The 72,089-nt window shown below is 38.9% G+C and overlaps 3 non-coding genes across 3 annotated transcripts; all 3 read right to left on the reverse strand.

Moving 5' to 3' along the window:
• Positions 1-2,010: 2,010 nt before the first annotated feature.
• LOC112719045 (small nucleolar RNA R71) lies at positions 2,011-2,114 on the reverse strand. The gene has a single exon (XR_003161365.1). It is a non-coding gene; the product is annotated as a small nucleolar RNA R71 (small nucleolar RNA).
• Positions 2,115-10,676: 8,562 nt separating this feature from the next.
• On the reverse strand, positions 10,677-10,784 carry LOC112719217 (small nucleolar RNA R71). Its single transcript, XR_003161528.1, has one exon. It is a non-coding gene; the product is annotated as a small nucleolar RNA R71 (small nucleolar RNA).
• A 30,937-nt stretch (positions 10,785-41,721) lies between these two features.
• LOC112718856 (small nucleolar RNA R71) lies at positions 41,722-41,829 on the reverse strand. The gene has a single exon (XR_003161184.1). It is a non-coding gene; the product is annotated as a small nucleolar RNA R71 (small nucleolar RNA).
• Positions 41,830-72,089: the final 30,260 nt, after the last annotated feature.

Below are 72,089 nucleotides of genomic sequence, written 5' to 3' on the forward strand. Positions count from 1 at the left end.
TACAAGTGATCACAATTTCGTCCACCAAGTTTTGGCGCCGTTGCCGGGGATTGTTCGAGTATGGACAACTGACGGTTCATCTTGTTGCTCAGATTAGGTAATTTTCTTTTCAAAAATCTTTTTCAAAATTTTTCTTTTATTTTTCGTTTTTCCAAAAATGTTTTTCGAAAAAAAAAATCAATAAAATACAAAAAAAAATTAGAAAATCATAAAATCAAAATATTTTGTGTTTCTTGTTTGAGTCTTGTGTTAATTTTTAAGTTTGGTGTCAATTGCATGCTTTAAAATTTTTCTTGCATTTTTTCGAAATCCCATGCATTCATAGTGTTCTTCATGATCTTCAAGTTGTTCTTGATAAGTCCTCTTGTTTGATCTTGATGATTTCTTGTTTTGTGTCTTTTGTTGTTTTTCATGTGCATTTTTGCATTCATAATTTTCATGCATTAAGATTTCTAAGTTTGGTGTCTTGCATGTCTTCTTTGCATCAAAATTTTTCAAATTATGTTCTTGATGTTCATCATGATCTTCATAGTGTTCTTGGTGTTCATCTTGACATTCATAGCATTCTTGCATGCATCTTGTGTCTTGATCCAAATTTTCATTTTTGGGTCATTTTTGTGTTTTTCATTCAATTTAGAATCAAAATATCTTTTCCTTATTTTCCTCTAAATTTCGAAATTTTGGGTTGACTTGGTCAAAAATTTTTAAAAATTAGTTGTTTCTTACAAGTCAAGTCAAAATTTCAATTTTAAAAATCTTATCTTTCAAAATCTTTTCAAAAATCATATCTTTTTCATTTTTTAGCATTTTCGAAAATTTTAAAAATTATTTTTCAAAAATCTTTTTCTTATCTTTTTATCCAATTTTCGAAAAATTAGCTAACAATTAATGTGATTGGTTCAAAATTTGAAGTTGTTACTTCTTGTTAAGAAAGTTCAATCTTTAAGTTCTAGAATCTTATCTTGTAGTTTCTTGTTAGTTAAGTCAATTTAAAATTAAATCTTTTCAAATATATCTTTTATCTTTTATCTTTCTTTTTCAAAATTTGATTTCAAAATATCTTATCTAACTTTTATCTTCTTATCTTTTTCAAAATTTGATTTCAATCTTTTCAATCAACTAACTAATCTTGTTTGTTCTTATCTTTTTCAAACACTAACTACTTTCCCTCTAAATTTTCGAAAATTCTCCCCTCTTTTTCAAAAAATTTTTTTATTGTTTAATTTTAATTTTAATCTCATCTTATCTTTAATTTTCGAAATTACTAACCTCTTTTTCAAATTATTTTCGAAATCTTCTTTTCTTTCTTCTTCTATTTTAATTATTTAATTACTAACACTTCTCTTCACCTCTCTTCATCCACAAATCCGAATCTCTCTCTTCATTCTTCTACCCCTTTCTTCTTCTACTAACATAAGGGAATCTCTATACTGTGACATAGAGGATTCCTTTTTCTTTTCTTGTTTTCTTCTCTTTCTTATGAGCAGGAACAAGGAAAAGGGCACTCTTGTTGAAGCTGATCCGGAACCTGAAAGGACTCTGAAGAAAAATTAAGAGAAGCTAAATTACAACAATCCAGAGGCAACCTTTTAGAAAATTTCGAACAAGAGGAAGAGATGGCCGAAAATAATAATAATAATGTAAGGAGAATGCTTGGTGATTCACAAAGCCAACATCCAAATTTGATGGAAGAAGCATCTCCATTCCTGCCATTGGAGCCAATAACTTTGAGCTTAAGCCTCAACTAGTTGCTTTAATGCAACAAAACTGCAAGTTTTATGGACTTCCATCTGAAGATCCTTATCAGTTTTTAACTGAATTCTTGCAAGTCTGTGACACTGTAAAGACGAATGGAGTTAATCCTGAAGTCTACAGACTCATGCTTTTCCCTTTGCTGTAAGAGACAGAGCTAGAATATGGTTGGATTCACAACCTAAGGATAGCCTGGACTCCTGGGATAAGCTGGTCACTGCCTTCTTAGATAAATTCTTTCCTCCTCAAAAGCTGAGCAAGCTGAGAGTGGATGTTCAAACTTTCAAACAAAAAGATGGTGAATCCCTCTATGAAGCTTGGGAAAGATACAAGCAGCTGACCAAGAGATGTCCATCTGACATGTTTTCAGAATGGACCCTATTAGATATATTCTATTATGGTCTCTCTGAATTTTCGAAAATGTCACTGGACCACTCTGCAGGTGGATCTATTCACCTGAAGAAAACGCCTGAAGAGGCTCAAGAACTCATTGACATGGTTGCAAACAACCAGTTCATGTATACCTCTGAGAGGAATTCCGTGAATAATGGGGTCCCTCAGAAGAAGGGAGTTCTTGAAATTGATGCTCTGAATGCCATACTGGCTCAGAACAAAGTGTTGACTCAACAGGTCAACATGATCTCTCAAAATCTGAATGGATTGCAACATGCATCCAACAGTACTAGAGAGGTAGCTTCTGAAGAAGCTTATGATCCTGAGAACCCTGCCATGGCAGAGGTTAATTATCTGGGTGAACCATATGGAAATACCTATAACCCATCATGGAGAAATCATCCAAATTTCTCCTGGAAGGATCAACAAAAACCTCAACAAGGTTTTAACAATGGTGGACGCAATAGGCTGAATAATAGTAAGCCATATCCATCATCTTCTCAGCAACAGACAGAGAACTCTGAACAAAATAATTCTAATTTAGCTAATATAGTCTCTGATCTGTCAAAGGCCACCTTCAGTTTCATGAATGAAACAAGATCCTCCATTAGAAATTTGGAGGCACAAGTAGGCCAGCTGAGTAAGAAAGTTATTGAAACTCCTCCCAGTATTCTCCCAAGTAATACAGAAGAGAATCCAAAGGGAGAATGCAAGGCCATTGACTTAGTCAACATGGCCGAATGTACTAGGGAGGAGGAGGACGAAAGTCCCAGTGAGGAAGACCTCCTGGGACGTCCTCCAAGCAAGAAGGAGCTTCCTAATAAGGATCCTGAGGAATCTGAGGCTCATCTAGAGACCATAGAGATTCCACTAAATCTCCTTCTGCCATTCATGATCTCTGACTATTATTCATCCTCTGAAGAGGATGAAGATGTGACTGGAGAGCAAGTTGCTCAATATTTAGGAGCTATCATGAAGCTGAATGCCAAGCTGTTTGGTAATGAGACTTTGGAAAGTAAACCTCCCTTGCTCATTAATAAATTAGAAACTTGGATTCAGGAAACTCTACCTCAAAAGAAACAAGATCCTGGCAAGTTCTTAATACCTTGCACCATTGGCACCATGAGCTTTGAAAAAGCTCTGTGTGATCTTGGGTCAGGGATAAACCTTATGCCACTCTCTGTAGTGGAGAAGCTAAGAATCATTGAGGTACAATCTGCCTTGTTCTCATTACAACTGGCAGATAAATCCATGAGAGAAGCTCATGGAATAGTAGAGGACGTGCTTATAAAAGTTGAAAACTTTTACATCCCTGCTGATTTCCTAATCCTAGATACTAGGAAGGAAGATGATGAATGCATCATCCTAGGAAGACCTTTCCTAGCCACAGCAGAAGCTGTGATAGATGTCAACAGAGGAGAGTTAGTCCTTCAATTAAATGGAGAATACCTTGTGTTTCAAGCACATGGCAATCCCTCTGTGACAAAAGAGAGTAAGCATGAAGAGCTTCTCTCAGTTCAAGGTCAAGAAGAGCCCACACAGTCAAACTCTAAGTTTGGTGTTGTGAGGCCACAACCAAACTCTAAGTTTGGTGTTAAGACCCCATATCCAAACTCTAAGTTTGGTGTTGGGACTAGACAACATTGACTTGATTGCTCTGTGGCTCCATGAGAGCCACTGTCAAGCTATTGACATTAAAGAAGCGCTTGTTGGGAGGCAACCCAATTTTATTTATCTAATTTTATTTTATTTTGTTTCTTTGTTATTTTTGTGTTTAATTAGGTACATGATCATGAGGAGTCACGAAAAAATCAAAAAAATTAAAAACAGAGTCAAAAACAGAAGAAAAAAAATTTTCACCCTGGAGGACGCACGGGCCGGCGTTCAGCGCCCAGAAGATGCATCTGGCGGGCGTTCAACGCCAGAACAGAGCATCTTCCTGGCGCTGAACGCCCAAAACAAGCAACATTCTGGCATTTAACGCCAGGATGCGCACGCAGAGGACAATCTGGCGCTGAACGCCAGAAACAAGCTTGAAACTGGCGTTCAACGCCAGAATCAAGCATCACATGGGCGTTTAACGCCCAGAACATGCACCAATGGGCGTTTGAACGCCAGAATGGTGCATGAAGGCAATTTACACGCCTATAGGGTGAAGGAATGGTATTTCTTTTCACCTCAGGACCTGTGGACCCCACAGGATCCCCACCTCAGGACCTGTGGACCCCACAGGATCCCCACCTACCTTTTCTTTTAATCCTATTCACACTCTCCTAATCCAAATCTCATTCTCAATGTCACCCTTCCCAAAAACCTTCACCAATCACATCAATTTCTCTTCCCAATTACCCCATGCACCATTCACATCAACCTCCTCTTCCCCATAAACCCCACCTACCCCCACTACATTCAAATTCAATTTCCCACCCATTCCCACCCAAAATGGCCGAAACCTAACCCTCCCCCCTCCCTATAAATACCTCCCTTTTCTTCTTCATTTTCACACAACATAACCCCTTCTTCTCTACATAGCCGAACCCCCCTTCTCCCTCTCTACTCACATTTTCTTCTTCTTCTTCTTCTACTCTTCTTTTCTTTTTGCTCGAGGACGAGCAAATTTTAAGTTTGGTGTGGTAAAAAGCCTAGCTTTTTATTTTTCATTCACCATCAATGGCACCCAAGACCGGAGTTTCCTCAAGAAAAGGAAAAGGGAAGGCAAAAGCTTCCACTTCCGAATCATGGGAAAAGGAGAGATTCATCTCCAAGAGCCACCAAGACCACTTCTATGATGTTGTGGCAAAGAAGAGGGTGATCCCTGAGGTCCCCTTCAAGCTCAAAAAGAATGAGTATCCGGAAATCCGACATGAGATCCAAAGAAGAGGGTGGGAAGTCATAACCAACCCCATGCAACAAGTCGGATTATTGATGGTTCAAGAGTTCTATGCCAATGCATGGATCACAAGGAACCATGATCAAAATATGAACCCGAATCCAAAGAACTATCTCACAATGGTTCGGGGGAAATACTTAGATTTCAGTCCGGAAAATGTGAGGTTGGCGTTTCATCTACCCATGATGCAAGGTGATGAACGCCCCTACACAAGGAGGGTCAACTTCAATCAAAGGTTGGACCAAGTCCTAATGGACATTTGTGTGGAAGGCGCCCAATGGAGAGTAGACTCCAAAGGCAAACCAGTCCAACTAAGAAGACTGGACCTCAAGCCTGTAGCTAGAGGATGGTTGGAGTTCATCCAAAGATCCATCATCCCTACAAGCAACCGATCTGAAGTTACTGTGGATCGGGCAATCATGATCCATAGCATCATGATTGGAGAGGAGGTAGAGGTTCATGAAGTCATAGCCAATGAACTCTACAAAATAGCTGACAAGCCTTCATACATGGCACGGCTAGCCTTCCCCACCTCATATGCCATTTATGCTACTCAGCTGGAGTTATCATAGATGGAGATGTCTCCATTGAAGAAGACAAGCCCATCACCGAGAAAAGGATGGAGCAAACAAGGGAAGTCCCTCACGGCCTCCAAGGAGAACATGAGGAAGTTCATCAACAAATGCCTCATGGAATGCACTTTCCTCCCAACAACTATTGGGAGCAACTCAGTACCTCCTTAGAAGACTTGAGCCAAAACGTGGAACAACTAAGGGTGGAACACCATGAACACGCCCTCACTCTTCAAGAAATAAGAGAAGATCAAAGAGCTATGAGGGAGGAGCAACAAAGGCAAGGAAGGGACATAGAAGAGTTGAAGAACATCATTGGTCCTTCAAGAAGAAGACGCCACTAAGAGGTGGATTCATTCCTTGTTCTTTATTTTCTTTCTGTTTTCGGTTTTTAAGTGTTATGTTTATCTATGTTTTTGTGTTTCTACTTCATGATCATTAGTGTGTAAACCATGCCTTAAAGCTATGAATAAAATCCATTAGTCTTTCACCTCTCTTAAAAGAAAAATGTTTTAATTCAAAAGAACAAGAAGTACATAATTTTCGAAATTATTAGTGAATTTAATTTAATTATATTGATGTGGTGGCAATAATTTTTGTTTTCTGAATGAATGCTTGAACAGTGCATATTTTTGATCTTGTTGTTTATGAGTGTTAAAATTGTTGGTTCTTGAAAGAATGATGAACAAAGAGAAATGTTATTGATGAACTGAAAAATTCATGAATTGATTCTTGAAGCAAGAAAAAGCAGTGAAAAAAAAAATAAAATAGAAAGAAAAAGCAAGCAGAAAAAGCCAATAGCCCTTAAAACCAAAAGGCAAGGGTAGCAAGGATCCAAGGCTTTGAGCATCAATGGATAGGAGGGCCCAAGAAAATAAAATCCAGGCCTAAGCGGCTAAATCAAGCTGTCCCTATTCATGTGCTTGTGTCATGAAGGTCCAAGTGAAAAGCTTGAGACTGAATGGTTAAAGTCGTGATCTAACGCTAAAGAGTGTGCTTAAGAGCTCTGGACACCACTAACTGGGGACTTTAGCAAAGCTGAGTCACAATCTGAAAAGGTTCACCCAGTTATGTGTCTGTGGCATTTATGTATCCGGTGGTAATACTGGAAGACAAAGTGCTTAGGGCCACAGCCAAGACTCATAAGTAGCTGTGTTCAAGAATCAACATGCTTAACTAGGAAAGTCAATAACACTATCTAAAATTCTAAGTTCCTAGAGAAGCCAATCACTCTAAACTTCAAAGGAAAAAGTGAGATGCCAAAACTGTTCAGAAGCAAAAAGCTACAAGTCCCGCTCATCTAATTAAATTAATATTCATTGATATTTTGGACTTTATAGTATATTCTCTTCTTTTTATCCTATTTGATTTTCAGTTGCTTGGGGACAAGCAACAATTTAAGTTTGGTGTTGTGATGAGCGGATAATTTATACGCTTTTTGGCATTGTTTTCATATAGTTTTTAGTAAGTTTAAGCTACTTTTAGGGATGTTTTCACTAGTTTTTATGTTAAATTCACATTTCTGGACTTTACTATGAGTTTGTGTGTTTTTCTGTGATTTCAGGTAAATTCTGACTGAAATTGAGGGATTTGAGCAAAACTCTGAAGAAGGCTGACAAAAGGACTGCTGATGCTGTTGGAATCTGACCTCCCTGCACTCGAAATGGATTTTCTGGAGCTACAGAACTCCAATTGGCGCGCTCTCAACGGCGTTGGAAAGTAGACATCCAGGGCTTTCCAGCAATATATAATAGTCCATACTTTATTCGAAGAACGACGACGTAACTTGGAGTTAAACGCCAAGTACATGCTGCTGTCTGGAGTTAAACGCCAGAAAAACGTCATGATCCGGAGTTGAACGCCCAAAACACGTCATAACCTGAAGTTTGATGCCAAGATATGCCTTAGCACGTGAATTCATCAAGCTCAGCCCAAGCACACACCAAGTGGGCCCTGGAAGTGGATTTATGCATCAATTACTTACTCATGTAAACCCTAGTAGCTAGTCTAGTATATATAGGACATTTATCTATTGTATTAGACATCCTGGATTGTATTTTGATCCTGTGATCACGTTAGAGCGGGCTGGCCATTCGGCCATGCCTGAACTCTTTGCTTATGTATTTTCAACGGTGGAGTTTCTGCACACCATAGATTAAGGGTGTGGAGCTCTGCTGTACCTCAAGTATTAATGCAATTCTATTATCTTTTATTCAATTCTCTTTTATTCTTATTCCAAGATATTCATTCGTACCCAAGAACATGATGAATGTTATGAGTCAGATTACCCTCATTATCATTCTCAATTATGAACGCGAGTGATTGACAACCACTTACGTCCTACATGCAACAGAGCTTGAATGCGTATCTCTTAGATTCCCCAACAGAATCTTCATGGTATAAGTTAGATAGTTGGCGGCATTCATCTGGATCCGGAAAGTCCAACCTTGTCTGTGGTGTTCCGAGTAGGATCCTGGGAATCCGGAAAGTCCAACCTTGTCTGTGGTGTTCCGAGTAGGATTCCGATCATGAATGACCGTGACGTGCTTCAAACTTTAACCTGCTGGGCGTTGGTGACAGACGCAAAAGAGGGATTCTATTCCAGTAGGAGCGGGAACCAACCGGTGATTAGCCGTACTGTGACAGAGTGCGTTAGCATAGTTTTCACTGCGAGGATGGGATGTAGCCATCAGCCATGGGTGATGCCTCCAGACTGGTTAGCTGTGCGAGTGACAGCCGCACAGGTTATTTCCCCGTGAGGAATGAAAGTAGCCACAGTTGATGGTGAACCCCTATACAAAGCTTGCCATGGAAAGGAGTAAGAAGGATTGAGTAGAAGGAGTAGGAGAGCAGGCGTCCAAGAGCTCTACAGCATCTCCATCCGCTTATCTGAAATTCCCACCAATGAATCTGCATAAGTGTTCTATCCCTTTTATTATTTATTTCTTTTTATTATTCCTATCCTCAAACCCATAAATAATGTTTAATTTGCCTGACTGAGATTTACAAGGTGACCATAGCTTGCTTCATACCAACAATCTCTGTGGATTCGACCCTTACTCACGTAAGGTTATTACTTGGACGACCCAGTACACTTGCTGGTTAGTTGAACGAGATTGTGAAGAAAATAAACAATGCCCTCAGAGTATACATCTTTTATAAATACATACAAGTGATCACAATTTCGTCCACCAGCTGTGAAGCCATGTCTAATTCCTGGACCGGAGTCTTAGACTAGCATTGCACTGATTCCTGGAATTCTCATTAAGAATTTTGATATCTTTTTCCATCTAATTTTCAAAAAACACAAAAAATTCAAAAAAATCATAAAATCCAAAAATTTCTTGTTTGAGTCTAGTGTCTCATCTTAAGTTTGGTGTCAAATGCATGCATTCATTCATGTGTCCTAAAAGATCTTCAAGTAATTCTTGATAATTTTCGTGCTCTGATCTTTGAATTCTATTGACTTGAGTGTTTTGAGTGTCTCATATGCATTCTCATTTTGTTAGTGTCAGTAGTATACAAACTACTAAGTTCGGTGTCTTGCATGCATTGTCATTTGATTTTAGTTGCATTTTGATTATTTCATTATTATTAAAAATCCAAAAATATTTCTAATTTGTGTCTTCTCAAGTCAATAATACAGAGAATTGAAGATTCAGAACATTCAGCAGAGGAATTGCACAGAAAAAGCTGGGCGTTCAAAACGCCCAGTGAAGAAGGACAGACTGGCGTTTAAACGCCAGCCAGGGTACCTGGTTGGGCGTTTAACGCCCAAAAGGGTAGTATTTTGGGCATTAAACGCCAGCATGTGCACCATTCTGGGCGTTTAACGCCAGGATGGCTAAAGGGGGAAGATTTTGTTTTCAAATCAAATTTTTTTAAGTTTTCAAAATCTTTTCAAAATCAAATCTTTTTCAAATCATAATTTTTCAATCAAATCTTTTTCAAAATCAATTTCTTTCTAATTTTAAAAATACTTGCTATCAATTAATGATCTGATTCAACATTTCAAGTATGTTGCCTTTTCTGTTGAGAAAGGTTTAATGCTTGAATCATATCTTTTCTTGTTAGTCAAGTTTTTAATTTTCAAAATCAAATCTTTTTAAAATGTTTTTCAAATCATATCTTCTCAATCACATTTTTTAAAAACCAATCATATCTTCTTAACCACATCTTTTTCAAAATAGTTTTCAATCAAATCTCTCTTGATTTCTAATTTCAAAATCTTTTTCAAAAATCACTTTATTTCTTTCCCACTTTCATTTTCGAAAATTAAGTAATGTTTTTCAAAAATGTTTTCAAATTTTTTTTTAACTTAATTTTCGAAAATCACTTCCCTCCTTTTCACATCCTTCTATTTATGGACTAACACTATCCCTTAATGCAAAATTTGAACTCCATCTTCTTTGATAAGTTCGAATTTTCTACTTCTGTCTTCTACTCTTCTTTTCCTCTGACACTTCAAGGAATCTCTATACTGTAACATAGAGGATTCCACATTTTCTTGTTCTCTTCTCTTTCTTATGAGCAGGAGCAAAAACAAAAGCATTCTTGTTGAGGCTGACCCTGAACCTGAAAGGACCTTAAAGAGAAAGCTAAGAGAAGCCAAAGCACAACTCTCTTTAGAGGACCTGACCAAATTCTTCAAAGAAGAAGAACTCATGGCAGCCGAAAACAACAACAATGCCAACAATGCAAGGAAGGTGCTGGGTGACTTTACTGCACCTACTCCCGACTTCTATGGGAGAAGCATCTCTATCCCTGCCATTGGAGCAAACAACTTTGAGCTTAAGCCTCAATTAGTTTCTCTAATGCAACAGAATTGCAAGTTCCATGGACTTCCTTTGGAAGATCCTCATCAGTTTTTAGCTGAATTCTTGCAAATATGTGACACTGTCAAGACTAATGGGGTTGACCCTGAGGTCTATAGACTTATGCTATTCCCTTTTGCTGTAAGGGACAGAGCTAGAACATGGTTGGATTCTCAACCTAAAGAAAGCCTGGACTCTTGGAAAAAGCTAGTCAATGCCTTCTTGGCAAAGTTCTTTCCACCTCAAAAATTGAGTAAGCTTAGAGTGGAAGTCCAAACCTTCAGACAGAAGGAAGGAGAATCCCTCTATGAAGCTTGGGAAAGATACAAACAATTAATCAGAAAGTGTCCTTCTGATATGCTTTCTGAATGGAGCATCATAGGTATTTTCTATAATGGTCTCTCTGAACTGTCCAAGATGTCTTTGGATAGCTCTGCTGGAGGATCTCTTCATCTGAAGAAGACGCCTACAGAAGCTCAAGAACTGATTGAAATGGTTGCAAATAACCAATTCATGTACACTTCTGAAAGAAATCCTGTGAACAATGGGACTAGTCAGAAGAAAGGAGTTCTTGAGATTGACACTCTGAATGCCATACTGGCTCAGAACAAAATATTGACTCAACAAGTCAATATGTTTTCTCAAAGTCTGTCTGGAATGCAAAATGCACCAAGCAGTACTAAGGAAGCTTCATCTGAGGAAGAAGCTTATGATCCTGAGAACCCTTCAATGGAAGAGGTGAATTACATGGGAGAACCCTATGGAAACACCTATAATCCTTCATGGAGGAATCATCCAAATCTTTCATGGAAGGATCAACAGAGACCTCAACAAGGTTTCAATAATAATAATAATGGTGGAAGAAACAGGTTTAGCAATAGCAAGCCTTTTCCATCATCTTCTCAGCAACAGACAGAGAGTTCTAAGCAGAATACTTCTGACTTAGCAACCATGGTCTCTGATCTAATCAAAACCACTCAAAGTTTCATGACTGAAACAAGGTCCTCCATTAGAAATTTGGAGGCACAAGTGGGTCAGCTGAGCAAGAAAATTACTGAACTCCCTCCTAGTACTCTCCCAAGCAATATAGAAGAAAATCCAAAAGGAGAGTGCAAGGCCATCAACATGGCCAAATTTTGGGAGGAAGAAGAGGCAGTGAACGCCACTGAGGAAGGCCTCACTGGACGTCCACTGGCCTCGAATGAGTTCCCCAATGAGGAACCATGGGAATCTGAGGCTCAAAGTTAGACCATAGAGATTCCATTGGACTTACTTCTGCCATTCATGAGCTCTGATGAGTATTCCTCCTCTGAAGAGGATGAGTATGTCACTGAAGAGCAAGTTGCTAAATACCTTGGAGCAATCATGAAGCTAAATGACAAGTTATTTGGAAATGAGACTTGGGAGGATGAACCCCCTTTGCTCACCAAAGAACTGGATGACTTGTCTAGGCAGAAATTACCTCAAAAGAGACAAGATCCTGGGAAGTTTTCAATACCTTGTACCATAGGCACCATGACCTTCAAGAAGGCCTTGTGTGACTTAGGGTCAAGTGTAAACCTCATGCCTCTCTCTGTAATGGAGAAGCTAGGGATCTTTGAGGTGCAAGCTGCAAAAATCTCACTAGAGATGGCAGACAATTCAAGAAAACAAGCTTATGGACTTGTAGAGGATGTTCTGGTAAAAGTTGAGGACCATTACATCCCTACTGATTTCATAGTCCTAGAGACTGGGAAGTGCATGGATGAATCCATCATCCTTGGCAGACCCTTCCTAGCCACAGCAAAGGCTGTGATTGATGTTGATAGAGGAGAGCTGATCATTCAAGTGAATGAAGAATCCTTGGTGTTTAAGGCCCAAGGATATCCCTCTGTCATCATGGAGAGGAAGCATGAAGAGCTCCTCTCAAAGCAGAGCCAAACAGAGCCCCCACAATCAAACTCTAAGTTTGGTGTTGGGAGGCCACAACTAAACTCTAAGTTTGGTGTTGAACCCCCACATTCAAACTCTAAGTTTGGTGTTGGGAGGTTCCAACATGGCTCTGAGTATCTGTCAGGCTCCATGAGAGTCCTCTGTCAAGCTATTGACATTAAAGAAGCGCTTGTTGGGAGGCAACCCAATGTTATATTTTATCTATTTTCTTTTGTTATTTTATCTTTTTTTGTAGGTTGATGATCATGAGAAGTCACAAAATCAATGAAAAAAGCAAAAACAGAATGAAAAACAGGAAGAAAAATAGCACACCCTGGAGGACGCACCTACTGGCGTTTAAACGCCAGTGAGGCTAGCTGTTGGGCGTTTAACGCCCAGTCTGGCACCATTTTGGGCGTTTAACGCCAGAAAGGGGCACCAGACTGGCGTTAAACGCCAGAAAAGGGCAAGAAGCTGGCGTTAAACGCCAGAAATGGGCACCAGCCCGGCGTTTAACGCCAGAAATGGCTAAAAACGTGTTTTTTCATGCCATTTGGTGCAGGGATGACTTTTCCTTGACACCTCAGGATCTGTGGACCCCACAGGATCCCCACCTACCCTACCACTCTCTCTCTCTTCTTCACCCATTCACCAATCACCTCAACACCCCTTCCCCAAAAAAACCCCTCACCTATCAAATCCATTCTTTTTCTTCACCACTCACATCAATCTTTCATAAAACCCCACCTACCTCACCATTCAAATTCAAACCACTTTCCCACCCAAACCCACCCTCAAATGGCCGAACCCTACCCTTCCCCCTCTCCTATATAAACCCTCCTTCACTCCTTCATTTTCACACACCTTAAACACCATTTCTCTCCCCTTTGGCCGAACACAAAGCCATTCCCTTCTTCCTCATTTCTTCTTCTTCTACTTTCTTCTTTCTTCTTTTGCTCGAGGACGAGCAAACATTTTAAGTTTGGTGTGGTAAAAGCATTGCTTTTTGTTTTTCCATAACCATTTATGGCATCCAAGGCCGGAGAAACCTCTAGAAAGAGGAAAGGGAAGGCAAAAGCTTCCACCTCCGAGTCATGGGAGATGGAAAGATTCATCTCAAGGGTGCATCAAGACCATTTCTATGAAGTTGTGGCCTTGAAGAAGGTGATCCCCGAGGTCCCTTTTTCACTCAAAAAGAGTGAATATCCGGAAATCCGACATGAGATCCGAAGAAGAGGTTGGGAAGTTCTTACCAACCCCATTCAACAAGTCAGAATCTTGATGGTTCAAGAGTTCTATGCCAATGCATGGATCACCAAGAACCATGATCAAAGTGTGAACCCGAATCCAAAGAATTATCTTACTATGGTTCGGGGGAAATACTTGGATTTTAGTCCGGAAAGTGTAAGGTTGGCATTCAATTTGCCCATGATGCAAGGAGATGAACACCCTTACACTAGAAGGGTCAACTTTGATCAAAGGTTGGACCAAGTCCTCACAGTCATATGTGAAGAGGGCGCCCAATGGAAGAGAGATTCAAGAGGAAAGCCGGTTCAATTGAGAAGGCATGACCTCAAGCCCGTGGCTAGAGGATGGTTAGAGTTTATACAACGCTCAATCATTCCCACTAGCAACCGGTCCGAAGTTACCATAGACCGGGCTATCATGATCCATGGCATCATGATTGGAGAAGAAATAGAAGTTCATGAGGTTATAGCCCAAGAACTTTATAAGGTGGCGGACAAGTCCTCTACCTTGGCAAGGTTAGCCTTTCCTCATCTCATTTGTCACCTCTGTTATTCAGTTGGAGTTGACATAGAGGGAGACACCCCCATTGATGAGGACAAGCCCATCACTAAGAAGAGGATGGAGCACACAAGAGACCCCACTCATCATGAGATCCCTGAGATTCCTCAAGGGATGCACTTTCCTCCACAAAACTATTGGGAGCAACTAAACACCTCCCTAGGAGAGTTGAGTTCCAACATGGGACAACTAAGGGTGGAGCATCAAGAACATTCCATCATCCTCCATGAAATTAGAGAAGATCAAAGAATCATGAGAGAGGAACAACAAAAACAAGGAAGAGACATTGAGGAGCTCAAGCACTCCATAGGATCTTCAAGAGGAAGAAAGAGCCGCCATCACTAAGGTGGACCCGTTCTTTGATTTCCTTGTTCTCTATTCTTCTGTTTTTCGAATTTTTTGTGCTTATGTTTATCCATGTTTGTGTCTTGTGATCATTAGTGTCTTAGTGTCTATGCCTTAAAGTTATGAATGTCCTATGAATCCATCACCTTTCTTGAATAAAAATGTGCTTAATTGAAAAAGAAAAGAATTGTATGAATTTTGAATTTTATAACAGTTTAATTATTTTGATGTGGTGGCAATATTTTTGTTCTCTGAATGTATGCTTAAACAGTGCATATGTCTTTTGAATTTGTGGTTCATGAATGTTGGCTCTTGAAAGAATGATGAAAAAGGAGACATGTTACTGAGGATCTGAAAAATCATTAAAATGATTCTTGAAGCAAGAAAAAGCATTTCTATTAAAAAAAATTCGAAAAAAAAAACGAAAAAAAAAAGAGAAAAGAAAGAAATAAAGTTGTGATCCAAGGCAAAAAGAGTGTGCTTAAGAACCCTGGACACCTCTAATTGGGGACTCTAGCAAAGCTGAGTCACAATCTGAAAAGGTTCACCCAATTATGTGTCTGTGGCATGTATGTATCCGGTGGTAATACTGGAAGACAGAGTGCTTTGGGCCACAGCCAAGACTCAATAAGTAGCTGGGTTCAAGAATCATCATACTTTACTAGGAGAATCAATAACACTATCTGGATTCTGAGTTCCTAAGGAAGCCAATCATTCTGAATTTCAAAGGATAGAGTGAGATGCCAAAACTATTCAGAGGCAAAAAGCTAAAAGCCCCGCTCATCTAATTAATACTGATCTTCATAGATGTTTTTGGAATTCATTGCATATTCTCTTCTTTTTATCTTATTTGATTTTCAGTTGCTTGAGGACAAGCAACAATTTAAGTTTGGTGTTGTGATGAGCGGATAATTTGTACGCTTTTTGGCATTGTTTTTAGTATGTTTTTGGTATGATATAGTTAGTTTTTAGTATATTTTTATTAGTTTTTAGTTAAAATTCACTTTTCTGGACTTTACTATGATTTTGTGTGTTTTTCTGTGATTTCAGGTATTTTCTGGCTGAAATTGAGGGACCTGAGCAAAAATCTGATTCAGAGACTAAAAAGGACTGCAGATGCTGTTGGATTCTGACCTCCCTGCACTCGAAGTGGATTTTCTGGAGCTACAGAAGCCCAGTTGGCGCGCTCTCAACGGCGTTGGAAAGTAGACATCCTGGGCTTCCCAGCAATATATGATAGTCCATACTTTGCCCAAGATTTGATGGCCCAAACCGGCGTTCAAAGTCACCCTCAGAAATCCCAGCGTTAAACGCTGGAACTGGCACCAAAATGGGAGTTAAACGCCCAAACTGGCATAAAAGCTGGCGTTTAACTCCAAGAGAAGTCTTTGGATCTTTGGAACCTTTTTCTTTAGATCTTTTGATCACTTTGGGAGGCTGGCCATTCGGCCATGCCTAGACCTTGTTCTTATGTATTTTCAATGGTGGAGTTTCTACACACCATAGATTAAGGTGTGGAGCTCTGCTGTACCTCGAGTATTAATGCAATTACTATTGTTCTTCTATTCAATTCCGCTTGTTCTTGTTCTAAGATATCACTTGTTCTTCAACTTGATGAATGTGATGATCCGTGACACTCATCATCATTCTCACCTATGAACGTGTGACTGACAACCACCTCCGTTCTACCTTCGATTGGGTGAATATCTCTTGGATTCCTGATTGCACGATGCATGGTTGATCCCCTGACAACCGAGTGCTCGCCTGACAACCGAGCCAACCATTCCGTGAGATCAGAGTCTTCGTGGTATAGGCTAGAACTGATGGCGGCATTCAAGAGAATCCGGAAGGTCTAACCTTGTCTGTGGTATTCTGAGTAGGATTTAATGATTGAATGACTGTGACGTGCTTCAAACTCCTAGCAGGCGGGGCGTTAGTGACAGACGCAAAAGAATCGCTGGATTCTATTCCGGCCTGACCGAGAACCGACAGATGATTAGCCATGCTGTGACAGAGCATAGGAACATTTTCACTGAGAGGATGGGAGGTAGCCATTGACAACGGTGAAACCCTTGCATAAGCTTGCCATGGAAAGGAGTAAGAAGGATTGGATGAAGACAATAGGAAAGCAGAGAGACGGAAGGGAAGGCATCTTCATACGCTTATCTGAAGTTCCTACCAATGAATTACATAAGTATCTCTATCTTTACCTTTGTGTTTATTTCGTTCATCACCATATCCATTTGAGTCTGCCTGACTAAGATTTACAAGATGACCATAGCTTGCTTCATACTAACAATCTCTGTGGGATCGACCCTTACTCGCGTAAGGTTTATTACTTGGACGACCCAGTGCACTTGCTGGTTAGTTGTGCGAAGTTGTGTTAATGCCATGGTTTTGAACACCAAGTTTTTGGGGTTCATGACCGGGGATTATGAGAGTTGTGAAAAGTATTGTTCACAATTTCGCGCACCAGATCACAACTTTATTCCTTTCTTTTTCTTTTTCTCTCTCTTTTTTTTCAAAATTTTTTTTTTGTATCCACTGCTTTTTCTTGCTTCAAGAATCAATCTGATGATTTTTTAGATCCTCAATAATAGTTCTCTTTTTCCTCATTCTTTCAAGAGCCAACAATTTTAACATTCTCAAAACAACAAATTCAAAAGACATATGCACTGTTCAAGCATTCATTCGGAAAACAAAAATTATTGTCACCACATCAAACTAATTCAACTAGTTTCAAGGATAAATTTCGAAATCCTGTACTTCTTGTTCTTTTGTGATTAAAGCATTTTTCATTTAAGAGAGGTGATGGACTCATAGGACATTCATAGCTTTAAGACATGAATTTTAAATTTTATTAATTATGAATTAAGAACAAGACTCAAAAATAGATATAAGATTAGACTAGAAAACAAAAAAAAACGCAAAAATAGGCTCCTAATGATAGAGGTTTTCACAGAGTTAGGACTCAACAACCTTGATTTTGAGAAGTGGATGCTCCCTCAGCTTGAGAGGAGAGCTTTTGGCGTTTCAACTCTTGGAGTTCACGCCCCTGCTTCTCTTGTTCCTTCAGCAATTTGCAGAGCATGCAGTTCTGATTCTGCTGTTCTTCCTTCAGCTGCTCCATAGTCTCTTGCAACTTGGTGATAGATGCTTCTAGGCTGGTCCAGTAGTCAATTCTTGTGAATTCAGGGAGGAATTCCTGCGCCCACCTCTTGATAGAGTTGTCTTGCATTTGTCCTTCCATTGACTTCTTGGTGATTGGATGCTCAATGGGTATGAACTCATCTACTCCCATCTTCACCCCAGCCTCTTTACAGAGCAAGGAGATTAGACTTGGGTAAGCCAATTTGGCTTCAGTGGAATTCTTATTTGTAATTGTGTAGATCTCACAAGCAATCACATGATGAACTTCCACTTCTTTTCCAAGCATAATGCAATGAATCATCACTGCTCTCTTGATGGTGACCTCAGAACGGTTGCTAGTGGGTAGTATGGAACGCCCAATAAAGTCTAGCCAACCTCTTGCAATTGGTTTGAGATCTCCTCTCTTGAGTTGGTTTGGGACACCCTTTGAATCGGTTATCCACTTAGTTCCAGGGAGGCATATGTCCTCTAGAACTTGATCCAACCCTTTATCTGCTCTCACCATCCTCCTATTAAAGGATTCAGGATCATCTTGCAGTTGAGGTAATTTGAAGATTTCTCTTATTTTGTCCAGATGGAAGTACATAACTTTCCCTCTGACCATGGTTCTGTAGGTATGGTAAGCAGTTCCAGTCATTCTCTGCTTATCTGTTAGCCACAGATTTGAGTAGAATTCCTGAACCATGTTCCTTCCAACCTTTATTTCAGGATTGGTTAGAACTTCCCATCCTCTGTTTCGAATTTGCTCTTGGATCCCCGGATACTCATCTTCTTTCAGATCAAATTTTACTTCCGGGATCACTGACCTCAGACCCATTATTTTGTGATAATGGTCTTCATGTTCTTTGGTTAAGAACTTCTCTTGATTCCAAAGATTCTTTGGATTATTCTCTTTCTTTCCTCTTAAATTGGTTTGTTTTCCCTTAGGAGCCATGATCTTGATGAATCTTGGCTTAGTGATCACGGAAAAGCACACCAAACTTAGAGGTTTGCTTGTCCTCAAGCAAAAGAAAGGAAAGAAGAGAGAGAGGAAGAGTAAATTCGAATGGTGTGGTGGAATGAGGGGGGTCAAACGTGTATTTATAAGGTGGGGAGGGGAGATTTCGAAAAAAAAGAAGAATTTGAAAGGAGAATTGAGAAGATATGGAAAGAAATTGAGAGAAGGGTGAGTTTTTGAACAAAATTTAGGAATGATTTGAGAGATTTGAAGAATGATTTTTGATTTTTTTGAAAATTTGAAAGTGAGTGATGAGAGATTGAAATGTGTTTTTGTAGAAAAATATGGGTAAGAAATGGAAAGTTTGAAAAAATTTGATTTGAAAACAAAATTGTGGTCCCCCCACCTTTCTGGCGTTAAACGCTCAGAATGGCACCCATTCTGGCGTTTAATGCCCATTTGATGCCCCTTTTGGGCGTTTAACGCCCAGCCAGGTGCCCTGGCTGGCATTAAACGCCAGAATTCCTTTATCACTGGGCGTTTTTCTAAACGCACAGGATGCTGCACACCTGGCGTTAAACGCCCAGAATGGTGCCCATTCTGGCGTTTAACGCCCAAAATGGCACCATTTCTGGCGTTAAACGCCCAGAATGGTACCCATTCTGGCGTTTAACGCCCAAAATGCCCCTTACTGGCGTTTTTTCGCCAGTAAGCTCTTTTTCTCTGCTTTTTGAGCTGAATCCTTCTGTAACTCTGTGAATTCCTTCATTTTTAAGACTTGCCTTTGTAAAAACAAAACATATAACCTCCTAATGACTGGGTTGCCTCCCAGCAAGCGCTTCTTTACTGTCTTTAGCTGGACCTTCACTGAGAATCATTCAAGTCTCAGTTTTGAGCATTCCTGCTCAAAATTGCCTTCAAGATAATGCTTGATTCTCTGTCCATTAACAATGAACTTTTTGTCAGAATCAATATCCTGAAGCTCAACATATCCATATGGTGACACTCCTGTAATCACATACGGACCCCTCCATCGGGATTTAAGTTTTCCTGGAAACAGTCTGAGCCTAGAGTTGAAGAGCAGAACTTTTTGTCCTGGCTCAAAGACTCTGGTTGACAACTTCTTGTCATGCCATTTCTTTGCCTTTTCCTTATAAATTTTTGCATTTTCAAAGGCACTGAGTCTGAACTCCTCTAGCTCATTTAGCTGGAGCAGTCTCTTTTCACCAGCTAACTGTGCATCCATGTTTAGGAATCTGGTTGCCCAGTAGGCTTTATGTTCCAGTTCCACGGGCAGATGACAGGCCTTCCCATACACCAGTTGGTATGGAGAGGTTCCTATAGGAGTCTTGAATGCTGTTCTGTATGCCCACAGAGCATCATCCAAGCTCTTTGCCCAATCCTTTCTTCGGGCTATCACAGTCCGTTCCAGGATTCTTTTTAGCTCTCTGTTAGAGACTTCAGCTTGCCCATTTGTCTGTGGATGATACGGAGTTGCCACTTTGTGACTAATTCCATATCTAACCATAGCAGAGTGTAGCTGTCTATTGCAGAAATGAGTGCCCCCGTCACTGATTAGTACTCTGGGAACACCAAACCTGCTGAAGATGTGTTTCTGGAGGAATTTCAGCACGGTCTTGGTATCATTAGTGGGTGTAGCAATTGCTTCTACCCACTTAGATACATAGTCCACTGCCACCAGAATGTAAGTGTTTGAGTATGATGGTGGGAATGGCCCCATGAAGTCAATTCCCCATACATCAAACAATTCTATCTCTAATATCCCTTGTTGAGGCATGGCATATCCGTGAGGCAAGTTACCAGCTCTTTGGCAACTGTCATAGTTACGCACAAACTCTCGGGAATCTTTATAGAGAGTAGGCCAGTAGAAGCCACATTGGAGGACTTTAGTGGCTGTTCGCTCACTTCCAAAATGTCCTCCATACTGTGATCCATGGCAATGCCATAGGATCCTTTGTGCTTCTTCTCTGGGTACACATCTGCGGATCACTCCGTCAGCACATCTCTTAAAGAGATATGGTTCATCCCAGAGGTAGTACTTAGCATCTGAAATTAATTTCTTTCTTTGCACGCTGCTGTACTCCTAGGGTATGAACCTCACAGCTTTATAATTTGCAATATCTGCAAACTATGGAGCTTCCTGAATGGCAAAGAGTTGCTCATCTGGGAAAGTCTCGGAGATCTCAGTAGAAGGGAGGGACGCCCCAGCTACTGGTTCTATTCGGGACAGATGATCAGCTACTTGGTTCTCTGTCCCTTTTCTGTCTCTTATTTCTATATCAAACTCTTGCAGAAGCAACACCCATCTTATAAGCCTGGGTTTTGAATCCTGCTTTGTGAGTAAGTATTTAAGAGCAGCATGGTCAGTGTACACAACTACTTTGGATCCCACTAGATAGGATCTAAACTTGTCAATGGCATAGACCACTGCAAGTAACTCTTTTTCTGTGGTTGTGTAGTTCTTCTGTGCGTCATTTAGAACACGGCTGGCATAATAAATGACGTGCAGAAGCTTGTTATGCCTCTGTCCCAACACTGCACCAATGGCATGGTCACTGGCATCACACATTAATTCAAATGGCAATGTCCAATCTGGTGCAGAGATAACTGGTGCTGTGACCAGCTTAGCTTTCAGGGTCTCAAACGCCTGCAGACACTGTGTGTCAAACACAAATGGTGTGTCAGCAGCTAGCAGGTTACTCAAAGGTTTTGCAATTTTCGAAAAATCCTTTATAAACCTTCTGTAGAATCCTGCATGCCCCAGAAAGCTTCTGATTGCCTTAACATTGGCAGGTGGTGGTAATTTTTCAATTACCTCTACCTTTGCCTTATCCACCTCTATTTCCTTGCTTGAAATTTTGTGCCCAAGGACAATTCCTTCAGTCACCATAAAGTGACATTTCTCACAGTTTAAAACCAGGTTAGTCTCTTGGCACCTTTTCAGGACAAGTGCTAGGTGATTAAGACAGGAGCTGAATGAGTCTCCATATACTGAATAGTCGTCCATGAAGACTTCCAGAAATTTCTCTACCATATCTGAGAAGATAGAGAGCATGCACCTCTGAAAGGTTGCAGGTGCATTGCACAGACCAAAAGGCATCCTCCTATAGGCAAACACGCCAGAAGGGCAAGTGAATGCTGTTTTCTCTTGGTCCTGAGGATCTACTGCAATTTGGTTGTAGCCTGAATAGCCATCCAAAAAGCAGTAATAATCATGACCAGCTAGTCTTTCTAGCATTTGGTCTATGAATGGTAAAGGAAAATGATCCTTTCTGGTGGCTGTATTGAGCCTTCTGTAGTCAATACACATACGCCACCCTGTGACTGTTCTTGTAGGAACCAGTTCATTTTTTTCATTATGAACCACTGTCATGCCTCCCTTTTTGGGGACAACTTGGACAGGGCTCACCCAGGGGCTATCAGAAATAGGATAAATAATCCCAGCCTCTAGTAATTTAGTGACCTCTTTCTGCACCACCTCCTTCATGGCTGGATTTAGCCTCCTTTGTGGTTGGACCACTGGTTTGGCATTATCCTCCAACAGGATCTTGTGCATGCATCTAGCTGGGCTAATACCCTTAAGATCACTTATGGACCACCCAAGAGCTGTCTTGTATGTTCTTAGCACTTGAATCAGTGCTTCCTCTTCCTGTGAATTTAAAGCAGAGCTTATAATCACTGGAAAAGTTTCACCCCCTCCCAGAAATGCATATTTCAGGGATGGTGGTAGTGGTTTGAGTTCAGGTTTGGGAGGCTTATCCTCCTCCTGAGGAATTTTCGAAAATTCCTTTGCTTCCTCTAGTTATTCTTGATCAGGTTGAGCATCTTTGAAGATGTCCTCAAGCTCTGATTCTAGGCTTTCAGTCATATTGATCTCTTCTACCAGAGAGTCAATAATGTCAGCGCCCATGCAGTCATTTGGTGTGTCTGGATGCTGCATAGCTTTTACAGCATTCAACTTGAACTCATCCTCATTGACTCTCAGGGTTACTTCCCCTTTTTGTACATCAATGAGAGTTCGTCCAGTTGCTAGGAAGGGTCTTCCTAGAATGAGAGTTGCATTCTCGTGCTCCTCCATTTCCAGCACCACAAAGTCAGTTGGAAAGGCGAATGGCCCAACCTTGACAATCATATCCTCTATTATGCCTGATGGATATTTAATGGAGCCATCAGCAAGTTGGAGGCATATCCGGGTTGGTTTGACTTCTCCAGTCAACCCAAGCTTTCTGATAGTGGATGCAGGTATTAGATTGATGCTTGCTCCAAGATCACATAGGGCTGTCTTGGTGCAAGCACCTTCTAATGTGCATGGTATCATAAAGCTTCCTGGATCTTGAAGCTTTTCTGGTAAGCTCTTTAATATGACTGCACTACATTCTTCAGTGAGAAAAACTTTTTCAGTTTCTCTCCAATCCTTCTTATGACTTAAGATTTCTTTCATGAATTTAGCATAAGAAGGTATTTGCTCAAGTGCCTCTGCAAACGGAATCTTTATTTCAAGAGTCCTTAGATAGTCTGCAAAGCGGGCAAATTGCTTATCCTGTTTCGCTTGGCGGAGTTTTTGAGGATAAGGCATCTTGGCTTTATAGTCTTCAACCTTAGAAGCTGCAGGTTTATTCCTTACAGAAGTGGTTGAAGAAGCCTTGTTAGAGGGATTACTGTCAGCACTCTCAGGTGTCTGATCTACCCTTGGCGTCTGAACGCCAGGATTGGGTGGAAAATGGGCGTTTAACGCCAACTTTTCCCCCTTTTTTGGCGTTTGAACGCCAGAACTGGGCAAGGAATGGGCGTTTAACGCCAGCTTTCCTTCCCTTTCTGGCGTTTGAACGCCAATAACTTTCCTCTCTGGGCTCTTACTGTCCTCAGAGGGATTTTGAACAGTGGTTTGACTATCCTCTGTCAATTGTTCCTTGTTTGGCTTTCTGCTCTTTTGAGCAGTGGTATTCAGTGTCTTCCCACTCCTCAATTGAACTGCTTGACATTCCTCTGTTATCTGTTTAGATATTTGCTGTTTTGCTTGATTCAACTGCAGTTCTATGCTCTTGTTAGCAACTTTAGTTTCATGGAGCATCTCTTTAAAGTCTGCTAACTATTCTGTCATTAGGAGCAATTGTTGATTAAGCTCAATTATCTGTTCTTGAGGACTAGGGTCAGTGACTACTGCCATGACTTCCTCTTTTGGAGAAAACTCATTGCTAGAGTACAAATATTGGTTTCTAGCAACAGTGTCTATGAGCTCTTGAGCTTCTTCAATTATCTTCCTCATGTGTATAGATCCACCAGCTGAGTGGTCTAAAGACATCTGAGCTTTTTCTGTAAGCCCATAGTAGAAGATGTCTAATTGTACCCACTCTGAAAACATTTCAGAGGAGCATTTTCTTAGCATACCTCTATACCTCTCCCAGGCATTATAAAGGGATTCATTATCCTCTTGTTTAAAGCCTTGGATGTCCAGCCTTAGCTGTGTCATCCTCTTTGGAGGGTAAAAATGATTCAGGAATTTGTCTGACAACTGTTTCCATGTCTTTATGCTTGCTGTAGGTTGGTTATTCAACCACCTTTTAGCTTGATCTTTTACAGCAAATGGAAACAGTAATAGTCTGTAGACATCCTGATCCACCTCTTTATCATGTACTGTGTCAGCAATTTGTAAGAATTGTGCCAGAAACTCAGTAGGTTCTTCCTGTGGAAGACCAGAATACTGGCAATTTTGCTGCACTATGATAATGAGTTGAGGATTTAGCTCAAAGCTGCTTGCTTTGATGGGAGGTGTACAGATGCTACTCCCATATGCAGCTGTAATGGGGTTAGCATATGACCCCAGAGTCCTTTTGGACTGATCAATCCCACTTAGGTCCATAGTGGATAAAGGGAACTGATATGGATTGCAAATAGATAAAAAAATTTTTTTTTCAATTAACCGAAAAAATAAAATAAAACAAAAGAAAATTAAAATAAAAATTCGAAAATCAAAAAGAAAATAAGATCAATGCAAATTGAGAACTGAATTAATTAGTTAATTAAAAAGATTTTGAAAATAGCAATTAAAAAGATATGATTGAAAAATTTTTATGAAAAACATTTGATTTTTGAAAAGAGGAAAGAGAAAAACAACAAAAAGACACCAAACTTAAAATTTTTAGAAAATCAAACACCAATTTTCGAAAATTTTTAAGGAAAAAACACAAAGAGGACACCAAACTTAGAATTTTTATGAATCAAAAAGGGACTAAGAACATGCAAATTCGAAAATAAAAACAAAAGCATGCAATTGACACCAAACTTAAAATATGAAACTAGACTCAACTAAAAGACTCTAAACCAACAAAAATAAAACAGTCCTAATCTAAGCAACAAGATAAGCCGTCAGTTGTCCAAACTCGAACAATCCCCGGCAACGGCGCCAAAAACTTGGTGCACGAAATTGCAATCACACTTTTGCAATCCCGCACAACTAACCAGCAAGTGCACTGGGTCGTCCAAGTAATACCTTGTGTGAGCAAGGGTCGATCCCACGGAGATTGTCAGCTTGAAGCAAGCTATGGTTATCTTGTAAATCTTAGTCAGGATATCAGAAATTATCAGGATTGATTGTGAAAAGCAAAAGAACATGAAATAAGTACTTGTTTTGCAGTAATGGAGAATAGGTTGAGGTTTTGGAGATGCTCCATCTTCTGAATCTCTGCTTTCCTACTGTCTTCTTCTTCAAACACGCAATGCTCCTTCCATGGCAAGCTGTATGTAGGGTTTCACCGTTGTCAATGGCTACCTCCCATCCTCTCAGTGAAAATGTTCCTATGCTCTGTCACAGCAAGGCTAATCATCTGTCGGTTCTCGATCAGGCCGGAATAGAATCCAGTGATTCTTTTGCGTCTGTCACTAACGCCCCGCCCTCAGGAGTTTGAAGCACGTCACAGTCATTCAATCATTAAATCCTACTCAGAATACCACAGACAAGGTTTAGACCTTCCGGATTCTCTTGAATGCCGCCATCAGTTCTAGCTTATACCACGAAGATTCCGGTTAAGGAATCCAAGAGATATCTACTTAATCTAAGGTAGAACGGAGGTGGTTGTCAGGCACACGTTCATAGTTGAGAATGATGATGAGTGTCACGGATCATCACATTCATCCGGTTTAAGAACAAGTAATATCTTAGAATGGAAGCAAGCATGATTGAATGAGAACAGTAGTAATTGCATTAATCCATCAAGACACAGCAGAGCTCCTCACCCCCAACCATGGGGTTTAGAGACTCATGCCGTGGAAGATACACAAAGAAACGTGTAAAGTGTCATGAGGTACAGATACAATGTCAAAAGATCCTATTAATAGTAAACTAGTAACCTAGGGTATACAGAAATGAGTAAATGACGTAAAAATCCACTTCTGGGTCCACTTGGTGTGTGTTTGGGCTGAGCAATGAAGCATTTTCGTGTAGAGACCTTTTCTGGAGTTAAAAACCAGCTTTTATGCCAGTTTGGGCGTTTAACTCCAAGTTTTATGCCAGTTCCAGCGTTAAACGCTGGAATTCCTGAGGGTGACTTTGAACGCCGGTTTGGGCCATCAAATCTTGGGCAAAGTATGGACTATCATATATTGCTGGAAGCCCAGGATGTCTACTTTCCAACGCCGTTGAGAGCGCGCTAATTGGGCTTCTGTAGCTCCAGAAAATCCACTTCGAGTGCAGGGAGGTCAGAATCCAATAGCATCTGCAGTCCTTTTCAGTCTCTGAATCAGATTTTTGCTCAGGACCCTCAATTTCAGCCAGAAAATACCTGAAATCATAGAAAAACACACAAACTCATAGTAAAGTCCAGAAAAGTGAATTTTAGCTAAAAACTAATAAAAATATACTAAAAACTAACTAAATCATACTAAAAACATACTAAAAACAATGCCAAAAAGCGTATAAATTATCCGCTCATCAATTCCTTAATTAGAATCTCCGTGGTATAAGCTAGAATTGATGGCAGCATTCAAGAGAATCCGGAAGGTCTAAACCTTGTCTGTGGTATTCTGAGTAGGATTCAAGGATTGAATGACTGTGACGAGCTTCAAACTCCTGAAGGCTGGGCGTTAGTGACAGACGCAAAAGAATCAATGGATTCTATTCCAACCTGATTGAGAACCGACAGATGATTAGCCGTGCTGTGACAGAGTGCGTTGAACATTTTCACTGAGAGGATGGGAGGTAGCCATTGACAAGGGTGAAACCCTACATACAGCTTGCCATGGAAGGAGCCTTGCGTGCTTGAAGAAGAAGATAGTAGGAAAGCAGAGATTCAGAAGATAGAGCATCTCCAAAACCTCAACCTATTCTCCATTACTGCAAAACAAGTATTTATTTCATGTTCTTTACTTTTCACAATCAAACCTGATAATTATTGATATCCTGACTAAGAGTTACAAGATAACCATAGCTTGCTTCAAGCCGACAATCTCCGTGGGATCGACCCTTACTCACGTAAGGTATTACTTGGACGACCCAGTGCACTTGCTGGTTAGTTGTGCGGGATTGCAAAGTGTGATTGCAATTTCGTGCACCAAAGTCCATGAAACTTAGGTAAGAGATGAATCAAAGCGGTCTTGAGTTCAAAGTTCACATTCAAGTTTGGATGAAGCACATGAAGAGATTGAAGAACAAAGTCCAGTGCACCCGCTTCCTTGAGAGTAACCCTCCTTGGAGCGGCCATAGTGTTGGCACCTATATCAAGAGAAGAACTATTAGTAGTATCAAAGGAAGAATAGCTAGTGCCTTCTTCGAATGACGGTTCGGAGTCCACTTCGGATATGGTTGGTGAATTGGTAAAAACCTTTTCACCCCCCTCAAAGGCTAACCGCCTCCGAGCTTGCCTTATGTGAAGCAAAGTTCTTTTGATTTCCAGATCAAATGGTGCTAAGCTCGGATTCGGTAGTGAATGCGTCATATAATGAAGGGAATATAAAGCTCATGACAACAAATGGAATTAAGCAAATATCAATCCTAACTAGCAATCAAACAAACAACCAATCAAGAGAAATTGCAAGTATGTACATATACACATATTCACACTAAACAATAACATGGCACACATAAGCAAATCCCCGGAAACGGCGCCATTTTGATGAACGTGATTTTTATGTTGGTATAGAAATGGTAATAAGTCCAATCGTGAGTATAGTCTAACCAACACGCAAATTTCGCATCAAACAATTCTACAATCTATAATCAAGAGTATTAGTCCCGAGTCGTCCTCCCTAGGAATTACCTTAGAATGCACATTATTGATTAAGAAGTCTTTTGTGATTTTTGAGAGTTGGTATGAGAATGTAAGCTAACAAAAAGTAAACAACAATCAATCAAGATAGAAGCCTTGGCCAAGGGTGAGCATTGGAAGTTCCATCATTATAGTTTCCTTCAATTGTGATAATAATTGAGTGTTGCTTCACTTAGTTGACCCCTAATTATGGAGGAAAGTCAAGTGAAAGTAACTAACATGAGTCACAAGTCCTAGCCTAACCCTTGGGAAGTCTAGCTTTAGTGCACTCCAAGCCAATTATTAATTCTCAATTCTCAATCAATAATTGATATCCGCTACTCAAGTGTCTCCAATAACTCAACCCCTAAGCCAAGTAAGGAAATTCTACTCCATAGCTAGGGTTATCATTTCATCAAACATTTGGTGAGCATTCATAGAAGACATTATGAAATTGAGAGAAAGGAGTTGAATTTAAACAACAATCATCAAACAATCAAACAATTACAATTGATGAGCATGAAAATACCCCAATTCATTTATCCAAATCAAAATAACAAAGCATTCATGGATCTAGAGTAAATAAATCAAAAGAACACAAACTGAGAGTAAGAGAATAGTAGATCTACAACTTGTATCAAAGCAAAAGTGAATTAGCAATTGATTTCACCAAGAAATCAAAGGAGAGTTGCAATGGAGAATGAAATCCTAGAGAGAGCTTGGAGCTTCTCTCTCTACAAAATGTAACTACCTAACAGAAAATATCTAGAAAATGTCTCTAATGAGTGAATTCCCCCCAAACCCTTCAATCATTGGTCTTCTTATGCTTCTCCCGCCAGAACTCTGTCCCAGAACAGGGTTGGTAACTGCCTGAAATCGCTGGTCACGTTTTCTTTTTAAAAATCACGTGCGGCCATCAGCACGTACGAGCACAGCACACGTACGCGTCTCTGGGGCTTTAGTAATCCGCGCGCAGGCGTAAAGTACGCGGGTGCGTCCCTTAAGGTTCTTGCTCAGCCGCTAAATACGTCAGCTCTTGGCTTCGGCTGCTTCACGCTGGTCACAACGATGCGCATCCGCGCGTATGCGCCAAGTGCGCATGCGCATCCTTGCTCAGAATTCCAAAGATCCAATTTTCATGCTCCTTCCCTTTATGCATGCTTCCATCCTCTCGTCCAAGCCATCCTAGCCCTAAAATCTCTAAAATCACTTAACGCATGGATCATGGCATCGAATGGTAATAGAGGAAGATCAAATATATCTAATTCAATGCAGAAAGAAGCATGTTTTCATCCATGAGGCAAAATTGGGAGAGGAACACAAAATCATGCATTTTTATATGAATAAGTGTGAAAGATCATTGATAAAACCCTCAAAATCTATACAAGATAAACCCTAAAAACAGGGCTAATCACACGCGTCGATGGAGCACCTGGGACAAAGCACGCGCACACGTGACTAGCGCTAAAGCCTGGAATTGAGATTTTACTACCCACACGCACGCGCAGAGGACACGCACGTATGGGCAGCATTCATTAAACAAACGTAGCGCTCAATAAGAGAACGCTAATGAAGACACGTACGCGTTAAAGGGGCATGCGAGCATGGTGGGAGCTGAAGACTGATAGTGACGCGCACGCGTAAGTGACGCGTATGTGTCGATGAGCAAAGTCGCAAAGGGATGCGCGTGCGCAAGGGACACACGCGCGTGGATGAAGGAATGCTGCGCTCACTTTGAGAACGCAACGTTCTCCTGGAAGCAGCAACCAAGTGCCATTTTGATCCATTGCTCCACAGGCCAAAAAGCCCACACCAAGTGCTTGAGGACTGAAATAGAAAGTGTATAAATTGGAGCAAATTTGATTTCATAGGGGTATCTCTCTTTCTAATTTCTTTTGAGAATTTTAGAATTAAGATCAGATCTGAGTTTTCCTCTCTGTTTTTGTTTTCTCTCTTCTGCAACTTTTACTTTTCTGTTTGGGTCTTGGACTTCGGATTGAAGAATTCTTCTAAATTCCTTCATTGTGGAGTTTTCTTTTATTTTTCCTTGGATATTTTTAGGAGTTGGAGATCTGATCATAGTTTACTTTCTGTTTTTCTTTCTTCTGCAATTTCTTCTTTTCTGTTTTGTTAAAAGAGCAATTGAGAACTAAATTTTCTTTCTATTTTCGTTATTCTTCTGCAATTGTCAATTTCTCTTTTAGGATTTTAAAGTTGATCTAAATTTTCATTCTGTTTTAATTCTTCTGCAATTTTACTTTTCTATTTTAGAACTGAAGTCCTTATTTGAATTCTGTCATCTGAGAGTTCTTTAGTTTACTGCACTTTACATTTTCCAGTTCTCTTTTGATTCCCATTACCCCAAATCCTTTTATTTTTCATGCAATTTAAGTTTCCTGGCAATTTAGATTTAGTAATTTAAATTACCTGCACTTTAAGTTTCAGTTATTTACCTTTCTTGCAATTTAAGTTTCAGCTCTTTTAATTTCTTGCACTTTAAGTTTCTGTAATTTACTCTTTCAGCAATTTAAAATTCTGCCAATTTACTTTCTGCATTTTATTTTCCTTGCAATTTCACTTCTGTTAGTCGAATTTCACCCAAATATTCAAATATTTGCTTAACTAAATTCATCACCATACTAAAGTTGCTCAATCCATCAATTCCTGTGGGATCAACCTCACACGCTTGAGTTATTACTACTTGATGCGACCCGGTATACTTGCCAGTAAGTTTGTATGGAATCATTTTTCCCTCATCACAGAACATAGTAGTGATCTGCATTATCACCCAACCGCACCTTCACCTATAAGCATAAAACACAAGGGAATCGATATTTGCAATATAGAAGCAAATAAACCAATTGAAACTGAATAGAAAATATATTCCAAAATGATTGATTATGTGCATTCATGCAATGAAGAAAATTTTCAATATCTATATTGAAATTGAGGGTTTGAAACAAACCTTAATGAAATCGTACTTAGAAGAAGCATTGCGGGAAGAGAATTTGTTTATCGAGGAGAAGCTTTGCTTTTCATCACTTTCTTTGAAGGCATGGGTTTTTTCTCAATAGTTACCGTGTTGTGACCTGAGGAGACACATTGACAAAAGAGACAATGGGAAAATAGATTGTCGAAGCACGGGGTGGCATTGGCGCTAGCATCAAGAAGATGAATGGTTGTAGCGATGGTAGTGGCTGTGGCGGTAGCGATGGCACGGCGACGGCGACGACAACGGTGACGGTTTTGATTAGGTTTTCTTCATTCTCCATCTCACTCGAAACTAGCCCTTGTTTGCATCTTTACTATGGGCTTTAGGAGTTTGTTTGGGCTTTTAAAATACTGAGATTTTTATTTTTGGGAGTTTTACAAATTGTCACAAATAGATCATGTTGGGGAGATTTTTAAAAACCTCCACTATAAAACCTCCATCAATTAGTAAGAATCTTGTAGTGTGTTGTCGCATCCTCTTCTCGGTGAACATTACAAAAAACACGCTAATGTGTGGGAGTTATTTTTCGTATTTGCAGGGGTTTTTAACCTTCACAAATTGTGTTACGGCGGTTTGAAAAACCGACAAAATTAGGTGTCCTGCAATTTAATTACGGGAGTTTTCATAAAACCGATGCTATTCTGAAAAAAATTACAGCGGTTTTTCGCCCCCTCCACTATTTGCGGCTGTTCATTAGATACTGCATGAATTTTCAAATGCTTCAAACGACACTGTCTTACGGCGGTTTTGATTAAGGTTGTGGGGGGTTTTAAACCCCTGCAATTTACATAGTCTGAAAACGGTTTTTTCTTTCTATGGGAGTTATAAACTGCTGTAACTTAAATGTTCTAAAGCTGCCATATTATTTATATTATGCACATATATAATTTTTTGTTATTTTTAAAAGTGAAATTTTTTGTTATTTTTAAAAGACAAATTGAATATCAGTAAAGTTTTTTAAAATGTAAATCTAAATGCATAACCCATTAAAATAAATAATAATTCTTATATTATAATAAAATGCATAATACTATCTTTATACATCTAATCCTAAAAATTAAAGAACTTGAAATTCAATAAATTTACAACTACCACTAATGAGGTCACTACTTGAATAAATTTATTTATTAAAAAAATAGACAATATAATACCGTAAAAAGTGTGAAAGAATTAACAACTAATTAATTGTGTAAGCAACACTAAACAATGTCTTCACGATCTTTATTGCTTCCACCTGATGATGTTCTTGCTATTGTTGGTGTAATAGGTTCATTCTCAATATCATTAGCATAAAATAAATTTAAAACAAAAATTGTCAACATAAAAATTGCCAATTCAAAGAGAAAAAATTTTAAAAAATAAACATTAATTTTTTCAAGTGTCAAAAACTTGAACAATGAATTGAAAAGAGTGGGGGTGTAAAGTTAGAATATACGAGACTTACAATGCTAAAACAATAGCTCAATATAACAGTTATCATTTATCATAATTTGCTAAATGTTTAGTGCAACATAAATTTGAGAAGAGGAAGCAATTTACCTGAGCTCCATGGTCAAAGATACTAGTAAGTTTAATAGGAATTCTTCCTTCTTTAGAAAGAAAATAAGTCTTCAACGCAGTCAATTTTCCATCAAAGTTAGACTCCAAATGTTTAAAATCAACTTGGGAGTAATTGGTAGAAAACATTGAAGTTGAAGAATTGGCTAACTGGCTAGGACGATTGGCATTTCTGAAAGTATTAGAGTTGCTCTCATACCCATGCATCACACCCTACCAGAATGCTCTTCCCCAAAAACTTTGCTAATAGTATCATTTGTGAATGGTCCATATTCATCTTTCTCATTTTGAGTCATAACTAGTTCAGTCTATTCCTACAATTGAGATTTATACAATGAAAAAATAATAAAGTAAACATTAATGTCTATCAAAATCTCAAGTTACACTTTATATTAAAATAGACCAATTGGTTCAATTTACCGCTATATCTCTTGGTTTATCAGTTACAAATGACCCATCCTTCTTCTTATGAGTTTTTATGTACATTTCTCCACGGCTAATTTTTTGTCCAATTTCTAAAAACTATATAAAAAATGTCAAATAAAGTTAAGAAGCATATGATGATTTAGTAAAAACAAAAAAGTTGAATTATTCTTCATACTATTTCATGTCTTTTTTTTTTAGATGGACTTTGAGCCACTAGTATGGGAAATTGTTTGCTTGCTACGAATTTCTTTGTTTCTCCTACACATCTCCTGTCAAAAAAGAAAAATAAAGATTAGAAAAGTAATTATGTGTTAATATAATATTAAAAAGTTTAGCATGTTACCATTGTAGAAGGTAGAAAACGATACTGAACAAAGAATGCCCATTGATCTCTGTCTATGCCAACTGAGACATTATCAATGATTTCTTGTCTACTCATGCATGGATTATAGAACTCACCCCACAACTTAGTTCTATGTTGTGACCACTTTTTTGCAAGGCTCAATTTGTAATATCGTTTTGCAATGCCCTCAGAAATTTTAAAATAAAATTTTGGCTTCAAAAAAGAATAATACATAAATAACATGTCATTAAGAATATATAATTTTAATAGCAATTTGATAAAAGAATGATATTTCAGGTACATACCTTCAACAAGTTGCTAAAACACTCCTCAAATTTAGACAGAGGTATATCTAAAGGTCCTGATCACTTTAAAAATTTGATTAGAAATAACTTACAAGCAACTGCCAATGTTTGTAAATATCCAGTAAACAAACCTTGTGCTTCTCCAATAGCTTGTTGATTGATAAATTCACATTTCATGGTATTTATTTGCTCTAATTGGGTGGATTTTATTAACTTTTCCTACACTTATCAAATGAAATAGCATAGTTTCATGATTTTTTCCTAAATTGTGCTTGAAAGTGAAAACATGCTTTTTAGGCCTTTTAATTGTTAAATTTTATTCACTTTAATCCCATTTGGTACCTTGATGTATTTGTAAGTGATTTCAGGTTTTCAAGGCAAGTACGGGTTGAATAAGTGAGAAAAAGAGCATGCAAAAGGGAAGAAACCCTGAAGAAATGGAGTTTGGAAATTCCAGTATGTGTGCGTACGCACAAGTATACGTGCGTACGCACAAGGAAGATTTGCGAGCGACGCGTACGTGTGACCCACGCGTACGCGTGACCCGAATCACTTGAGCTCATTCATGAAAATCGCTGGGGACGAATTCTGGGCCTCCAAAACACAGTCCAACTCATTTCTGAAGCTATTTCAACCCCAATTCAAATGGAAGCAAGGGGGGACAGGCAATTAGGTTTAGCTTTTACATGCTTTTCTCTTAGTTTTTAGAGAGAGAAGCTTCCTCCCTCTCTCTAGAATTAAGTTAGGTTTAGTTAATTTCTCTTTTTCAGTCTTTAATTCTTGTTCTAGTGTAGTTTCCTTTATGTTTCATGTTTTTCTATCTTGTTCTTCTTCATTTCTCTTGTTATTTCCTTTATTTTGTCATTTTTATGTTATGAACACTCTTTGTTAATTTTACTTTTAATTAATACAATTTATGTTTTATGTTCATTTATTGCTTTCCTTAGTTGTTATTATGATTTTCTCGCTTTTGGTATTTTAGATTTTATTTTCATTGCAATTTAATTTGGTTTTAATTTTCATGCACACCAAGTGTTTGATAAAATGCTTGGTTTAGTTTTTACATAGTTTTTCTTCATTCATGGCTTGGAATTAATGACTTTGGTGACCCTTGAGCTATTGATGTCCATTCTTGTTTGATATATTAGAGTAGTTAGTTGATTTGGTTTCTGAAGAACTGAAGATTGTTGGTTGAGAAGTTATAATAAATTCTCGTTGCAAGTATAGTTTCTAAACCAAGCAATCAACCTTTCTTACAAACGTTTGGTTGTCACAAGTAACAAACCCAATATAATTTATAAACCGAAGTATTCAAACCTCGGGTCATATTCTCAAGGAATTGCAGGAAAGTATGCTTTATTATTGATTACGGAAAACAGTGTTTGGATTTGAAAAGGTTTTGAATGAGAGAAATGGTTTGCAGAAATTAAGAAATTAATAATTGATAAAACTTTTGGCAAGGTATGAAAACTAGAAGTCCTATCCTAGTTATCCTTATCAATGGTGATGAGAATTATACTATTGCTCCCACTAAGTCAACCTCTAACTATGAAGGTCAGTTAAGTGGACAAATTAATTTAATACCTAAAGTCCTAGTCAACTCCTTAAGGAAAGATTAGAGTTATATGAATATAAATTAATCAGCAAGAATAATAATTATCAATCACGATGAGTTTGATAACTCAAGAGTCACCAATTAATCAACCAGAACCAAGAATATAGAAAGCTAAATTAAAATCATAATTATCTGGAATGCCTCAATTTATATTGAATGGAGATGTCAATTCTAACATGGAAAAGTTCATAAGCCAATTGGGCAACATAAATCAAATACAAATAAAAGCTTCAGAGTAAACAAAAATGGAAGAGAAACATAAATTATTAAACCTGGTACGAAGAAACAATCCTAATGACTAAAAGAAATCCTAATCCTAAGAGAGAAGAGAGAACCTCTCTCTCTAAACACTACATCTAAATTATGAAAAGTGTGATTTATGAATGAATGTTTGAATGATCTGATTCTGCTCCACTCCCAGGCTCTAATCTATGTTTTCTGGGTCAAGAACTGGGTCAAAAACAACCCAGAAATTACTCCCAATGCTTTCTGGTTCGTACAGGTCGCGGCAAAGTGACGCGGAGGCGTCGTCCATGCGTTTGCGTGGATTGAAATTCGCAGCTGCGACGTGTGCGTGTCATCCACGCGTCCGCATCACCTCACTTTGAGACAGCTATAGCAAATTATATATTGTTACGAAGCCCCAGATGTTAGCTTTCTAATGCAACTGAAACCGCATCATTTGGACCTCTGTAGCTCAAGTTATGACCATTTGAGTGCAAAGAGGTTAGGCTGGACAGCTTAGCAATTTCTTCAACTTCTTGTATTCCTTCCACTTTTGCATGCTTCCTTTCCATCCTCTAAGCCATTCTTGCCCTGTAATCCTTGAAATCACTTAACACACATATCAAGGCATTGAATGATAATAAGAGAGGATTTAAATAAAAGAAAATAAAAGCCAAAGAAGCATATTTTCAATCATAGCACAGAATCAGGAAGAAAAATGTAAAACATGCAAATCATATGAATAAGTGGGTAAAGAGTTGATAAAAATCACTCAATTGAGCACAAGATAAATCATAAAATAGTGGTTTATCAACCTCCCCACACTTAAACATTAGCATGTCCTCATGCTAAGCTCAAGAGAAGCTATAAAGAAGTGAAGACAGAATGGTAGGATGTATGAAATGTAACCTATCTATATGAATGCAACTAAATGCAAAATATTTTTACCTACTTGGTCAAGCTAAATAGATCTTCCAAGAAAAGACATGAACTGGATTTCACTAATTCAAATCATAAAAATGAAGTACAAATAACTTGCAAGAAAAAGATAGCTCATGAAAGCAGGGAACATAGTTAAGCACTGAATCCTTAATGGTAGTGTATATCATTCTAACTCTCAAGTGTCTAGTGTCAATTCTCTCAATTCTCTACTAATCTTGCTTTCTATAGCTTGCTTTTCATCTAACAATCAACAAAAAATTTAATGCACCAATACACAAATCAAGAGGTCTTTTAAGGGTTGTAATGGGGTTAGGGTCAAGGTAGGATTGTATTTGGCCAAGTGGACTAAAATCTGAATCCTTAAATTAACATAAACTTTCCACCTAACTTAGGACAATCCATGTAATATAAAATCAATACATACCCATTAACTGCGTTTACTACATATTTATGCATTCCAAGTTTTGAGTACAGTACATATGCATTGCTATTGCCATTTACTTTGGGGCATTTTGTCCCCTTTTTATTTTTCTGCTCTCTTTTTTTATTTTTCTTTTCTTAATAATTTTTTTTCAATGCATATGATTAATGTTTTGAATGCATAAACATGTTCTTAACATTTTTCACACAAAGTCTAACATACTCAATTCTCAAACCAAACATTTTCAAACCCACTTTCCCCACACTTAATTTATGAGCGCTTTCATTAGTCTAAGCTAATCAAGGATTCAAATTAAGGACATTATTGTTTTTCACTTAGAGTTAACGATGTGATAAAGTAAAGAACAAAGGGGTAAAATGGCTCAATATTGGTTTGCAAAGGATAATGAAAGGTAAGGCCATATGGGTATGTAAGCTCAGTGAAACAAGGCCTCAATCATATAAGTGCATGCATACATCAAATAATGGAAATATAGAATTAAGCAAGACAAAGATCACAATTTTAAAGAGAAAAACACACACCAAAAATAAAATATTGGTTGGTAAAATGCAACCAATCAAGTAGGCTCAAAATCTCACTGGTTTTGTGTGTTCGAGCTTTAAATTATGTTCCAAAATAATATTTCTCCAAACAAGTTTTTCAAAAAGTTTTTAACTTAAATTAGTGAAATACTATAAAAAAGTTTCTTGAAAAAGAAAATATTACTTCAACCAAGTAATGGCAATATATGCACAAAATCAAACAAAACATGCAAATGCAACAACTAATTTAAACGTTGGTGTTGAGACAGGAAGGTACTAACCCACAGAGATCGGTATCGACCTCCCCACACTTAAAGAGTGCACCGTCCTCAGTGCATGCAAAGCTGTACAGGTGGGCAGGGGTTGTGGTTCCTCAGCTGTTGCTCTTAGTAGAGTCTTTCTCTTTACCCTTCTTGGTGGCCATCCTGAAAAGGGAGAAGAGAAAGGGACATGAAGTCAAAGGGATAGAGCAGAGAGGAGGGTAGTATGAGTGATAATCATGCCAAAGTAAAGAAGAAAGTCGTTAACACATGGTCGCGACTGATGAGCGGATAATTTGTATGCTTTTTGGCATTGTTTTTAGTATGTTTTTGGTATGATTTAGTTAGTTTTTAGTATATTTTTTTTAGTTTTTAGTTAAAATTCACTTTTCTGGACTTTACTATGAGTTTGTGTGTTTTTCTGTGATTTCAGGTATTTTCTGGCTGAAATTGAGGGACCTGAGCAAAAATCTGATTCAGAGACCAAAAAGGACTGCAGATGCTGTTGGATTCTGACCTCCCTGCACTCGAAGCGGATTTTCTGGAGCTACAGAAGCCCAATTGGCGCGCTCTCAACGGCGTTGGAAAGTAGACATCCTGGGCTTTCCAGCAATATATGATAGTCCATACTTTGCCCAAGATTTGATGGCCCAAACCGGCGTTCAAAGTCACCTTCAAGATTTCCAGCGTTAAACGCCGGAACTGGCACCCAAATGGGAGTTAAACGCCCAAACTGGCACTAAAGCTGGCGTTTAACTCCAAGAAGAGTCTCTACACGAAAAATGCTTCATTGCTCAGCCCAAGCACACACCAAGTGGGCCCGGAAGTGGATTTTTATGTCATTTACTCATTTCTGTACACCTTAGGCTACTAGTTTTCTATAAGTAGGACCTTTTACTATTGTATTGAGACATCAAGAGGTAGCTATCTTCATTTTTATGCTATCTTAGATCATTGGGAGGCTGGCCATTCGGCCATGCCTAGACCTTGTTCTTATGTATTTTCAACGGTGGAGCTTCTACACACCATAGATTAAGGTGTGGAGCTCTGCTGTACCTCGAATATTAATGCAATTACTATTGTTCTTCCATTCAATTCCGCTTGTTCTTGTTCTAAGATATCACTTGTTCTTCAACTTGATGAATGTGATGATCCGTGACACTCATCATCATTCTCACCTATGAACGTGTGACTGACAACCACCTCCGTTCTACATTCGATTGGGTGAATATCTCTTGGATTCCTGATTGCACGATGCATGGTTGATCGCCTGACAACCGAGTGCTCGTCTGACAAACGAGCCAACCATTCCGTGAGATCAGAGTCTTCGTGGTATAGGCAAGAACTGATGGCGGCATTCAAGAGAATCCGGAAGGTCTAACCTTGTCTGTGGTATTCTGAGTAGGATTCAATGATTGAATGACTGTGACGTGCTTCAAACTCCTAGCGGGCGGGGCGTTAGTGACAGACGCAAAAGAATCGATGGATTCTATTCCGGCCTGACCGAGAACCGACAGCTGAATTTCGCGTGCTGTGACAGAGCATATGCAATCGTTTTCACTGAGAGGATGGGAGGTAGCCATTGACAACGGTGAAACCCTACACAAGCTTGCCATGGAAAGGAATAAGAAGGATTGGATGAAGACAGTAGGAAAGCAGAGAGACGGAAGGGAAGGCATCTTCAGGCGCTTATCTGAAGTTCCTACCAATGAATTACATAAGTACCTCTATCTTTATCTTTGTGTTATTTTCGTTCATCATCATATCCATTTGAGTCTGCCTGACTAAGATTTACAAGATGACCATAGCTTGCTTCATACTAACAAACTCCGTGGGATCGACCCTTACTCGCGTAAGGTTTATTACTTGGACGACCCAGTGCACTTGCTGGTTAGTTGTGCGAAGTTGTGTAATGCCATGGTATTGAGCTACCAAGTTTTTGGGGTTCATGACCGGGGATTATGAGAGTTGTGAAAAGTATTGTTCACAATTTCGCGCACCAAGTTTTTGGCGCCGTTGCCGGGGATTGTTCAAGTTTTGAGCAAGCTTTCGGTAACATCAGTGCCAAGATCCGGCAACAAGCACCAAGTTTTTGGCGCCGTTGCCGGGGATTGTTCAAGTTTGGACAACTGAAGGTTCATCTTGTTGCTTAGATTAGGTATTTTTTTTCGAAATTCTTGAAGATGAATTCTAGAGTTTCATGATGATTTGTTGAAATCTGGCTGGCTGAGAAGCCATGTCTAATCTCATTGGACCGAGATTTCAACTTATCATCACAAGAGCTTGTTGATTTTTATCAATCTTGCTTTTGGAGCAGTGATCTGCTAAGGCTTGGCTGGCCATTGGTCATGTCTAGTGTTTTGGACCGAAGCTTTCTTTGGAAGCTTGGATGGCTGTGAAGCCATGTCTAATTCTTGGACCGGAGTCTTAGACTAGCATTGCACTGATTCCTGGAATTCTCATTAAGAATTTTGATATCTTTTTCCACTTAATTTTCGAAAAACAAAAAAAAATCAAAAAATTCATAAAATCCAAAAATTTTCTTGTTTGAGTCCAGTGTCTCATCTTAAGTTTGGTGTCAATTGCATGCATTCATTCTTGTGTCTTAAGAATTTACAAGTAATTCTTGATAATTTTTGTGCTCTGATCTTTGAATTCAATTGACTTGAGTGTTTTGTGTGTCTCATATGCATTTTCATTTTGTTAGTGTCAGTAGTATACAAACTACTAAGTTTGGTGTCTTGCATGCATTGTTATTTGATTTTAGTTGCATTTTGGTTTTTCCTTATTGTTAAAAATTCAAAAATATTTTTAATTTGTGTCTTCTCAAGTCAATAATACAGAGAATTGAAGATTCAGAACATACAGCAGAGGAATTGCACAGAAAAAGCTGGGCGTTCAAAACGCCCAGTGAAGAAGGACAGACTGGCGTTTAAACGCCAGCCAGGGTACCTGGTTGGGCGTTTAACGCCCAAAGAGGTATAGTTTTGGGCGTTAAACGCCAGAATGTGCACCATTCTGGGCGTTTAACGCCAGGATGGCTAAAGGGGGAAGATTCTGTTTTCAAATCAAATTTTTTTTTTGGTTTTCAAAATCTTTTCAAAATCAAATCTTTTTCAAATCAATTTTTCAATCAAATCCTTTTCCAAATCAATTTCTTTCCTTTTTCAAAGATACTTACTATCAATTAATGATTTGATTCAACACTTCAAGTATGTTGCCTTTTCTGTTGAGAAAGGTTTAATGTTTGAATCATATCTTTTCTTGTTAGTCAAGTTTTAATTTTCAAAATCAAATCTTTTTTTAAATGTTTTTCAAATCATATCTTCTCAATCACATCTTTTTTTTAAAACTAACCATATCTTCTTAACCACATCTTTTTTCAAAATAAGTTTTCAATCAAATCTTTTTGATTTCTAATTTTAAAATCTTTTTCAAAAATCACTTTACTTCTTTCCCACTTTCATTTTCAAAAATTAAGTAATGTTTTTCAAAAATGTTTTCAAAATTTCTACTTAATTTTCGAAAATTACTTCCCTTCTTCTCACACCCTCCTATTTATGGACTAACACTATCCCTTAATGCAAAATTCGAACTCCATCTTCTTTGATAAGTTCGAATTTTCTACTTCCTGTCTTCTACTCTTCTTTTCTCTGACACTTCAAGGAATCTCTATACTGTGACATAGAGGATTCCACATTTCTTGTTCTCTTCTCTTTCTTATGAGCAGGAGCAAAGACAAAAACATTCTTGTTGAGGCTGATCCTGAACCTAAAAGGACCTTGAAGAGAAAGCTAAGAGAAGCCAAAGCACAACTCTCTTTAGAGGACCTGACCGAATTCTTCAAAGAAAAAAGAACACATGGCAGCCGAAAACAACAATGCCAACAATGCAAGGAAGGTGCTGGGTGACTTTACTGCACCTACTCCCGACTTCTATGGGAGAAGCATCTCTATCCCTGCCATTAGAGCAAACAACTTTGAGCTTAAGCCTCAATTAGTTTCTCTAATGCAACAGAATTGCAAGTTCCATGGACTTCCATTGGAAGATCCTCATCAGTTCTTAACTGAGTTCTTGCAAATCTGTGACACTGTCAAGACTAATGGGGTTGACCCTGAGGTCTACAGACTTATGCTATTCCCTTTTGCTGTAAGAGACAGAGCTAGAACATGGTTGGACTCTCAACCTAAAGAAAGCCTGGACTCTTGGGAAAAGCTAGTCAATGCCTTCTTGGCAAAGTTCTTTCCACCTCAAAAATTGAGTAAGCTTAGAGTGGAAGTCCAAACCTTCAGACAGAAGGAAGGAGAATCCCTCTATGAAGCTTGGGAAAGATACAAACAATTAATCAGAAAATGTCCCTCTGACATGCTTTCTGAATGGAGCATCATAGGTATTTTCTATGATGGTCTCTCTGAACTGTCCAAGATGTCTTTGGATAGCTCTGCAGGAGGATCTCTTCATCTGAAGAAGACGCCTACTGAAGCTCAAGAACTGATTGAAATGGTTGCAAATAACCAATTCATGTACACTTCTGAAAGAAATCCTGTGAACAATGGGACTAGTCAGAAGAAAGGAATTCTTGAGATTGACACTCTGAATGCCATATTGGCTCAGAATAAAATATTGACTCAACAAGTCAATATGATTTCTCAAAGTCTGTCTGGAATGCAAAATGCACCAAGCAGTACTAAGGAAGCTTCATCTGAGGAAGAAGCTTATGATCCTGAGAACCCTTCAATGGAAGAGGTGAATTACATGGGAGAACCCTATGGAAACACCTATAATCCTTCATGGAGAAATCATCCAAATTTTTCATGGAAGGATCAACAGAGACCCCAACAAGGTTTCAACAACAATAATGGTGGAAGAAACAGTTTTAGCAATAGCAAGCCTTTTCCATCATCTTCTCAGCAACAGACAGAGAGTTCTAAGCAGAATAACTCTGACTTAGCAACCATGGTCTCTGATCTGATCAAAACCACTCAAAGTTTCATGACTGAAACAAGGTCCTCCATTAGAAATTTGGAAGGACAAGTGGGTCAGCTGAGCAAGAAAATTACTGAACTCCCTCCTAGTACTCTTCCAAGCAATACAGAAGAAAATCCAAAAGGAGAGTGCAAGGCCATCAACATGGCCGGATTTTGGGAGGAAGGAGAGGCAGTGAACGCCACTGAGGAAGACCTCAATGGACGTCCACTGACCTCCAATGAGTTCCCCAATGAGGAACCATGGGAATCTGAGGCTCAAACTGAGACCATAGAGATTCCATTGGACTTACTTCTGCCATTCATGAGCTCTGATGAGTATTCTTCCTCTGAAGAGGATGAGTATGTCACTGAGGAGCAAGTTGCTAAATACCTTGGAGCAATCATGAAGCTAAATGACAAGTTATTTGGAAATGAGACTTGGGAGGATGAACCCCCTCTGCTCACCAAAGAACTGGATGACTTGTCTAGGCAGAAACTGCCTCAAAAGAGACAGGATCCTGGGAAGTTTTCAATACCTTGTACCATAGGCACCATGACCTTCAAGAGGGCCTTGTGTGACTTAGGGTCAAGTGTAAACCTCATGCCTCTCTCTGTAATGGAGAAGTTAGGGATCTCTGAGGTGCAAGCTGCAAAAATCTCACTAGAGATGGCACACAATTCAAGAAAACAAGCCCATGGACTTGTAGAGGATGTTCTGGTTAAAGTTGAAGACCATTACATCCCTACTGATTTCATAGTCCTAGAGACTGGGAAGTGCATGGATGAATCCATCATCCTTGGGAGACCCTTCCTAGCCACAGCAAAGGCTATGATTGATGTTGATAGAGGAGAGTTGATCATTCAAGTGAATGAAGAATCCTTGGTGTTTAAGGCCCAAGGATATCCCTCTATCATCATGGAGAGGAAGCGTGAAGAGCTTCTCTCAAATCAAAGACAGACAGAGCCCCCACAGTCAAACTCTAAGTTTGGTGTTGGGAGGCCACAACCAAACTCTAAGTTTGGTGTTGAACCCCCACATTCAAACTCTAAGTTTGGTGTTGGGAGGTTCCAACATGGCTCTGAGCATTTCTGAGGCTCCATGAGAGTCCTCTGTCAAGCTACTGACATTAAAGAAGCGCTTGTTGGGAGGCAACCCAATGTTATATTTTATCTATTTTATTTTGTTATTTTCTCTTTTTTGTAGGTTGATGATCATAAGAAGTCACAAAATCAATGAAAAAAGCAAAAACAGAATGAAAAACAGGAAGAAAAATAGCACACCCTGGAGGACGCACCCACTGGCGTTTAAACGCCAGTGAGGTTAGCTGTTGGGCGTTTAACGCCCAGTCTGGCACCATTCTGGGCGTTTAACGCCAGAAAGGGGCACCAGACTGGCGTTAAACGCTAGAAATGGGCAAGAAGCTGGCGTTAAACGCCAGAAATGGGCACCAGCCCGCAGAAATGGCTCAAAACGTGATTTTGAATGCCATTTGGTGCAGGGATGACTTTTCCTTGACACCTTAGGATCTGTGGACCCCACAGGATCCCCACCTACCCTACCACTCTCTCTCTCTTCTTCACCCATTCACCAATCACCTCAACACCTCTTCCCCAAAAACCCTTCACCTATCAAATCCCATCTTTCTCTTCACCACTCACATCCATCCTTCATAAAACCCCACCTACCCCACCATTCAAATTCAAACCACTTTCCCACCCAAACCCACCCTCAAATGGCCGAACATCCCTCTCCCCCTCTCCTATATAAACCCTCATTCACTCCTTCATTTTCACACACCTTAAACACCATCTCTCTCCCCTTTGGCCGAATACAAAGCCTTTCCCCTTTCTCTTCATTTCTTCTTCTTCTACTCTCTTCTTTCTTCTTTTGCTCGAGGACGAGCAAACATTTTAAGTTTGGTGTGGTAAAAGCATTGCTTTTTGTTTTTCCATAACCATTTATGGCATCCAAGGCCGGAGAAACCTCTAGAAAGAGGAAAGGGAAGGCAAAAGCCTCTACCTCCGAGTCATGGGAGATGGAGAGATTCATCTCAAGGGTGCATCAAGACCACTTCTATGAAGTTGTGGCCTTGAAGAAGGTGATCCCCGAGATCCCTTTCAAACTCAAAAAAGGGTCAACTTTGATCAAAGGTTGGACCAAGTCCTCACAGTCATATGTGAAGAGGGCGCCCAATGGAAGAGAGATTCAAGAGGAAAGCCGGTTCAATTGAGAAGGCATGACCTCAAGCCCGTGGCTAGAGGATGGTTAGAGTTCATACAACGCTCAATCATTCCCACTAGCAACCGGTCCGAAGTTACCATAGACCGGGCTATCATGATCCATAGCATCATGATTGGAGAAGAAATAGAAGTTCATGAGGTTATAGCCCAAGAACTCTATAAGGTGGCGGACAAGTCCTCTACCTTGGCAAGGTTAGCCTTCCCTCATCTCATTTGTCACCTCTGTTATTCAGTTGGAGTTGACATAGAGGGAGACACCCCTATTGATGAGGACAAGCCCATCACTAAGAAGAGGATGGAGCACACAAGAGACCCCACTCATCATGAGATCCCTGAGATACCTCAAAGGATGCACTTTCCTCCACAAAACTATTGGGAGCAACTAAACACCTCCCTAGGAGAATTGAGTTCCAACATGGGACAACTAAGGGTGGAGCACCAAGAACACTCCATCATCCTCCATGAAATTAGAGAAGATCAAAGAATCATGAGGGAGGAGCAACAAAGACAAGGAAGAGACATTGAGGAGCTCAAGCACTCCATAGGATCTTCAAGAGGAAGAAAGAGCCGCCATCACTAAGGTGGACCCGTTCCTTAATTTCCTTGTTCTTTATTCTTCTGTTTTTCGAATTTTATGCTTATGTTTATCTATGTTCGTGTCTTGTGATCATTAGTGTCTTAGTGTCTATGCCTTAAAGTTATGAATGTCCTATGAATCCATCACCTCTCTTAATAAAAACGTGCTTAAATTGAAAAGGAAAGAATTGCATGAATTTTGAATTTTATAACAGTTTAATTATTTTGATGTGGTGGCAATATTTTTGTTTTCTGAATGTATGCTTAAACAGTGCATATGTATCTTGAATTTGTGGTTCATGAATGTTGGCTCTTGAAAGAATGATGAAAAAGGAGACATGTTACTGAGGATCTGAAAAATCATTAAAATGATTCTTGAAGCAAGAAAAAGCAAAAAAAAAAAAGAAAAAAATTCGAAAAAAAAGAGAAAAGGAAAAGAAAACGAAAAAAAAAGAAAGAAAAATAAAGTTGTGATCCAAGGCAATAAGAGTGTGCTTAAGAACCCTGGACACCTCTAGTTGGGGACTTTAGCAAAGCTGAGTCACAATCTGAAAAGGTTCACCCAATTATGTGTCTGTGGCATGTATGTATCCGGTGGTAATACTGGAAGACAGAGTGCTTTGGGCCACAGCCAAGACTCAATAAGTAGCTATGTTCAAGAATCATCATACTCTACTAGGAGAATCAATAACACTATCTGGATTCTAAGTTCCTAAAGAAGCCAATCATTCTGAATTTCAAAGGATAGAGTGAGACGCCAAAACTATTCAGAGGCAAAAAGCTAAAAGTCCCGCTCATCTAATTAATACTGATCTTCACAGATGTTTTTGGGATTCATTGCATATTCTCTTCTTTTTATCTTATTTGATTTTCAGTTGCTTGAGGACAAGCAACAATTTAAGTTTGGTGTTGTGATGAGCGGATAATTTGTATGCTTTTTGGCATTATTTTTAGTATGTTTTTGGTATGATTTAGTTAGTTTTTAGTATATTTTTATTAGTTTTTAGTTAAAATTCACTTTTCTGGACTTTACTATGAGTTTGTGTGTTTTTCTGTGATTTCAGGTATTTTCTGGCTAAAATTGAGGGACCTGAGCAAAAATCTGATTCAGAGACCAAAAAGGACTGCAGATGCTGTTGGATTCTGACCTCCCTGCACTCGAAGCGGATTTTCTGGAGCTACAGAAGCCCAATTGGCGCGCTCTCAACGGCGTTGGAAAGTAGACATCCTGGGCTTTCCGGCAATATATGATAGTCCATACTTTGCCCAAGATTTGATGGCCCAAACTGGCGTTCAAAGTCACCTTCAAGATTTCCAGCGTTAAACGCCGGAACTGGCACCCAAATGGGAGTTAAATGCCCAAACTGGCACTAAAGCTGGCGTTTAACTCCAAGAAGAGTCTCTACACGAAAAATGCTTCATTGCTCAGCCCAAGCACACACCAAGTGGGCCCGGAAGTGGATTTTTATGTCATTTACTCATTTCTGTACACCTTAGGCTACTAGTTTTCTATAAGTAGGACCTTTTACTATTGTATTGAGACATCAAGAGGTAGCTATCTTCATTTTTATGCTATCTTAGATCATTGGGAGGCTGGCCATTCGGCCATGCCTAGACCTTGTTCTTATGTATTTTCAACGGTGGAGCTTCTACACACCATAGATTAAGGTGTGGAGCTCTGCTGTACCTCGAGTATTAATGCAATTACTATTGTTCTTCCATTCAATTCCGCTTGTTCTTGTTCTAAGATATCACTTGTTCTTCAACTTGATGAATGTGATGATCCGTGACACTCATCATCATTCTCACCTATGAACGTGTGACTGACAACCACCTCCGTTCTACATTCGATTGGGTGAATATCTCTTGGATTCCTGATTGCACGATGCATGGTTGATCGCCTGACAACCGAGTGCTCGTCTGACAAACGAGCCAACCATTCCGTGAGATCAGAGTCTTCGTGGTATAGGCAAGAACTGATGGCGGCATTCAAGAGAATCCGGAAGGTCTAACCTTGTCTGTGGTATTCTGAGTAGGATTCAATGATTGAATGACTGTGACGTGCTTCAAACTCCTAGCGGGCGAGGCGTTAGTGATAGACGCAAAAGAATCGATGGATTCTATTCCGGCCTGACCGAGAACCGACAGCTGAATTCCGCGTGCTGTGACAGAGCATATGCAATCGTTTTCACTGAGAGGATGGGAGGTAGCCATTGACAACGGTGAAACCCTACACAAGCTTGCCATGGAAAGGAATAAGAAGGATTGGATGAAGACAGTAGGAAAGCAGAGAGACGGAAGGGAAGGCATCTTCAGGCGCTTATCTGAAGTTCCTACCAATGAATTACATAAGTACCTCTATCTTTATCTTTGTGTTATTTTCGTTCATCATCATATCCATTTGAGTCTGCCTGACTAAGATTTACAAGATGACTATAGCTTGCTTCATACTAACAATCTCCGTGGGATCGACCCTTACTCGCGTAAGGTTTATTACTTGGACGACCCAGTGCACTTGCTGGTTAGTTGTGCGAAGTTGTGTAATGCCATGGTATTGAGCTACCAAGTTTTTGGGGTTCATGACCGGGGATTATGAGAGTTGTGAAAAGTATTGTTCACAATTTCGCGCACCAGCGACTCCATGAAATTAGGACAACAATGGAAACGGGGCTTGATAAATTGAAGCAATTAGATGCAAGATGTTTATTGGCATGCTGGCAAAGGCATGAGTAGCATAAATCAAGCATTAAAAGCCATAATGTATTATTAGTCGTAAGAAACTAACAATAATGTTTATATTGACAATTATATTCAATTAATAAAATAGTGGAAAGGGTTTTGTGAAAAATAGGAATTAGAGTAGAAGAATAGAATAATGAAGAAAGCACAATGCCATACGGGTATTTTCACAAAACTTAGTATGTATGTTTAATATTATAGGGGAAAAATGAATTTGGAACATGCAAGCATTCCAAGTAATATGAATTGTCAAACAACTCCATAATAATCCACAAGTAATAGTAAAGACCTAAATAAATTTCCAACACCAAATAAAAGAAAAAGAGAGAAAAAGAAAGGAAGGAAGAAAGGAATAAGAAGGGAAAGAAAAGATGTAGATTTGGGAAAGAAAAGATAAGATATTTGGCTGATTTGGAAAAGCTGTGCGGCACAGGTGACGCGAGCGTGTGGGGCACGCGGTCGCGTGGATAGCGCTTCGATGAAGTGACACGAACGTGTCACCCATGCGGTCGCGTGGATTGATTTGTGCCATTAGCGCGAGGGCAGCCTCGCGGTCGCGCAACTTTCTGTTTGAAATTCATATTGCCAAATCTATGGGTGACGCGGTCGTGTGGTTGACGCGATTGCGTGGATGGCCTAAATTTGAAAACGGCACAGACGCGTGGGGCACGCGTACGCGTGGCAGGGCTTGTGCTTCTAGCACAAGTCCAGCCCAATTCTAGCTCAACTTTCGGCCATACACCCTTTTTACGTCGACTTTGAGGCACGCGTTCGCGTGGGTGATGTGGACGCGTGGGAGGCATTTTTCCCACATGATGCGGACGCATCAGCAACGCGGTCGCGTCGGTTAATTGTGCCAAAGGCACGCCTCCAGCCACGCTCTCGCGTGACTCTCTGTTCACTTTTCTTTTCTTTCCAACGCACATATGATGCGGATGCGTCATCGACGTTGTCGCGTTGCGTGCTCTCTTTTGTTTTTTTTCATGCAGTATACAGAACGCAGAATGCAATGAATGTTATGCACAATTCCCGGTTCAATCAGAATTCAAAAGCAGACTAAAATAGAAAAAAATGATCATACCATGGTGGGTTGTCTCCGACCTAGAACTTTTAGTTAAAGTCCTTAAGTTGAACATTGGATGAGCTTCCTGCTATGGTGGCTTATGCTTGAATTCGTCCAGAAATCTCCACCAGTTTTTGGAATGCCAGCATCCTCCGGGTCCCAAACAAGGTACGTAAAATCGTTGAGCAGTTTTAAACAGGTTTCCAAGCTCCCGAGGTGTTGAATGTCGAAATAGATTCTAGGATCCCAAACTCTACTTTTACACCTATTTTTATCTTGATTTGCATTTTTCCAGCCGGGTGATAAGTAATCTGAATTCTCACTGTAGTGACCAAACAGCTTTCGAGATCCTTTTAATTGAGCTTGACACCAATTCTTGCACCTCAAATTGAAGTGTGAAACCTCATTGTACCTTGCATACCAGCTCTGAGTGCGAATCAATTTCCTTTTACTCTTAAAGCCGCAAAGAGCTCTAAGCTGGCCTTCTATTTCAAGTAAACCATATTCAAGTGGAAAAGTAAAGATAAAAGCTAAGGATGTTACCCACTTGAAGTCTGTATTGGGTGGCAATGTCCTTGGGATAGGTGTTTCCAGTGGTTCTGCAAGCTTTACTCTCTTGTGGTCTTCTGTAAATTCCTCCACTTCTTTGCAAATTTCTTCCAATTCAAGCATGTCTTGATCAAAGTCTTTGATATCTTCCTCATCACTCGAGTCATAATCGGAAGGTTGAGAAAAGTCTACCTCTGCATCATCCTCGTATTCACTTGGGGAGGATTCTTCTATCTCAAAGAATTCACTTGCGGATGCAAGTTCATTACTAAGAGAACTTGAATTGTGATTATCATCATCAAGGAAACTTGTGTATTGGGTTATTCCGTCCAATTCCTCATAAGATGCCTACTTTGGAGGCTGTGCACTATCTCCCTTAGCATCAATTGTAACATCTTCGACGGAATTCTCCACAACTCTGGATTCCTGCGGAGATTCGGCATCTCCTAAATCTTCAACCAACTCTTCTTCTTCTATAATGACAGCTTCCTCTACTTGTTCTAGTACAAAGTTATGCTCTATACTGTCCACTGGAGTTTCTAGTGTCTCCTTCATGCTACGTTTTTCATTAGGTTCTCCACATGAAGCCATGGGGGGTTGCTGAGTGTCCGAACGTCTGGAAGATAATTGATTTATTGCTTGCTCCAATTGATGAAGGGTTGCATGAAATTGGTCTACTGATTCTTCGAAGCGAACCTGTGATTCTTGGCTCGATGGGTATGGACATGGTGCATAGGGGAGTGGTGGTTCTTGGGAGTAATTGGATTGGCGTTGGGGTGGATAAGGATTATACGGTGGCGAATGGTGAAAAGAGGCTTGTGAGTATGGTGGTTCGAAGTTATGTTGAGAGGATGGTCTCTGAGCATAGGGTGGGGCTTGTTGGTAGCTACAAGGGGGTCCACCATATCTATCAACTTGGTATGCATTGTAGAGTGGTCTCTGTCCATCTTTGATTGCTTAGACCTTGATGCATAGTCCTGTTATAGCTTCCATTCCTTTCAACAAAAGTAGAACCAAACTCAAAGCGAGAGGGGTGAAAATTCATAGTAGTTATCAAAAATAAGAAGGGAAAACAAAAACAAATAAACAAGTAAAAGAAAAATATTTACAATAACCAATAATAAGGCACACGTTTGTAATTTCCCGGCAACGGCGCCATTTTGAAGAACTGAAGATTGTTGGTTGAGAAGTTATAATAAATTCTCATTGCAAGTATAGTTTCTAAACCAAGCAATCAACCTTTCTTACAAACGTTTGGTTGTCACAAGTAACAAACCCAATATAATTTATAAACCGAAGTATTCAAACCGCGGGTTGTCTTTTCAAGGAATTACAGGGAAGTATGCTTTATTATTGGTTATGGAAAACAGTGTTTGGGTTTGAAAAGGTTTTGAATGAGAGAATTGGTTTGTAGAAATTAAGAAATTAATAATTGATAAGACTTTTGGCAGGGTATGAAAACTGGAAGTCCTATCCTAGTTATCCTTTTCAATGGTGATGAAAATTATACTGTTGCTCCCACTAAGTCAACCTCTAACTATGAAGGTCAGTTAAGTGGACAAATTAATTTAATACCTAAAGTCCTAGTCAACTCCTTAAGGAAATATTAGAGTTATAGGAATATAAATTAATTAGCAAGAATAATAATTATCAATCACGATGAGTTTGATAACTCAAGAGTCACCAATTAATCAACCAGAACCAAGAATATAGAAAGCTAAATTAAAATTATAAATATATGGAATACCTCAATTTATAGTGAATGGAGATGTCAATTCTAACATGGAAAAGTTCATAAGCCAATTGGGCAACATAAATCAAATACAAATAAAAGCTTCAGAGTAAACAAAAATGGAAGAGAAACATAAATTATTGAACCTGGTACGAAGAAACAATCCTAATGACTAAAAGAAATCCTAATCCTAAGAGAGAGGAGAGAACCTCTCTCTCTAAAGACTACATCTAGATTATGAAAAGTGTGATTTATGAATGAATGTTTGAATGATCTTATTCTGCTCCACTCCCAGCCTCTAATCTGTGTTTTCTGGGCCAAGAACTGGGTCAAAACAGCCCAGAAATCACTCCCAGCGCTTTCTGGTTCGTACAGGTCGCGGCAAAGTGACGCGGAGGCGTCGTTTACGCGTTTACGTGGATTGAAATTCGCAGCTGCGACGCGTGCGCGTCATCCACGCGTCCGTATCACTTAACTTCGAGGCAGCTATGGCAAATTATTTATCGTTGTGAAGTCCCGGATGTTAGCTTTCCAACGCAACTAGAACCGCATCATTTGGATCTCTGTAGCTCAAGTTATGACCGTTTGAGTGCGAAGAGGTCAGGCTGGACAGCTTAGCAATTTCTTCAACTTCTTGTATTCCTTCCACTTTTGCATGCTTCCTTTCCATCCTCTAAGCCATTCTTGCCCTGTAATCCCTGAAATCACTTAACACACATATCAAGGCATCGAATGATAATAAGAGAGGATTTAAATAAAAGAAAATAAAAGTCAAAGAAGCATGTTTTCAATCATAGCACAGAATCAGGAAGGAAAATGTAAAACATGCATATCATATGAATAAGTGGGTAAAGAGTTGATAAAAACCGCTCAATTGAGCACAAGATAAATCATGTAATAGTGGTTTATCAGTTTTCATTGACTCTATGTGACCCTAAGTGTTGACATAGGACTTATGGATTGAAATCAACTATGCCTACTTGACTTATCCTCGATGTAGGGTTGACTAAGTAGGATTAACTCTTCATAATTATCATGTGTTTATGGTCAATGGCTAGGATAGGTAACCTTGGCTCTCAATTACTTGCCAAGAGGTTTTCTTGCATTTGAAATTTTCATTCCTTCTATTTTATTGCTTTAACTTTTATTGCTTTAATGTTTAATTTCTTGCATGTTTAGCCTTTCACACTCTTGGTTGAGAAATTGGGTGTTTAGGTGGAATTGAGTTGTGGATGTCTATTCCGTATTGTGTGAGGATTGTTAATTGGTTTGGTTTCCCTTGACTCTAAGTGACCCACTAGTGTTGACTTAGGACTTAGGGATTGAAATCAATTATGCCCTTTTGACTAATTCTCAAGTAGGATTGACTAATTGGGATTAATTCCACACAATTGCCATGTTTGTGATCCACAACTAGGATAGGAATCCTTAATTACCGAATTCTCACCAAGAGCTCCTTTTAGTATTTAAATCCTTTTTCATTGCTTTTAATTGCTTTCCCTTTTTAATTCCTGGCATGCTTGTTTGAATGCTTGCCATTTACATTACTTTCTCTCTTGCTTTCCCAATCCCCATTTCCTCCCATAGCCAATAACATGACACTTAATTGCAACTCCTAGGAAAGACGACCCGGGGGTCTAAATACTCTCGGTTATTTTGTAGTGAATTTAACATTTGATTATGAGAGTTCATTGTTGGTTTGGACTATGCTACTAACAAATTGATTCTTGTTTTGATTGATTCTGAACCGGCAAAGAATTTTTTGTTATCAAATTTGGCGCTGTTGCTGGGGAGTTGCAACGGTATATATTATTAATTATTGTAAATATGTTAATATGGAAATAGTTTGATTTTTGGTTGATTCTACATATGTTACTTGCTTATTTTTAGCTATTCTGAATATGTTAATATGTGAATATCTTGTTTTTTGTTTATTATTGTGAATATGTTAAGATTGTGCATATGTGTTTCTTGTTTGCTTTTTGTTTTTCTTATTGGGAGCTCATAGCTTGTTGGACACTCCATCCAAGCTTGGTGCAATCAATTGGGAATTGTTGGACCCCCTGTGCGCGCGCACAGCCCCTTGTGCGTACGCACGCCCCTGTTTTCTCACCACTATACTTCTCTTCTTCTCTTCTCTCTACTTCTTCTCTTTTTTTCTCTTCCTCCCTCTTCTTTCCCTCCTTTAACTACCACTCACCACTATACTTCACTACCTACGACATTCACCCTTAGTTGGTTAGTTAGTTTAGTTAGTTAGTTAGTTATTGCATTAGTTTGTTTAATTTTCTGTTTTGGTGCTACGTGTTGGATGATCGAGTTGATTTATTGTTTGTGTTGAGATATTGCTGCTTAATTATTCATATTGTTACTGCTATATATTGTTGGATATCTTTATTGAAGTTATAAATTATTGCTTGGTGTTGAGTTCTTCATGTTTCATTTTGCACATACCAAGTACTTTTGACATTGCCTTCATGAATCTTATTGGATTTTTAAATTGCATGTTTTGGCCACCATGTAATTTGATTTCATTATCTATAATTAGGCAATTTGTTTTTAGTTGATGTATTTTTTTGTTAGATGATGCTTGTTTATGATTGATTTTCATTGAAGTCACCTATTTAATGCATTAACATTGAGAATTGTGAAATTGGATCATAAGCTTACCTAATGACACTTTTTGAGCTTTTTAAGCTTTGTGGAGTATGCTTGTTATGTTGTCCACTTCATGTCAGTTAGGTGTTGCTTTATGATACAATTCACAATTCCTTGATTCTTGCTTGAATGCTTTCATGCTTCTTTATTGCTTGTTTATTTTTCTTAACCTACAAGTCTTTTAAAGTATCTCAAGCACACTAGAATGAGTGAAGTGCATGCTTCTTTATTGTAATTGTGACCTAGCTTTCCATGCTAGTGTGTGTGTGTTCTAAACGGCGCAACTTAGAATACACACACTTATTTCCTACATGTCACAAAATTAATTCACTCACTCCTTCTAGTGAAACCACCTCATTCCAACACCCTATGCTTCCTTGTTTTTGCATTTACTTGTATGTTCATCCTGTTTTCTATTTTTCATGGATCATGCACCATAAGCAACAAGGGAAGCAGGAGAAAAAGCAAGCAACAGCCAATTGATCCGCCAGCTAAAAGCAGAAATCCAAAGTCACCACATCCCCGTTGCTCACCTTTAGATGCACTGCAGACGGTGCAACCCTTAAGTGTGGGGAGATCGTCTCCGATCGGCAACCTAGGGTGACATACTCTAATCCCAGACACTTTCACCTTTCATCCTTCTTAGTTGTATATATTTTAGAGCTTTAATTGCATCTTTTCTTGGTTATTGCATGTCTTTGCATACATATAATAAGCTTAGTTAATTTGATGAAATTTTCCAAGAAAAATATTCTTGATAGGGCATTGATATCCTAATTGATTTGAGTTGGTGTTTGTTTGATTGAAAACTGCTTGAAATATATTGTGGAATATTTCTTTTGAGCTAAGAACACATAAGCATGTGAGTTTTGAGCCTTATTGTGTGGTTACACCATATAACCACTATCTTCATTCTTGTATGTGTTATTCTCTCTTTATGATTACAATCTTTGATTTGTTTGATTCTTTATGTCCATTATTTGATGTATATATGCATTTATATGATTGAGGCCATCTTTTCATTAAGCTCACTGATAAACCCATATTTCATAGTTTTTCTTGTGCTCAATTGAGTGGTTTTTATCAACTCTTTACCCACTTATTCATACTATTTGCATGGTTTCACATTTGCCTTCCTAATTATGTGCTTTGATTGAAAATATGCTTCTTTGGCCTTAAGTTCCCTATGTTTAATCCTCTCTTATTACCATTAGATGCCTTGATATGTGTGTCAAGTGATTTTAAAGATTACAAGGCAGGAATGACTCAGAGGATGGAAAGGAAGCATGCAAAAGTGGAAGGAATACAAGAAGTTGGAGAAACTGCTAAGCTGTCCAGCCTGACCTCTTCGCACTCAAACGGCTATAACTTTAGCTACAGAAGTCCAAATGAGATGGTTCCTGTAACGACCCAATTTCTTGTACGTCATGATCATACTAGAAACTGAGCGCTACCAACTTGTCTTCCTAATTATTATCTATTATCTATCATATGAGCCTGATTCGCTGTTAAAAGCGTAGTTATTTTACGAGGTACTTTTTTTTTGAAAACATTTGGATTAACAAACAGTATCATTCATAATCAATTCACAACTAATAATATATAAAACAGTTACAAACAACCACACATAAACACATCACAAGCAGTTGACAACATTCGGTGATTCAGCCTCTATTAGAATATAGACTGTTAGTTAGAACACCCCTAGATATAGCTAGATAATAACTATATACATATATATACATACAACATCCCAGGTCCTGACCTGTTCAAGAGGTCCCTAAGCTGGCACCCAGGCTAGCCTAGACTCTATACTCACCTAGTCCCTCTAAACTACTAAAGCGAGGGAAAGTACGTTCTAAGTCTTCAAAACCCAAGTCAGGTGGATCGTCATCAAAAGGTGGAAGGTCGTCTACTAGTCCTCTGCACGATCGTATGTCATCAAAGAGCGTCTCTCAAGTACTTCATCGAGTGGCCACATAATAGCAACATCGTACGGAGGACTTAGGTTAAAGTTTGTAGATAAGCAGGGTGCAGACGTTGGCTGGCCTCACAGTATATACATATAAACAGAGAATGGGGTTCACCCTAGACTCAGAAGACTACCTAGAGCGGAATTCTTTTTGCAAACGGTCGTCAGCGAACTACGGAAAGAAACTCTTGCTTCCATCTGAAGGGGAAGGGAGAGAGAAGGGGTAAGAACTGGGGAGTTCTTAGTAGGGTCGGGGTTATTAGTTACGTTCATTTATTTGGGGTCGATTAGCAGACGAATAACATAATATAGCAAAGCAGTAAACAAAAGATAAAGACAGAAAGAGAAAGTAGACACAATAGAAAGCAGAACACAAACAAAAGAATACAAGAAAATAAAACAGAGAAATAGCATACAAGCAGACAAGCACAAAGAAATAGATCACCCACAGAAAGGAATGCAACAGAGAATGATGCGCAGACAAGAATGATGCATGTCTAGCCCTAGCACAGGCCATGAGCTCATGTGTCGGTTAGCACCTGCATTCCCGACATTTATCCGGTCACGAGTTCACGATTTCCCGGATACGATTTTCCGTTCAAATAAATGCGCATATAATTATTAGCAGCTCTATTGAGACAGCCTCTGCTTTCTACTCGCAGGAAATATACTCTTGGGAACGGAAAATTACTCTTGGGTTGCCTCAGGGCAACAGATAAATAAACAAACATCTCTTGGGTTGCATTAAGCAACATATATATACATATAATATCTCTTGGGTTGCATTAAGCAACATATATATATATATATATATATATATATATATATATATATATATATATATATATATATAATATCTCTTGGGTTGCATTAAGCAACATATATATATATATATAATATCTCTTGGGTTGCATTAAGCAACATATATATATATATATATATAATATCTCTTGGGTTGCATTAAGCAACATATATATATAATATCTCTTGGGTTGCCTTAGGCAACAAATATATATATATATATATATATATATATATATATATATATATATATATATATATAGTATACTTTCTCTTAGGTTGCCTTAAGCAACAAGGAAATTCTCAATAAGCCTTCTGCTCTTAGTTTCTTTACCCTGTTCTGATTTTTCTTTTCTCTGTATCTCTTTACTCTGTTTTAATTACTCTGTTCTCTGTATCTCTTTTCTCTTCTCTGATTACTCTTTTCATATGTATCTATATTACTCCTTTCCTCGTTATCTCTTTACTTTACTCTGGTTACTCTATTTTCTGGGTTTTTCTACTCTGCTCTGATTTCTCTGCTTAACGTATATATTTAAAGCTTATGTAAATTTCGGTATGAATAGTTAGCCTGTCCCAAGTATAGGTTCATTAAGTCTATACTGAAACATTTTAACTTTTCATATAAAACCTAACCCTAGTCGCAACTCAAGTACTAACTAAGTTGTCCTAGTTCGTTCACTAGTCTCTGTCTGTTTTCTGTTATTAAAACTTTACAGACTTTTTCTTTGACTTTTATCTTTTCTTCAACCTTTATCTTTTCTTTATCTTTTCCTCACTAACATGTTATTACCACTCCCTAAGTGTTTTATGAAGGTACTCATGAGATTCTGCACTTAAAGTTGTCTTTCTAAAGCTTTTACAGAAAACTGCCTTTTCTGCATTATTTTATTATTTTTATTAAAATATTATTTTTAATTAAATATTATTATTTAATATTTTATTATTATTTATTATTTTATTATTAAATTTTCGAAAATTACCTTGCCTTTACCTTTTAACCTTTAAAATTTACTTTTTACCCTGGTAACTTTTAATATTTCTACTTTTACCACCCTAACTTTCAGAAATTACCAAATAACCCCTAAACACCAAAAATTTTACTTCCTTGCCCTTTTTAAGATCTAAGGCCTGTTCTTCAATGTTCTTCACCACACTCAAAGTGTTCTTCATGTTCTTCGTATATTCTTCAAATTCTTTCTCTGTTTTTACCCGTTTTTCAGTCTTTTCAGCAACCGATTTTTACCATAATTCAAAATAAAATTGCAGCCACTAAAACCCCATCTTTTCTACATGATTTCAACATAAATTGAACCCCAATTTAAGCTCTAGGGTTTCGTTTTCCAGCAGCCATAAGAACACACATTCATAGCTTGAATTTCATCAAGTTTCATCAATTTTTCACCAAAATTTCAACAAGAATTACTCATACAAACAATCAATTTCAAGCACAGCCAAACCATATCATAATCACACAACTCAAACACAATCAATCAAGATTAAATTCGTCAAACCCTACCTGGTTTTGCTGCTCCTAATTCGGTTAAACTTTCAGGTGGTCCTTAAGCACTTTTTCCTCCTAAATCACATCAAGAACAACTTTAAATCCAAAAACTCTCAACTGACCAAATCTCACTCAGCATTTTAGGAAGAGATATATCACCTTAGAGTTGCTGGAAATTCACGTTTCTTGGCCCTCAAGTCATGTTAAGCATGATTCCTAAGGAAAAACATCAAGAAAACACATGTTTACATGGTTTTCCTTGAAAACCGAATTGAAAAGGGAGGGAGACAGCCATCTCACCTTATTTCCAGCCTTGATATGTTATATGGTTATGTAGAGGAAGAAGAGAGGATCATTTTGGTGAAATCGGAATTTTGATTTGAGTTTTAGTTCAGAAGAAATCAAGCTTTGAAGATTTATGAACCAAGAACTTTCTCTCCTTTTTCTCTTGGTGATTTTCGGTCACAATGAGCAAATGAGGCAGCCTTGGGGGTTTTGGGGGTGTAGGGTGAGCTGTGATTGGTTGGCTTGGAGGTGGATTAAAATAATATTAAAATATCTCTGGTGTACAACTACTAAAACTAGGTGTATCGGAATACTCGTAAAAACATCTCTAAAAATTATTTTCTGAGCTACTAGCATAAATGACACTAGTAACATATTTATTATGAGAATAGAACATGTATAATGAGGCCTTAGCATTGCTAAAGTCATCAGAGAGTGCTGGTGCTAAGCTGCACCAGTAAACTGTGAACTCGGTTAAACCGATTTTCTGTTTTTAACTAAAACAGACTAGGTAACCTTATAATATCATTCAATCATCTTCTAATACTAATATAATGATAATATTATACTATTATCTCTCTCCTCTCATGAATCGAGTCCGGTTCGTCAAATAGAGACTATTTACGAGAATCAGAATCAAAACTGCCAACCGATACGGTTCAAAAACTAGGTTCTTCGCGATTGCATTATCGAGATTGCCTCAGAGGAGGTTCTAGCTTAAGGATGACATAATGATAATGAGGATTGAGATGCTTGATGATATAACAGAGGTGTTCCCTTTACTGATCTTCCGGAGAAATTCGTACTTTCCGAAAAGATCTCATGTACTCGAAAATCAGGGTTGTTACATTCTACCCTCCTAAAAGAAAATTTTGCCCTCAAAATTTCAGTTACCTAGGAATAGATGCGGGTAATTAGCTTTCATCTTATCTTCCAATTCCCAAGTGTGCTCTTCTTCTCCCCTTGGTTCTCATGTTACTTTGACTAAGCGAACAGTCTTGCCTCTTAGCTGCTTATCACTTCTTTCTACGATCTGAACCGGTGATGCTTGATATGTCAAATGATTTCATAACTGTACTGTTTCTGGTTGTAAAATGTGACTCTCATCGGGAATATATTTCTTAAGTTGTGAGACATGAAAAACATCATGAAGGTTTGATAAATAAGGAGGAAGGACTATTTGATAAGCTACTAGATCGACTCTTTTAAGTATTTGGAAAGGTTCCATGTATTGCGGGTTAAGCCTTTTAGTCTTAAGGGCTCTACCTATTCCAGTAATCGAAGTTACTTCTAGTAAGACACGGTTTCCGTCACTAAACTCTAAGGGTGTACGTCTATTATCGGCATAGCTCTTTTGACGGCTTTGTGCTGTCTGGATCTTCTGACGAATCTCCTTTATCTTCTCAGTAGTTTCTTACACTAAGTCTAGACCTAAGACACTAGCTTCTCCATCGTCATTCCAACACAATGGTGTCCGACATCTTTTTCCATAGAGAGCTTCATATGGTGCCATCCCGATACTTTATTGGAAACTGTCGTTGTAGATGAATTTGACCAAAAGCAAATACTTATCCCAGCTGCTTTGGTTGTCTATCATACATGATCGTAACATCTCTTCTAACGTCTGGATTATCTGCTCTGATTGTCCGTCTATCTGAGGATGGTATACTATACTCGTGTGCAATTCTGTTTCCAACGCTTTTTAAAAAGCTCCCCAAAATCTAGTAGTAAACCTCGAAACTCGATCTGAGACAATTTATGAAGGTATCCCATGTAGTCGTACGATTTCTTGAATATATATATTCATTCCAGCCTTTCTGAAGTATAGTCAACTTGAATCGAAAAGAAGCACACCGACTTTGGCAGCCTGTCCACAATCACCCAAATGGCACTACGTCCTGTTGAGGTTCTTGGAAATCTCGTGATAAAATCCATAGTAATCTGCTCCCATTTCCATTGTGGTATTTCTAAGGGTTGCAGGGTTCCTGACAGCTTCTGATGTTCCACCTTCACCTTCTGGCAGGTTAAACATCTTGAGACATAATCAGCTACTTCTTTCTTTAAGTCCGGCGACCAGAATATTTGTTTCAAAGCTCAATACATCTTCGTCACTCCAAGATGCATAGAAAGTTTGCTTTGATGAGCTTCTGTAAGAATCTTTTGTTGCAATTCTCCAGAGTTAGGCACACAAATTCTGATCTTGTACCTCCATAGGCCACTACGATCCTACCTCCTAGCTTCTTCAGCTCCGCAAGCAATGGTGACATCCGGTACGGTGCTATGAAAATCGGTCCGGTTCCAGGTACTAGATCAATGCTGAATTTTATCTCTTGCTGAGGAAGAAACTCAGGTATGTCGTCCAAGAAAACATCAGGAAATTCTTTCACCTATTTGGATTCGTTCCAAGCTTAATTCACTATCATTCGAGCTAGCCGCTAACAGAACGTACCCCTCACAATCACTCCTGCCTAAGGTAACTCTTACAGAATTCAGATATAGGGTATATGACAAAAATGGTTTAATATCTAAACTATCAGACGGAATAATAGCAGTTCTTTCAAAGCAATCAAGGAAAACATGATACTTAGATAACCAATCTAACCCTAGAATAACTTCTAAACCACATAGAGGCAAACAGATTAGATCATGTATAAAAGTTCTGTTCCTAATAGTAAATGGTACTTGCAGGCACACTAAACTGGTCAAAGCATTTTGGGATGCAAGTGTATGGAAAATCAAGTAAAAATTCAATTTAAAGAAATATAATCCTAACTCGTGAGCAATAATTAGAGAAATAAGGAATGCGATGCACCCGAATCATACAGTACAGTTAGAAATCGATTCTTGACATAGCCTGACCTTGAATGAGGGTGTTCGATTGCACAACATTGTCAATAGTGATAGCAAACACTCGTCCTTGTTGTTGAGTGCTAACTGGATTTCGAGTAAATCCCTTTGGACAATCCTTGGCAATATGTCCAAGTTCTCTACAAGCATAGCAGTTAGGTGATCCAAACTGGCAAGACCTGTTATCATGCTCTTTTCCGCATTCCTTATATGCAGTGTTTATGTAAGCCTGATGGGCTCGTTTACCATTACCTTGCCTTACTTTACCTCCATTCTTATCCATATGGCGATCAGAAATGTTACCAACTTGTAGGTTCTTACACTGTCGTATGCCACGTGCTTTAAAATGCACCCTTCTCCCAGCTGTCTGATGATTGCTAAGACGCCTTGGTGGAAATCCTTGGCGACTCACTTTAGCCACAGTCACTTTCTTAATACATTTCTCCACTAACTTGCTCTTGTTGACTAAATCGGCAAAATTACGTATCTCCAGCGAAACTATTGAACTCATCAGATCAACACAAAGGCCTCCTTTAAACATCAAGCACTTCCATTCTTCAAGGTCAGCAGGATCCCCTTTACAGATCTTAGAGAAACAACACAAATCATCGAAATTACGAGCATACTCAGCAACAGTCATATCCCCTTGTTTCAACTGCATAAGCTCCATCTTCCTAGCATCTCGTGCTGCTCCCGGAAAATATTTTTTATAAAATTCGTCCCTAAAGATATCCTAAGGAATGTCATTTTCATTCTGTTGTAGCAGTCGCTGTATCTCCTGCCACCAGTACTCAGCTTCTCCCTCAGGCATATAAGTAGCAAACTCCACGGGTTGTCCTTCCGGAACATGCTGCGCTCGCAGTGATCGTTCAATAGCTCGAAACCAATTATCAGCGTCAGTCGCAACAAGTGTACCCTTGAACTTAGGCGGATTAACCTTCAGAAAGGTCGCAAGGGTCATAGGTCTTTCAGGGTGCCCTAAGTTGTTCTCATCGTTTCCATTATCTTCTCCGTATCCATTCTCGTCCCCATTTCTCACTCCAAGACGTTCAACAGCCCTAGCCGCTACTACAGCAGCTTCACGCACTACTTCAGCCACGTCGTTCATGGTAGCCATAAACGTTTCCTGTTCCCTCTCGTAGTTAACATTAGGAATTCCTTCCCGTACGCCTTGTCTCCGTGAACCCATTATAGTCTTGTTCACACCAAACAATCATTATTAAGGTGATCAGTCTTAACACTTCAAGTCAAGTGTGAACATTCCCAAAATGAAAACACAGAAACAGTCATGCAACATATATCACTGGGATATCCTATACGCATGAGACACACAACAGAGTATGCAATGAAGCATAGTCAGTCCACTCCCCAGGCTCTACTGGGAACGAACTGCTCTGATACCAAATTGTAACGACCCAATTTCTTGTACGTCATGATCATACTAGAAACTGAGCGCTACCAACTTGTCTTCCTAATTATTATCTATTATCTATCATATGAGCCTGATTCGCTGTTAAAAGCGTAGTTATTTTACGAGGTACTTTTTTTTTTGAAAACATTTGGATTAACAAACAGTATCATTCATAATCAATTCACAACTAATAATATATAAAACAGTTACAAACAACCACACATAAACACATCACAAGCAGTTGACAACATTCGGTGATTCAGCCTCTATTAGAATATAGACTGTTAGTTAGAACACCCCTAGATATAGCTAGATAATAACTATATACATATATATACATACAACATCCCAGGTCCTGACCTGTTCAAGAGGTCCCTAAGCTGGCACCCAGGCTAGCCTAGACTCTATACTCACCTAGTCCCTCTAAACTACTAAAGCGAGGGAAAGTACGTTCTAAGTCTTCAAAACCCAAGTCAGGTGGATCGTCATCAAAAGGTGGAAGGTCGTCTACTAGTCCTCTGCACGATCGTATGTCATCAAAGAGCGTCTCTCAAGTACTTCATCGAGTGGCCACATAATAGCAACATCGTACGGAGGACTTAGGTTAAAGTTTGTAGATAAGCAGGGTGCAGACGTTGGCTGGCCTCACAGTATATACATATAAACAGAGAATGGGGTTCACCCTAGACTCAGAAGACTACCTAGAGCGGAATTCTTTTTGCAAACGGTCGTCAGCGAACTACGGAAAGAAACTCTTGCTTCCATCTGAAGGGGAAGGGAGAGAGAAGGGGTAAGAACTGGGGAGTTCTTAGTAGGGTCGGGGTTATTAGTTACGTTCATTTATTTGGGGTCGATTAGCAGACGAATAACATAATATAGCAAAGCAGTAAACAAAAGATAAAGACAGAAAGAGAAAGTAGACACAATAGAAAGCAGAACACAAACAAAAGAATACAAGAAAATAAAACAGAGAAATAGCATACAAGCAGACAAGCACAAAGAAATAGATCACCCACAGAAAGGAATGCAACAGAGAATGATGCGCAGACAAGAATGATGCATGTCTAGCCCTAGCACAGGCCATGAGCTCATGTGTCGGTTAGCACCTGCATTCCCGACATTTATCCGGTCACGAGTTCACGATTTCCTGGATACGATTTTCCGTTCAAATAAATGCGCATATAATTATTAGCAGCTCTATTGAGACAGCCTCTGCTTTCTACTCGCAGGAAATATACTCTTGGGAACGGAAAATTACTCTTGGGTTGCCTCAGGGCAACAGATAAATAAACAAACATCTCTTGGGTTGCATTAAGCAACATATATATACATATAATATCTCTTGGGTTGCATTAAGCAACATATATATATATATATAATATCTCTTGGGTTGCATTAAGCAACATATATATATATATAATATCTCTTGGGTTGCATTAAGCAACATATATATATAATATCTCTTGGGTTGCATTAAGCAACATATATATATATATAATATCTCTTGGGTTGCCTTAGGCAACAAATATATATATATATATATAGTATACTTTCTCTTAGGTTGCCTTAAGCAACAAGGAAATTCTCAATAAGCCTTCTGCTCTTAGTTTCTTTACCCTGTTCTGATTTTTCTTTTCTCTGTATCTCTTTACTCTGTTTTAATTACTCTGTTCTCTGTATCTCTTTTCTCTTCTCTGATTACTCTTTTCATATGTATCTATATTACTCCTTTCCTCGTTATCTCTTTACTTTACTCTGGTTACTCTATTTTCTGGGTTTTTCTACTCTGCTCTGATTTCTCTGCTTAACGTATATATTTAAAGCTTATGTAAATTTCGGTATGAATAGTTAGCCTGTCCCAAGTATAGGTTCATTAAGTCTATACTGAAACATTTTAACTTTTCATATAAAACCTAACCCTAGTCGCAACTCAAGTACTAACTAAGTTGTCCTAGTTCGTTCACTAGTCTCTGTCTGTTTTCTGTTATTAAAACTTTACAGACTTTTTCTTTGACTTTTATCTTTTCTTCAACCTTTATCTTTTCTTTATCTTTTCCTCACTAACATGTTATTACCACTCCCTAAGTGTTTTATGAAGGTACTCATGAGATTCTGCACTTAAAGTTGTCTTTCTAAAGCTTTTACAGAAAACTGCCTTTTCTGCATTATTTTATTATTTTTATTAAAATATTATTTTTAATTAAATATTATTATTTAATATTTTATTATTATTTATTATTTTATTATTAAATTTTCGAAAATTACCTTGCCTTTACCTTTTAACCTTTAAAATTTACTTTTTACCCTGGTAACTTTTAATATTTCTACTTTTACCACCCTAACTTTCAGAAATTACCAAATAACCCCTAAACACCAAAAATTTTACTTCCTTGCCCTTTTTAAGATCTAAGGCCTGTTCTTCAATGTTCTTCACCACACTCAAAGTGTTCTTCATGTTCTTCGTATATTCTTCAAATTCTTTCTCTGTTTTTACCCGTTTTTCAGTCTTTTCAGCAACCGATTTTTACCATAATTCAAAATAAAATTGCAGCCACTAAAACCCCATCTTTTCTACATGATTTCAACATAAATTGAACCCCAATTTAAGCTCTAGGGTTTCGTTTTCCAGCAGCCATAAGAACACACATTCATAGCTTGAATTTCATCAAGTTTCATCAATTTTTCACCAAAATTTCAACAAGAATTACTCATACAAACAATCAATTTCAAGCACAGCCAAACCATATCATAATCACACAACTCAAACACAATCAATCAAGATTAAATTCGTCAAACCCTACCTGGTTTTGCTGCTCCTAATTCGGTTAAACTTCCAGGTGGTCCTTAAGCACTTTTTCCTCCTAAATCACATCAAGAACAACTTTAAATCCAAAAACTCTCAACTGACCAAATCTCACTCAGCATGTTAGGAAGAGATATATCACCTTAGAGTTGCTGGAAATTCACGTTTCTTGGCCCTCAAGTCAAGTTAAGCATGATTCCTAAGGAAAAACATCAAGAAAACACATGTTTACATGGTTTTCCTTGAAAACCGAATTGAAAAGGGAGGGAGACAGCCATCTCACCTTATTTCCAGCCTTGATATGTTATATGGTTATGTAGAGGAAGAAGAGAGGATCATTTTGGTGAAATCGGAATTTTGATTTGAGTTTTAGTTCAGAAGAAATCAAGCTTTGAAGATTTATGAACCAAGAACTTTCTCTCCTTTTTCTCTTGGTGATTTTCGGTCACAATGAGCAAATGAGGCAGCCTTGGGGGTTTTGGGGGTGTAGGGTGAGCTGTGATTGGTTGGCTTGGAGGTGGATTAAAATAATATTAAAATATCTCTGGTGTACAACTACTAAAACTAGGTGTATCGGAATACTCGTAAAAACATCTCTAAAAATTATTTTCTGAGCTACTAGCATAAATGACACTAGTAACATATTTATTATGAGAATAGAACATGTATAATGAGGCCTTAGCATTGCTAAAGTCATCAGAGAGTGCTGGTGCTAAGCTGCACCAGTAAACTGTGAACCCGGTTAAACCGATTTTCTATTTTTAACTAAAACAGACTAGGTAACCTTATAATATCATTCAATCATCTTCTAATACTAATATAATGATAATATTATACTATTATCTCTCTCCTCTCATGAATCGAGTCCGGTTCGTCAAATAGAGACTATTTATGAGAATCAGAATCAAAACTGCCAACCGATACGGTTCAAAAACTAGGTTCTTCGCGATTGCATTATCGAGATTGCCTCAGAGGAGGTTCTAGCTTAAGGATGAAATAATGATAATGAGGATTGAGATGCTTGATGATATAACAGAGGTGTTCCCTTTACTGATCTTCCGGAGAAATTCGTACTTTCCGAAAAGATCTCATGTACTCGAAAATCAGGGTTGTTACAGTTCCACTTGTGTTGGAAAGCTAACGTTCGGGGCTTCGCAATGATATATAAATTGCCATACCTGTCTCGACGCCAGGCGATGCGAATGCGAGGATCACTCGGCCGCATCGCATCTGCAAACTTCAATCCGCGCGGCCGCGTGGACGACGCCTCCGCGTCACTCTTCCGCGACCTGTACGGACCAGAAAGCACTGGGAGTGATTTCTGGGCTGCTTTTGACCCAGTTTTCAGCCCAGAACACACAGATTAGAGGCTATAAAGTGGGAGAATGCATGCATTCATAATTATTCACTCATAATTCACAATTTTAGTTTTAGATGTAGTTTTTAGTGAGAGAGGTTCTCTCCTCTCTCTCTTTAGGATTTAGGATTTAGGACTTCTCATAGTTTTAGGAGTGACTCTCGATCCAGGTTTTTATGTTCCTTTGTTTTTAAGCTTCCCTTTCACTTTATTTATTTATTCCAGCATTTGAGTTAATTATTTGCTTTTATTATTTAATTTATAAATTATTCCATGTCACAGATTATTGTTTGAATTAATGATAATTGAGGTATTTTCAGTTTATAATTGCTTGCTTTTATTTACGTTACCATTGCTTCCAATATGAAGATATTTTATTCCAGCAATTTACTTTTTCCCCCTTTTGGTCTTGGTTAAGAAATCAGTAACTCAACAGTTATCGAACTCAGTGTAAGTGATAATCGTTATCTTGCTAATTGAACTGAACTTCAATAATCCCAACTTTTTCTTAGGAAATAAATAAGATTTGAAGGTCAAACTAATTAGTCCCTTGACTTACCTTTGCTTCAAAGGTTAACTAAGTGAAATTAAGATATAACTTTCATTATTGTTGAGATGGATAACTAAGTTGGACTTCTAATTTCTCTTACCTTATCAAAAGTTGCTTTATAGTATTTATTTATTTTGATTGCCATTTATTTATTTTAATTGCCATTTATATTACTTATTCCTCATTCTTGAAACCCCGAATTCACAATCTCCATAGCCAATAATAAGAACACACCTCCTTGCAGTTCCTTGAGAAGACGACCCGAGGTTTGAATACTCGGTTAACAATTTTTAAAGGGGTTTGTTACTTGTGACACCCAAAACGTTTGTATGAAAGAACTTTTGAAGGTTTAGAAACTATACTTGCAACGAGGATTTATCAACAAATTTCTAGACCACGCAAAAGTTCTCTCATCAAAATGGCGTCGTTGCCGGGGAACTGCTAACGTGTGTCTTATTATTGGTTATTGTAAATATTTTTCTTTTGTTTGTTTATTTATTTTTAATTTTCCTTTTAAATTTTATTTGCTACCATGAACTCTCACCCCTCTCGCTTTGAGTTTGGTTCTAACTTTGTTGAAGAAAATAGAAGTTACAGCAGGAATATGCATCAAGGTCAGACCAATCAACGATGGATGGAGCCAAGAGGATCTAATCAACCCTTTAGGCAACAACACCCTCCGAGATATCCTGGACAAAGACCATTCTACAATGCATACCCAGCTGAAAGATACGGTGGACAACCTTGTAACTACCAACAAGCCCCACCCCGTGCACATAGGCCACTCTTTCAACCTAACCTCGAACCACCACACTCACAAGCTTCTTTTCACCATTCACCACCATATGATCCTTCCTTACCCCACTACCAATCCAATCACTCCCAATCACCACCACTTCATTATGTATCATGTCCAAGTCCGGCAACCCGAGAAGTAGAGGTTCGCCTAAAGAAAACAGTAGATAATCTTCAAACCACCATTCGACAACTGAAGCAAGCAGTAATTCAATGGGTTTCTAGGCACTCAAATATACAAGGATCAGCCACAACTCCATGTGGACAGTCTAATGAAGAGCGGAGCATGAAAGAGATACCAGAAACTCCAGTGGACAAGACAGGAAATGAATTTGTACTAGAACAAGTAGAAGAAGCTATCATTGTTCAAGAAGAAGAGTTAGTTGAAGATCTAGGAGATGTTGAACCTCCATGGGAATCCAAAACTGAGGAGAACTCCGTCAAGGATGCTACAGTTGATGCTAAGGGGGATGTTGTACAATCCCCAAGGCAAGTTGTTTATGAAGAATCAGACGGAATAACCCAGGACACAAATTTCCGTGATGATGATAGTCACAAGTCTAGCTCTCTTAGTAATGAACTTGCATCTGCAAGTGAATTCTCTAAGATCGACGAATCTTCCCCAAGTGAATGCGAAGATGATGCGGAGGTAGATTTCTCTCAACCTCCAATCTATGACTCAAGTGATGAGGAAGACATAGGAGACTTTGACCAGGACACAGATACATTTGAAGACTTTTGCAAGGAAGTGGAGGAATTCACTGAAGACCACAAGGGAGTAGAGCTTGCAGAACCACTAAAAACACCTATCCCAAGGCCACTACCACCCAATACAAACCTCAAATGGGTAAAATCCTTAGCTTTATTCTTTACTTTTCCACTTGAATATGGTTTACTTGAAACAGATGGCCAGCTTGGAGCTCTTTGCGGCTTTAAGAGCAAAAGGGAAATGACTCGCACTCAGAGCTGGTATGCAAGGTTCAATAAGGTTTCACACTTCAATTTGAGGTGCAAGGATTGGTGTCAAGCTTAATTTAAAGGATCTCAGAAGCTGTTTGGTCACTGCAGTGAGAATTCAGATTACTCATCACCCGACTGGACCAATGTAGATCAAGACAAAGACGGGTTTAGAAGAAAAGTTTGGGATCCTGGAGTCTATTCTAACATTCAATACTCCGGGAGCCTACAAGCCTGTTTGAACTCACACAAAGGCTTTACGTACTTTGTTTGGGACCCCGGAGGATGCTGGCATTCCAAACACTGGTGGAGATTTCTGAACGAATTCAAGCATAAGCCACCATAGCAGGAAGTTCATCCAATGTCCAACTTAAGGACTTTAACTAAAAGTGCTAGGTGGGAGACAACCCACCATGGTATAATCGCTCCTGTTTCCATTTTATTTCGTTTTGTTTATTTCTATTGAACCTGGATATTATTCATAACATTTGCATTTAGCACTGCATACTACATAATTACATCCCTGTAAAAAAAGGGAAACCACGCACGCGACGCGGCAGCGTCACTGACGCGTCCGCGTCGGTAGTGCGTTGGGAAGAAAAGAATTGAACAAAGAGTCACGCGAGAGCGTGGTTGGAGGCGCGCCATTAGCATAATTTGACCTCACGCGACCGCGTCACCCACGCGGCCGCGTGACCTGAAAATCGACGTCAAAAGGGTACATGGCCGAAAGATGAGCTGGAGTGGTGCTGGACTGGCGCCAGATGCACAGACCTTACCACGCGTCCGCGTCATATTCCCATATCGGCCACTCACGCGATCGCGTCGACCACGCGATCGCGTCAGCCAAAATTTGGTAAAATAAAATTTTAAACAGAGAGTTGTGCGAGCGCGAGGCTGCCCTCGCGCCAGTAGCATGAATTGTGTCACGCAACCATGTGATCGACGCGATCGCGTCAATCAGTATCAGCGCAAGTCGCGCGACTGCGTGCCCCACGCGATCGCGTCGCTTGCGCCGCACAGCTTATCCTACTTTGCCAAATATCTTATCTTTTCTTCCCAATCCTATTTTTTCCCTCCTTACTTCTTCTTCCCTTCTTTCTGATGATGTTTTTGTGGAAAAACGAATTTCCAACACACAAATCTAACCGGCAAGTATACCGGGTTGCATCAAGTAATAATAACTCACAAGAGTGAGGTCGATCCCACAGGGATTGATGGATCAAGCAACTTTAGTGGGTGATTAGTTTAGTCAAGCTAACATTGAAGTGAAATATGTGAAATGTAGCCAACAGAAAGTAAATAGCAAGGAAAATTAAAGTGCAGAAAATAAAATTGCAGAAACTTAATGTGTAAGAAAGTAAAATAGCTTAAACTTAAATTGCAAGAAAATTAAATTGCATGAAAAGTAAAGGGGAGTTGGGTGCTGGAAATTAAAGAGAGCAATAGATCAAAACTCAGAAACTCTTGCTAAAAGCTTAACTTGTAAGAAAGTAAATTGGGATCATGAACAGAAATGTAAAATGAAGAATAAGTGCAGAAGGATTAAATTGCTTGAAAGTAAATTAAAAGCCAATGGAACAGTAAAAACAAAAGAGTAGCCAAGAACTCAACTCAATTGCAAAATAAAATTGAAGATCTCATGGAATCAAAGAGACTAGAGAACAAGTCTAGATCACAAGCCCTTCCTTGATTCAACAGAAAATAGATTGAAGAAGATATAGAGATGGAAGCAGTAAAGAGAGCCTTGATTCAAATCAAAATTCCTTGAATTATGCAGAAGAACAAAGCAGAGATGTTGCGGATGGAGAATGAAAATAGAATTCCTTTCAATCTCAATCCAAAATTCAAACAGAAAGGAAAATTAAAAGAGAGAGAGCTATCTACTACTACTACTCCTTAATGGAGCAAGCCTCCTTTCTCTAATGGAGCCCCTATTAGAGCCAACCTCCCCTCTGAAATGAGAGTGATGCCCTTTATATAGGCTTTTTACAAAATAAAAATAAAATGAAATTGAAATTAAAAATAAATTCACAAAATGAAATTCCTAATCTAGCTTGTTCTTGTGCCTTTGAGTGATGATATGGGCTTTGCTTGCTTTGGATTTGAGGAGAAATGGGTTTAGTTGGCCTTGATTCAATTTGGAGAGGAATTGAATTTAAATGAGATTTTAGTTGAATTTTGGCCCATGATGGTCCCAGGAGACTGCTCTGCTCTTGTGGAGAGCAGAGCAGTGAAGCCTTGTGTGGGGATCCTGCTCGTGTGTGTTGTCCGCACCAAGCCCCTTGACCGTGCCAAATTGTGCGTGGCATGCTTCCCTGGGCCGTGTCATGGTGCGTGCCTTGCGCCCAAGGAATGTTGTTCTGCCCTCCTTGTGGGCAGCGCAATGGTGCTTCCAAGAGGAGTTCCCAAGTTCAAGCCTTGGTGAAAGCACTCCACTCAAATTTTCTTACATTTTCTTTGGGAGAGAACATGATACTGCCCTCCAAGAGAGCAGTCTGCTCTCCTTGAGGGTAGCATTTCCTTGGTTTCCTTGTGTCTCCCTCTTCGAGCCTTGGTGGAAGCATTTTGGTTTATTTTCGTTTATTTTTTGCCCTTAAAGATGCCTTTCACTCATGCCTCAATTGTACGCCAAATATAGATTGCTATATATCGTTGGAAAGCTCTGAATGTCAGCTTTCCAACGCAACTGGAAGCACATCAATTGGACGTTTGTAGCTCAAGTTATAGCCCTTAGAAGTAGGCATGGTCATGCTGTGAACGTCCAGATTTTAACTTAGCGAAAATTTGGCTTCCAACCTCACTTTGCATCACGATATTGCCC

Source organism: Arachis hypogaea, chromosome 10, assembly GCF_003086295.3.
Source record: "Arachis hypogaea cultivar Tifrunner chromosome 10, arahy.Tifrunner.gnm2.J5K5, whole genome shotgun sequence".
NCBI classification, from domain to species: Eukaryota; Viridiplantae; Streptophyta; class Magnoliopsida; order Fabales; family Fabaceae; genus Arachis; species Arachis hypogaea.